This window comes from Acomys russatus, chromosome 13 (genome assembly GCF_903995435.1).
Source record: "Acomys russatus chromosome 13, mAcoRus1.1, whole genome shotgun sequence".
Lineage (NCBI taxonomy): Eukaryota > Metazoa > Chordata > Mammalia > Rodentia > Muridae > Acomys > Acomys russatus.
Genome location: NC_067149.1, coordinates 45069699 through 45133220, shown reverse-complemented (window position 1 = coordinate 45133220; position 63522 = coordinate 45069699). Strand labels below are relative to the sequence as shown.

The following is a 63522-nucleotide window of genomic DNA, read 5'->3' as shown; positions in this document are numbered from 1 at the left end:
TCCCATAGTCCTTTAATGTAGTGGGAGAAATTTAAATGAGGGGAGGACAAGGAGCTGGGGTGGAAGCAACCCTTTCGTTGCCATAGGCACCCAGGCAAGCCTGTTGGATTGGATAGTTTAAAGAGGATTTCCTCTGGAGGCAGTGCAGAGACACCCAAGACCTTCCTGTGTAAAATCTGGTGCACTTCCCCCCAAGAATGTGCTTTTCATTAATATAACCAATATGTATGGGACAATGTTTTTCAAGAGATGAGGGCAGAGCGGCTGAAACATTTAAAAACTATGCTCCATTTTTCGTTTTGGAAATAATATGGTTTATCTTGCTTGTCTTAGAAGTAACTTGCCTTGTCTCAGACTTCTCGTGTTTATTGTGTAAAATACTGGGCAAGGGGAGCTATTAGAAACCTATTTAAGAACCGGTTGTTTCAAAAGAGTTATCATTTTCAGTTTCATGCGTATTTCTGCCCATGAAATCCTAATTTACCGGATCCCCTTCTTCCACCTTTTTTACTCCAGTCTACTTCCAGTGTAGCAGACAATACACCTGAGGCCTCCCTGGAGACAACATGGGGCAAGCAGCTGGCAGCTAGACCTACATTTTCTCACTGGCACAAGACTTGTGAACATGTCAACTGTGGAGACATGCCCAGTAGAAGAGCAGATGTAAAGCTGGACCTCATTAAAAGTACTGTTCCTGCATACAGAGATTTGATTTTAATTGAAGGACACGCTACCGGTACCCTTTGATCCTAATACTGTAGCCAGGGAAGCCCAACATCGCTCTTGAACATACTTCCACAACTTGACAACTAATGAAAGGCACTCTTTAAAAAAAAAAAAAAAAAAAAAAAAAAGTCGTCAACCCAGGCTCTGCTTTTCTAGCAAGCTGCCCACTTGGTGGTACTGGTTAGACTGGATTTTCACTGCCTTCAGGTAGATCCAGGTACGATAAAGGAGGTGCGCTGCGCCCTTTGAATCCTGGACAGGTTAAGTTTATCGGATGAACAAACAGGGCGGCTCAAGCACCACCCACTCGGTTCTTTTGTTCAGAGCTCGCTTGGTGGGAGCCTAGCTGCACCCTCCTCTACTCGTTTTTCTGTTCCAGGAAGTCGCCAGGGTTTTCGCTGAGAGCCCGCCCTCACCCTCCCTCCATTTTGTAAATGAGTTCTAACCTCCGGAACGCCGGGAGCGCGTCCCGGCAGGTTTTCTTACTCAGAAAGTTCTACTCTTAAGACCTCGAGCCAACCGCGGCTTCAAATAGCAGCTGCTGCCTTTTCTGCTCTGAAACTTACCAGCGGAGGAAGGCAGAAGTGGCTTCTAATTCCAATAAGGAACGCGGCTTACGAATCCCAACTCCACCCGACGCCTTAAAAACGCAGAGGGCTCCGGGGAAAGTCCAGGTGCATCTTCTTTTTGTTTTCAACCTGAAATGGAAGTTCAAATGACCAGGGGAAAAGCGCTTTCTGCAGAAACGAAGCCCCTGAAGACGAGCGTTTTGGCGGGAAGCAGGGCCGAAGGCAAGGTGACGCTGCTCCGCGGCCTGCACCGGTAGTCGACGGCGCCGCGCTGAGAGCGCCGGCCGGGCAGGAAGATCCGCCCCGGGGCCTGCGCGGGCTCGGGCGGGAGCTTCCGGGCGGGGGCGGGGCGGGAGGGGGGATGGGAGGCCCCAGAGCCTCTAGAGTGGGGGAGGGGACGAGTAAGAAGGAGGGGAAGAGGGTTGGAGTAGAACTCGCGCAGGCTGTAGAGTGGAAACTTCTAGGTGGCCTGATCGCGTACGGGGCCAGGAACCTGGAGCTCCGTGCCGAGCGGGGATCACCACGCCGAAGATGGGCGTTCGGGTCCGGAGTCCGGGAAGCTGCAACCGCGTGATCTACGGCGGCAGTCGGACTCGGGTCACGGGGTGCAGGAGGAAGTGCCCTGTCGGGCCCGCCAATATGTCACCAATAGGAAAGCCCTGCCTGCAGGTGTGGCCCGCGAACCTTGCGATTGGTCGGCGCCGGAAGTAGGGGAGGGGAGGGGAAGACTTCTGAGTTCTCGGTTTAAAAAAAGGCTAAGAAGCCACCTGGGCAAAGTCCAAACTACCCGCCACACGGAAGGGAGAACGCACTGAGCTGTTGAAAACTCAAGCCAACTGCCGGGCGTGGTGGCGCATGCCGCTAATCCCAGCACTTGGGAGGCAGAGACAGGCGGGTCGCCATGAGTTAGAGAACTCTGTCGAGTGAGAGACATCTGGAGAGCCAAGTAAACCGTTAAAACCACATCTCGTACTCGGATACAAGGAAAACATGTGCACGAGGCAGTAACTTTTAAAACCACCACCGCCAGGCACACACCTTTAATACTAACACTTGGGGAGGCAGAGGCATATGGTTCTCTGAGTTCGAGGCCAGCCTGGTCTACAAAGTGTCCTGGTTAGGACACAGAGAAACCCTATCTCGAAAACAAACAAACAAACAAAGCCCAGCAACTCCCAGATGTAGTGTCGCATGCCTTTAATCCCAGCAACCAGAGGGCTGAGGAAGGGAGGGTCTTTTAAGTCATTGCCACTGTCTCAAACAAAAATAAATAAAGTTTAAGAGAGCTGGAGAGACGGCTCAGAGTTAAGAATAAGAAAACCGTTCTTGTGCACGCCTTTAATCCCAGCACTCGGGAGGCAGAGGCAGGCGGATCGCTGTGAGTTCGAGGCCAGCCTGGTCTACAAAGTGAGTCCAGCATGGCCAAGGCTACACAAAGAAACCCTGTCTCGAAAAACCAAACCCAAAACCCGTTCTCCCAAAGGGCCTGAGTTCAAATCTCAGCAACCATGTGGTGGCTCACAACCGTCTATAACGTAATCTGGTGCCTTCTTCTGGCCTGCAGGTAGAGCAGTGTATACAAAATAAATGAATCTTAATAGCCAGGCTGTGGTGGCGCCATATCTTTTAATTGAATAGGGAGACAGGAAAATCTCTGGGTCAGAAGCCAGCCTAATCTAAGGTGAGTTCCAGGACAGCCAGGGATACCAAGAAACCAAACCCGGTCTTTAAAAAAATGAAAATGGAAAGAAAAAAAAAAAAAAAAAAAAAATCAAGTCAATTCCCAAAATCTGTACCCAACAGGTAATCACAAAATGTACTCTGATTCAAAGCAATTGGATCAAACAGTGGCTGGATTGTTTAAAAGGGCCTATATATTTTTTGACGGCCCAGCAAGGTAGGCACTAGCAGCACTAGCAGCAAGATAGGCACTAGCAGCAAGATAGGCACTAGCAGTCCAGCCTGGAGGAGTTCCATCCACAAGACCCACAGTAAGGAAAGGATTAAAACAACTTTTCCTCACCTAAGCACCCTTATACAAGCAATACCACGGCAAGGGAGATAGATGGGAATGGGCTGAAGGACCAGACAGAGACGCGGGCACAGACCAATAATGGACTTGAAAAGTGTGGTGTTAAGGCTGGAGAGATGGCCAGGGGTTAAGAGCACTGTCTTCTCTTCCAAATGTCCTAAGTTCAATTCCAGCAACCACATGGTGGTTAACAACCATTTAGAATGAGGCCTGGTGTCCTTTTCTGGTGTGCAGTTGTACATGCAGATACAACATTGTATACATAATTTAATGGGAAAAAAAAAAGGATGGAAAAGAGCCAGGCAATAGTGGCACAAGCCAGCCTGGTCTACAAAGTGAGCTCCAGCACAGCCAGAGCTACAGTTTAAAAAAAAAAAAAAATTAAAAAAAAAAAAAAAAAAAACTGTCTTAAAAAATAAAAAGGAAAAAAAGACAAAAGACCAGAGAAGAGAAACATGAAATAAGATGGGCCATTATTGACTGTTTTCTGTTTGGCTGTGGCTGTCTTGGGACTTAGCTTTGTAGACAGGGCTGGCCTCGAACTCAAGAGATCCACCTGCCTGCTTCCTAAGAGCTAGGATTAAAGGCATGGGCACCACGGCCCAAGTATTTTTATTTATACAGTATTCTGCCTGCATGTAAACCAGTGGCCAGGTCAAGGTTAGGATTCTAAATCCAGTTATCAAAACTAAAAAGACCACAAAACTCAATCAGCATTAAATGGGGAAAAAATTAATCAGATCTGAAAAGGAAAAGGAAAAAATTGTGTTTGAGAAGACACCATTGTGGAGATTGAAGCAGAAAAATTAGTTCAAATTATCCTCAGCTACATAGAAGTCTGTCTGAGGTAAACACTGCATGAAACTATTAAGTCTAGTATGGCTTCCCCCCCCCCCCCAAAAGCCAATGGGTAGTCAACTTTTGATGGAGGGGTTTTTGTTGTTTTTAGAGACAGGGTTCTCAGTATAACCGCTTTGCCTGTCCTGGAACTCACTTGAACTCAGAGATCCGCCCGCCTCTGCTTCCCAAGTGCTGGATTAAAGGAGTGCACCACCACCACTGCGGCCCACCAGCGAAAATTTTGTATGTTCGAGGACAGCCAAGGCTACAAAGAAAACCTGTCTGGAAAAACAAAACAAAAACCTCTTTTGAAAAAGTGGTGTGGTGGCATATTCTCATGCTGGCAGTTGAGGGCCAGCCTAGTTTACAAATACCAAATTCCTAGGCATCCAGGACTACATGTAGTAGTGAGACCCTGTCTCAAAAACAAAAATAAATGTAAGCAATGATGCCAGGAGTTTACATAATGGGAAAGACTGGCATAATTCTGCCTTCCTGGGACAACTCAGGGTCAAACAGGAAAACCAACTAAGAGATGCACAAATAAACGTTAGGTGATGGGAGCCCTAAAATAGTGACATTTGGGGAGGGTATGATGGCACTCTCCTTAATTCCAAAAGTGACAGAATTCCACACTAATAGCTTCTCAAATACCTATGGCTTAAAAATTAAGGAAGAACCAGGCAGGGAAGCATGCCTGTAATCCCAAGCACTCAGGAAGACAGAGGCAGATGGCTCTATGAGTTCAAGGCCAGCCTGGCACACAAAGTGAGCCCACAACAGCCAAGGCTACATACACAGAGAAATCCTGTCTCCAAATACAAGTGGGCAACCCACATTTCCCTTTGCATCATGTTGCCATTTCTTTTCCCTCAACAATTTTCTGGATTTTTATATATTTTATAGACCTCTGCCTTTGGCCAGAATATGCTTTAGTACTTTTCACAAATACTTGTTACCCTATTATCATTTTCAGTTTTTAAATGCATAAAATAATTTGGGACTTAGTTTCTACTGATTACATCTACTCTCCAGGAGCTCTGGATGGGCCCAGGACCTCATAGTATGTAAATACAACCTACAGAAACTAGATTTCATGGCCTCAAATTCTTTTTTTTTTTTTTTTTTTGAGACAGGGTTTCTCTGTGTAGCCGTGGCTGTCCTGAACTCACTTTGTAGACCAGGCTAGTCGTGAACCCCTTGAACCACCTGCCTCTGACTCCCAAGTGCTGGGATTCTACCCTCAATTTTCTTTTAATCAAGGCAGTTTCTTTACAAAAGAAATATTATGTAGCCCTAGGTTGGCCCCAAAACGTCTAGGTAAGCAGAGCTGGTCTAACTTGCCTTGTTTTGTTTGGGACAGATTCTCCTTTGAGTAGTCTAGGCTTTCCTAGATGTTGTGACAGCCCACCTGCTGTTTAGCACCCAAACACTAGCTGGAACTACTGGCATACAACCATAGCAGACCCAGTTATCTTTTTAGTTTTCTGGTGCTAGGGAATGGAGTGGGATCACACCCAAGGCCTTGTACATGCTAGGCAAGTTCTCAATCACTGAGAAAACTCTCAGCCTTAAACTATTTTTAGTTCAGTTCAGCAATTTAATCATTTCTTCCTGTCATGAACTTAGATCTAAGTATAACAAATTTTGAGGTGTTGATATATACACTAACATATACAAATTACATACTTAATTTCTCAGGGATAGATCTAAACTGAGAAGCCTGGCTCACTGTGTACTAATGCCAAGTTCAATCCACTAAACTACTCTAAGTGACAGTATGTTTTTTGTGTTAGTAGTTTGGACTTTACTAAGTGTTAGTCCAGCACTATGTATTTGCCAAAGGGGTATATACCACAAAATTAGAAAGCTGTTTTCCATTGTTCAGCTAAGAAGACTTTCATTTAGCTTACTTACTGTACCTATTTTCTTTAGTGTTCGTTTCACAAAAGCCTGTACTACTAAAACAAAAACACTAGTATGTGGTTCATGTCTATTAGGCTTACGTTAAAATTAACTGAAAGGACAAATTTGTACAAAGGGACAGCCAGTACTCAAAACAAAACTTCCTAATATTTAAACATTTTTTTCTTTTGGATTTTCCCCAAGACAGGGTTTCTCTGAGTAGGAAAAGTTTCTCTATGTGTGCCTTGGGACTCTGTAGATCTGGCTGACTTTGAACTCAAAGATCCTCTTGCCTCTGCATCTGAAGTACTGGCCTTACAATTCTAAGATTTTTAAATTATTTTATTTCATGTTTAAAAGTGTTCTGCAGGCCAGGCATGGTGGTGCACACTTTTAATCCCAGCACTCAGAAAGCAGAGGTGAGTCTGGGGCCAGCCTGGTCTACAAAGCGAGTCCAGGACAACCAGGGCTACACAGAAAAACCCTGTATCGAAGAAACCGAAGTGTTTTGTATGTGTGTATATGTATGTATGAGCAGCATACATTCTTACAGATGGTTGTTAGCCACCATATGAGTGCTAGGAATTGAGCCAGAGTCCTAACATTAAATGTTCTTAACATGGACTATCTCTCCAGCCCACTTTTATTTCAGACTTCTAGTCTGAATATTTACCTGCAGGCATATATTTGCATTATGTGTTACTTGGTGCATATGGAAACCAGAAGCGGTCATCTAATCTCTTGGGGGGCGGGGGGGGGGGGGGGGGGGGGGGGGAATGGCAGAACACAGCATGGGTGTTGAAAATTGAATACAGGTTCTGAGCAGGAGCAACAAATGCTGCTTGGACAGTTTGCCTGTCCTGGACTAGTTTAGCAGACCAAGCTGGTCTGAAACTCAAGAGCTCTGCCTCCCCGAGTGCTAGGATCACAGGCGTGCCCTACCAAGCCCAGCCAACAAATGCTCTTAAGGGTTTCTCTGTGCAGCCGCCTTTGGCTGTCCTAGACTGTAGACTACGCTGGCCTTGAACTCAGGAGATGGACCTACCCTGCCTCTGCCTCCCTGGTGCTAAAATTGAAGGTTCGAGCTACTATGGCTGGCAATAAAACCAGGTTCTACTGTAGATCCTAGCTGGTCTAGAAATTAATGTGGAGCTATCCTCTTGCCGGGATTATGACTGCTCAAATTTAGGAGACATGTTTCCTAGGTCAGTTTTCTCTGCTTTAAGTTCAGAAATCTTACCAACATTATACCTAATTAAAGATTTATTATTTAGAGCTGGGCGTGGTGGCGCACGCCTTTAATCCCAGCACTCGGGAGGCAGAGGCAGGCGGATCACTGTGAGTTCGAGGCCAGCCTGGTCTACAATGTAAGTCCAGGATGGCCAAGGCTACACAGAGAAACCCTGTCTCAAAAAACAAACAAACAAACAAACAAAAAAAAAAAAAAAAAAGATTTATTATTTATACAGTATTCTACCTGCATGTGTGCCTACACACCAGAAGAGGGCACCAAATCTCATTATAGATGGTTATGAGCCACCGTGTGCTTGCTGGGAATTGAACTCAGGACCTTTGGAAGAACAGCCAGTGCTTTTTTTTTTTTAAAGATTTATTACATACACAATGTTCTGCTTATATGTACACCTGCACACCAGAAGAGGGCACCAGCTCTCATTATAGATGGTTGTGAGCCACCATGTGGTTGCTGGGAATTGAACTGACGACCTTTGGACGGGCAGACAGTGCTCTTAACCACTGAGCAATCTCTCCAGCCCTAAAAGTTGTTTTTCTTTTAGCATTCTGACACCACCACAGAATCAAATCCATTTTAAACCGAGAAAATGCCCTTGGATCCCCACCCCTTCTCTGTGAGACAGGGTTTCTCTTAGTTCTAGCTGTCCTAGAACTCTCTCTCTGAAGACCAGGCTGGCCTGGAACTCAAGAGATCCTCCTGTCTCTGCCTCCCAAGTGCTGGGATTAAAGGCGCACTCCACCAACAGTTGGCTCCCTATCTCTTCTTTTACAACCACTTGCCTTTTCCCTTGCGATCTCAATTTTCATGTCTGGTCTAGGCCTTACCATAAAACAGTGGCTACCCCTTCAACCTTGAACTTCTAGCCACAACAAGAAAAACTTCAGTTAAACCACCAGTGGTTTTTTTTTTCCCTTCCTCCATTTTCCCTTTCAAATTTAAGAGATTCACTGGCCTCTGCCTCCCAAGTACAGGGATTAAAGATGTGAACCACTACACCTGGCTTGTTCCTAAAGAATGGCTCCAAAAGGGGCTGGAGAGAGGACTCAGAGGCTAAGAGCACCATCTGCTCTTCCAAAGGTCCCAGGTTCAATTCCCAGGAACCACATGGTGGCTTATGACCATCTGTAATGAAATCTGGTTCCTTCTTGTGCAGGCAGTAACACACATGAGCAAAATATTGTATAAATAATAAATCTTAAAAACAAAAAAAAAACAAAAAAAAAAAACCCTGGCTCCAGAAAATCTCTGGTAGCCTAGGTTTACCTCAAATCCCAATCCCTGTCCCCCCTCCCCAGACCCACCTACTTCCTACGTTTAGGATCATCAACAGGCACACCTAGTGCTGTGTTTCTTTGTTTAAAAGAAAAAAATTCCTAACCCAAGGCTATATACTATATAGTTACAGTCTACACTACAGAGTATATAGTGTTTTGACACTTCGGTCTTTAGTCAAAACTGATTTTCCATTTTCAGAATTAAATCAAGTTTCACAAGATAATTCAGTTAGGAAGGCAGATTTCAAAAGTCCTACCAACCCGGCTAGAGATAGCTTAGCAGTTAAGAGCACTGGCTGCTCTTCCAGAGGTCCTGAGTTCAATTCCCAGCACCCACATCGTGGCTTACAACCATCTATAATGAGATCTGGTGCTCTCTTCCAGCCTGCAGGCAGAATACTGTATACATAATAAAGTAAATAAATTAAAAAAAAAAAAAAAAAAAAAAAAAAAAAAGGCAGGGCTGGAGAGTTGGCTCAGTGGTTAAGAGCGAGGTCCTGAATTCAATTCCCAGCAACAACCATCTGTAATGAGATCTGATACGCTGATACCCTCTTCTGGCCTAAAGATGTACATACAGGCAGAGCACTGTATACATTACCTACATGTATGAGTTCAAATCCCCCAACATACAAAGCAGTTAACATCCTGATCAATTGGAGCAATCCCTTAAAAGTTAAAGATTACTCTAAATCCCAGGCCAGGCAAGGTTACATAGGAAGAAAATGTCTTAAAACAGAAAATCTAGCTGGGCATGGTGGCCTACGCTTTTAATCCCAGCACTCAGGAGGCAGAGGCAGGTAGGTGGCTCTGAGTTTGAGGCCAGCCTGGTCTACAAAAATGAGTACAGGATAGGCAGGACTGCTACACACAGAAACCCTATCGTTTAGGGTGGCATGGTGGCACACTTGGGACTCAAGAGGCAGGCAGATCCCTGGGAGTTACATGCCAGCCTGGACTACAAAGTGATTCTAGAACAGCTAAGACTACAAAGAAACCCTGTCTGGAAAACAAACAAAAACAAAAAGCAAAGAAAAACCGTTGTAACCCAAGAGCATGAGCACCCCCACACACATACACACTAATGGAGACAAAGCATAAAATAAGATGGTTGGGTGCCCGCCCCCCCCCCCCCGAGACAGGGTTTCTCTGTGTAGCTTGCCTGTTCTGGAACTCACTCTGTAGCCCAGCCTGGCCTTGAACTTGAGATCCACCTACCTCTGCCTCCCAAGTGCTGGAATTAAAGGCAAGACTGTTTCTTAAATGTTCTGTTAGTCTCAGAATCGTAACTCATTGGGCCATCAAAAATTTGCTAGTCCACATGCAAAACAGAAGATTGGGGAGGAGGGGAATGAGCCAAAGAATCAGCAGAATAGGAATAGTCTAAAGACTGTACAGTCAATAATAAGAATACATTTTATAAGCCAGGCATAGTAAGTAAGTAACACACACCTTTAACTCCAACGCTGCAGAGGCAGGGGGAATCTCAACTAGCTGTGTCTGGGGTGGATACCTTTAATCCCAGCAATCCACAGCCTTCTATAAGAGAAAGTAGGCAGATCACTGAGTTTGAGGTCTGCCTGATCTATTCAGTGTCATACTAGCCAAGGCTTAATAGTGAGATACTGTCAAGAAAAAGTAATCTTTTTGTATTTGTCTACTTTTATAATCAGCGCCCAATCTTTCCTTCATCTCACTGTGTATCCCAGCCTTGCCTTGAACCTTGCTTACAGAAACACACAGACATAACCAAAGAATAAATTTGAAAAGTTAACTACAAAGAAAAAGGAGACAATAGGGTTCTGTAAAAGTGCTGCCTACCATGCAAGCCCAATACCTGTAAATGGGGCATGGTGTTCCTTTAATCCAACCAATCTAGTGGAGTTGTGTGATCTGGAATTCAAGGTCATCTTCAGTGGCTACATAATGATTTGAGGTTTGGAAAGGCAAAATACTTTCTACTTCTAAGGTGGTAGCACTTGCTTATAATCGCAGCAGCATTGGGGAGACAGATAAAACACAGTAATACTGTTTTTAAAACATCGTCCATGGCCAGGCAGGGTGGGGCACACCTTTAATCCCAGCACTCAGGGAGACAGAGGCAGGTGGATTTCTTTGAGTTCCAGGCCAGCCTGGTCTAAAGTGAGTCCAGGATAACCAAGGATACACAGAAACCCTGTCTCAAAAAAGAAAAAAAAAACCCAACAAAAAATCCTACAACAAAACCTAAAAATCGTCCATGGGGGCTGGAGAGATGGCTCAGTGCTTAAGAGCCCACCCGCTCTTCCAGAGATCCTGAGTTCAATTCCCAGCAACCACATGGTGCCTCATAGCCATCTATGAGATCGGTGCCCTCTTCTGCAGATAAAGGACTCATAAGCAATAAAATGAAATTTAAAAAGTAGTCCATGGGCCCTAAAAACAAACACACAAGCAATGCTAAGTGTATTTATAAGGCCATGGGTGGTGGTGCACAACTATAATCCCACCGGAGGCAGGTGAATATGAATTCGAGGATAGCCTGATATACAGGTTAGCCAAACAGAGGAACCTTGTCTCGGCAAAGGGGGGGGGGGGAGGAGATATAATTAACTAGCATCAAAGTCCCACTGTTCACCGGGCATGGTGCACGCCTTTACTCCCAGCACTCGGGAGGCAGAGGCAGGGGGATCGATGTGAGTTCGAGGCCAGCCTGATCTACAAAGCGAGTCCAGGACAGCCAAGGCTACACAGAGAAACCCTGTCTCGAAACCCCCCCCCAAAAGTCCCACTGTTCAAGAGACAAAGACAGGCAGAGACAATAAGTTAAAAATACCTCAACATTCACTGCAAGTATAGAAACTTAATAATTTAAAGATTTAAAGAATAAAGCCAGGTGGTGGTGAGGCACGCCTTTGATCCCAGCACTTGGGAGGCAGAAGCTAAAAGCCAGCTAGAGTTATATAAAGAAACCCTGTCTCGAAAAACAAAAACGAACAAAAAACCTAAATAGTCATGAAATTAGTACTAAAAACGACTTTTCACTGACATCTTTCCTACCCAAATCTGAGGCATTTCTATTTTTATTAGAAATTCATAACACAACTCTGGTTTTTTTTTGTTTTGTTTTGTTTGGTTTGTTTTTTTTTTTTTTTTTTCCGAGACAGTTTCTCTGTATAGCACTCACTGGCTGTCCTGGAATTTGCTCTGCAGACCAGGCTAGCCTGGAACTCTTAAAGAGATCCTCCACTCTAAATAAATTAAAGACATTCACCACCCGCCGCGGCCGCCCAGCAGTTTAAGGACTGTTTTGCTTTGGTTTTTTTGTTTTGCTTTTTGGATTTTGGTTTTTTTTTTGGAGACAGGGTTTCTCTGTGTAGCCTTGAACTCAAAGATCCACCTGCCTCTGCCTCCCGAATGCTAAGATTAAAGGCCTCCGCCACCATGGCCGGCATAAGCAGTTTTTAATAAAGACGTTTGTTGCCAGACCTAGAGACCTGGTACCAACTGGAAGAACCAATGTTGGTTTTTACTTTGACCTTCACTGGGTAGCATGCACAAAGATGCGGTAGCCCATGCCTGTTATACCAGCTACCCGGGAAGCAGAGGCGGGCGGATAGTTTTGAGTTCGAGGCCAGCCTGGACTACAGAGCGAGTCCAAGACAGCCGAGGCTATACACATGTGACCCTATCTTGACCCCCACCCAAGAAATCCGGTTTGAGAGGGTTCAGTGATAGGGATTCAGCCGCCAACCATAATAGACCTCAGTCTACTTACTCTCTGGGACCCACTGCTGGAAGAAATGTCTCTCCCACCCAAATTGTTCTCTTGCCTCCACACCACCGCTCATACATATACACAAATAATGTACGTAAAGAACGACCAAAAAGTCCTCTCTGTTCTACTCAGTCCAGTAGTTAACTCTGCCCGGGCTTGGGAGACTGATCCCGCACACCCACATGGCGGACACCCGCGCTGGGCGCCCGCCCAGTCACCCAGCAGTACGAGCGTCAAGCTACAGGCTGCAAGTTGTTGTGGAAGCTAAGAAGGGGGCCCATTCGTTTGTCCCCGGGCAGGCAGGGGCAGGAGAAGTCGCGAAGGACGCTCGGAGAAGTGACTTAGACCACGTGGGGCTGCCTCTCGGGTACGAGCAGGACCGCTGGAGCCGGCGGCCGGCCATGTCGGAAACGCTCAGGAGAGCGCGCGCCCGAGGGGAAGGCCCGAACAGGCCCAGCTCAAGTTTTCACCAGGACCGTGAAGATCCACAAACATACCCCAAAGTACCCGGGACGGAAGCCAAAGCCGACTAACCTCTCTAGGCAAGGGTTCCGCACCCCAAACGCGGAACCGCACCCCAAAACCAGACCTCCTCGGGGAACCGGACCAACGCACACCGCCGCTCAAGCCTCCCGGGCCGCCACGAGGAGGAAGCGAGGCAGGAGGCCCGGGCCGGGCGTGGGAGGAGGGCGGAGTCGCCCCTCCCAGTCTTGTGAAAGTCCGGGCGCCTCCAGCCACGTGAGCGGAGGCTTTCCTTTCTCAAAACTGCAACAAGCGCCCGGGCCTGCTGGGGACTGCCTAGGGAGCGCGGCCCGCCGCGGCTCGCAGACGCTCCGCCCCGACCCCCAAATATCCGGCCGCGGGAGGGAGCCGCGTGCGAGCAGCGCCGGCGGATACGGCCCTCGCCGGGAAACCGCGCCTTTTCTCTCAGGCCGGGGCGTGTGCCGCGGCTGGCGCCCCCGCCGCCCCCCGGAGTGACTCCGGACCTCGGACCCCGCGCCTCCCCGTCCCTCCCCCGACCGCAAGCCCCGGCCACGCGGCCCGCACCCCTGTGAGAAAGACTCTCCACTCCGGATCCCGACCCAGACCCCCAATCCCGGGCCACGCGGCGCCAGCCTCCGCACGGCTCGGACCTGTCCTTTCCGCACCCAAACCCCACGCCCGACGGGCCCGCTCGCCAGCGCACCGGGTCGGCGGCCCTCACCTCGGGCTCCTCGTCTCCACGCTCCCACTCACATCCGGAACCTCGCCGGCCCTCAGAGCACCTAGAGGGTGGAACCCCGGGGACTTGGCAGTTGTAGCTGAGGCAGTTGAGGCTTGTTTACTGTCACCATGGAAACCCCCACAAGCGCGCTCGCGGTGGGGCCTCCGCGGGGCCAGTCAGCCGCGCGGCCGGCCTGGTCCTCAACTCCCGCCTGTCGAGCGCCCGCGGCGCTCCCGGAAGCCTTCCTGATCCCCGGTCCGATCCCCGCTCGGCCCACGCCCCGAGCACCCGGAAACAGTAGCCCGGGGAGCCCACTTTCCCTTCCCACAGCCGGCGTGACCGCGGGCTGGCCTTCCCCGAACCCCACCTTCAGGAAGACGAGGCGCAGTCCTCCTTCCACGACGGGGCCGGAAGGATGCAAGACGGTGGAGGGGCGGAGCCTCAGGCAGCGGACATCCGGGCACCGGGCCGCCACGGCCCCATTCTGACGGGCCCAGAACGGAGCCCACGATTGGCCAGCCAGGCGAGGGGCGGGTTCAAGGGATGTGGCCCCGCCTCTGAGCCCAGAGGAGGACAGGAAAGGCGCATGCGCACACCTCGGGGAGCGCCGAGCCCCGAGGGGGAGGGGGAGGGATCGGGTGAAGGGGCAGGCGGAAGAGTTGGGCGAGGCGCGGGGGAGGGGCGGAGGTCGGAGGAGAGCCTCCTCACGTGGTGTCTGCTCTGGGAGGGCGCCGGGTGCCGCTGGCGCGTCTCCCAACCCCGAAACGTGAGCCTAAAGGATTCACTGACCGCGTGTGAGCGGAAAACTCGGAGTCGTGTCTTACGTAAAAAGAAAGACCGCCTCAGGGCGTCTCGGTGAGACAGTCTTGAGGGATTTGTCCCAAGTTGGTCAAAAGCCCTCAGCGCGCGTGTGTTTTAAGTTTCTGGCAGCACTTCCTGGAGTGCTATGACAGATTTTCTTGATGTGTAAAAATTTGGGAGGACTCTTCGTGAGATGACAAGGTACAGGCTAAGCTGAAGATTATTTTTTAAGCCTCCAGAGCCGCCTAGGCAGGCATGGGGACACGCGCTGGTCATCGCTGCATGGAGAAGGCCGAGGCTGCGTGGTCGCCATCCTCTGTCTCTAAATAAGCACTGAAGAAGTAACAGGGCTCTTCAGAATAGTCCCGTGCTGTAAGTGAACTATATTGATGAAGGAAAAGTTTATAAGACACACCAGAGAAGAGAAACCTCTCAGAGGAAAAGATGTCCAAGAAGAAAATTAGACCAAATGATAGAAAACAGGTCCTACAAAAGTTAGATAGTCTTGTGTGTATATTGAGCATGAATCCCTGAACCTTGAATTTAGCACAAGTTTTACCAAACTCTGCCCCGTACACACACCTCTGCTGTTCTTGTGCGTGGGTGGGCGAGGTTTGGGGGGTCAGAGGACAGTCCTGCCTAGTCTCCCCTCCTTCCACTACGTGAGGTCCAGATCAAATCAGGTTGGCAGGCCTGTGCTGCTGAGGCATCTCACCCTGCTCCTTGGGTTATTTATTTTTAAAGTTTATTACTATCGATGGAGAAAGATGAAAATACCTTCCACCCTTGTGGAGGCCAGAGGGCAACCTTTCATGAGTTTTTTTTTTTTTTTAATTGCATTTATGTACCAGGGATCAATTTTAGGTTATCAGACTTTCACAGCAAGAAATTTCATTGTTAGGCTCTCTGTCCTGTCTGACTGTACCCCAGACTGTCCTCCAACTCTTTTTTGTTTGTTTTTTTGTTTTTCAAGACAGGGTTTCTCTGTGTAGACTTTGCTGTCCTGGATTTACTTTGTAGACCAGGCTGGCCTCGAACTCACAGCGATAGTCTGCCTCTGCCTCCTGGAGTGCTGGGATTAAAGGTGTGCTCTACCACTCCCAGCTTTGAAAACATTTTTATGATGTCTATTTTTGTTCTTTTGAATTAGGGACTCTAGGCTGTCCTGGAACTCACTATGGCTCCAGACTCACAGAGCCCCACCTGCCTTGGCCTGAGGCTTGAGGTGAGGGATTAAAGGTATGCACTACCATGCCCAGCCCTGCACATCTTAAATTTCCAGATTCAGCCCGCATGGTGACACAAGATTTTAATGCCAGCACTCTTGAGGCAGAGGCTGGCAGATCTTTCTAAATTCTAGGCCAGGCAGGGCTACATAGCTCTTCTACATGTCTCAAAAATAAATAAGAACTGAAGTTAATGTCCCTATCTTCCCAGCACTTGGGAGGCAGAGGAAGGAACATCTCCTTGAGTTGAAGGCCAGCCTGATCTACATATGTGGAAGTGACCTTCATTCTCATTGGATTAAGGTTAGTCTCTGTAAATTCCATTGTTAATTGCTGAAAGCCCCCGGAGACCTAAATGCTAACACAGTCTGCTATTGTCATGTCATTGCTATTGAGTAATCAACTGGTTATGTAAAAATTACTCTCTTCACCTGGAGAGATGGCTCAGAGGTTAAGAATACTGCTCTTCCAGAGGTCCTGAGTTCAATTCCCAGCAACCACATGATGGCTGACAACCATCTGTAATAGAATCTGATTCCCTCCTCTGGTGTGCATTATCATATAAATAAATAAATAAATCGTTTTTTTTAATTACCCTCTTAGCTCTGATTGGTAAATAAAGAAGCTGAAGAGCCAATGACTGGGCAGAGGAGACAGTAGGGAGGACTTCAGTCCCAGTGGGGGTGGAGTGTCCCAGGTAAAGGGAGAGTGAGGGAAGGGAGACGGAGAGACAGCCAGTATACCCAAGCTAGCCTGGGGATGAAACATTCAACATACTATGAGGAAGATGTCACCATGCAGGAGCCACCAGGGGACAAGGATGGAGCAGAAGCGGCCAGGGCAAGACTAGAGGTAACTGGGCACATGGCTTGGAAGTAGACCAGGCTAGCATAGTGGAGTCAGAATAGATCGATTTCTGCCCAGTTACAGTCATTGAAGCTTATTAATAAATGTAACATGTCTCTGTGTCATTATGTTGGATCTACAATGGGCATTAAAAAAAAAAAAAAAACAACAGAGCCGGGCGTGGTGGCGCACGTCTTTAATCCCAGCAATCGGGAGGCAGAGGCAGGCGGATCCCTGTGAGTTCAAGGCCAGCCTGGTCTACAAAGTGAGTCCAGGATGGCCAAGGCTACACAGAGAAACCCTGTCTCGAAAAAACAACAACAACAACAAAAACCAAAACAAAAAACAACATATTCCAACATACACTCCAAATTCCAGGGTAGACAGTTACATGGTGAGACACTGTCTCAAAAAAGAAAACTAAAGGCCAGGCTTGGTGGCATACACCTATAATCCCAGCACTTGGGAGGCAGAGGCAGGTGGATTGCTGTGACTTTGAGGCCAGACTGGTCTACAACCAAGCCTACACAGAGACACTCTGTCTCAAAAAACCAAAAAAAAAAAAAAAAAAAAAAAAAAAAGAAAGAAAGAAAGAAAGAAAGAAAAGAAAATTTTAATAAAGTGGTTATTTTACTGGATTTCTGTGAGTGCCACGTTAGCAAGGGCTACACAGTAAGGCTCTGTCTTGAAAAAAAGAGAGAAAGAAAGAAATGTAATTTAAAAAGCCAAGTTTGTCCTTAAAAAAAAAAAAAGGCCAGGCGTGGTGGCGCAGACCTGTAATTCCAGACTTGGGAGGCAGAGACAGGCAGATCTCTGTGAGTTCAAGGCCAGCCTGGTCTAAAAAGCGAGTCTAGGACTGCCAAGGCTACGCAGAGAAACCCTATCTCGAAAAAGAAAAAACAAAACAAAAAACCATATAGTGAATGGGAGAGGGGGTCACATTTTAGGCCCGGGTTAACCAGATAGTTCCCTCGGCTAAAAACACTTGCCACACAACTCTGATGGCATGAGTCTCATCCCCAGAATCCACATCTTAATTTTGTTGTTGTTTTTGGAGACAGGTTTTCTCTGTAGCCTTGGTTGTCCTAGACTCACTTTGTAGACCAGGCTGGCCTCAAACTCACAGTGATCCACCTGCCTCTGCCTCCCTAGTGCTGGGATTAAAGGCGTGCACCACCACGCCCGGTTAGAATCCACAGCCAGTTGTGGATTCTAGCCTGTAGACCAGCCTGGTCTACAGAGTGAGTTCCAAGACAGCCAGAGCTATACAGAGAAACCCTGGGGGTGGGGGGTGGGAGGGGGTTGGGGGGTGTTGGTGGTTGAGAGTCAGGTGTGGTGATTCACATCTGTATCCCGTATCAAGATGGGAAGTGAAGACAGAATTGCCTGGAACATGTGCCGTGTCGAAAATGAGACGCAGCGCCTCAAAAAAGTGGACGGAGAGAACCGACTCCTGAGAGTAGTCTTCTGCTTCCACACAGGCACATGCACACCTGCACACATACAACATACACGTCACAAAAACTAATAAAATTTTAGGATCAGAAAACTAACCAAATTGCTCTCCATTTATGTTTCTCCAGAATACTGCTCCCTGTAATACAGTTAGTGTGTGGCTGTATGCCGCCTTGACCCAGTTTTTATGCCCTGGCTAGATGCCACTCAGTTCCTCTTGGTGCCACTGATTAATTCCACAGAGCCCAGCCCTGTGTGCTCCTGTACTATGAGCTAGTAAGCTCTCTGTCCCTATCACGTGCCACAGCCTCAGAGCCCCCAGAAATTACTCAGGTCAGCCAGTCTTCAGGCTGTGCCCTGCCTAGCCTCCCTTTCCCCTCTGCAACAACAATGAGAATGCATGCCACAGCGCCCCTCGCTCCTAGTCTTTTTATCTCCTTTTTTTGAGTTTTGTTTTTCGAGACAGGTTTTCTCGGTGCTGCCTTTGTGTTGCTGCTGTTCTTGTTTTTGAGATAGTATATTGACTGTGACCCAGGCTGCCCCTGGCCTAGGAGTCTTCCTGCCCTCTGAGTGCTGGGATTACACTTGTGTGCTGCCATCCCCTGTTTCCTCTGTACCTCTTGATTTATCCAAGTAGCCCTGGAACAGGGCACTGTAATCACCCAAGTAACTAAGTTCATTGGTCTCCTTCACTTATCCCAAATTTTGCTGCTATATGTAGTGACAAGCCATGGTCCAGAAATGAAAAACTCCACACGTAACTCCTTTTGTATTGTGCCTTGTTCTGAGTAACAGTGAACTCTCCTGTTATCCTGCTCCTTCGCACTCTTGACCTGAATCATCCCATGGTCCATCATATTTGCTGTATAGTTTAAGTCCTTATTAGTAGGTACAGTATAGTGAGATATTTTAACCTGGTTGTGGTGGTTCACACTTGTACCTTCCATACTCAGGAAGCTGAGACAAAGAGGCCTGTTGTAAGTCCCAGGCAAGGTGGTCTACATAGTGAGTTCTAGGCCAGCCTGGGCTACAAAGAGAAAGAAGCGGGAGGAGGGCTGGAGAGATTTCTCTGTCATTAACAATACCTGCAGAACTAGTCTTGGTGGCACACACCTTTAAGTCTTTAATCTCATCACAGGGCAGAGGTGCACCCTGTGAGTTCCAGGCCAGCCTGGTCTACAAAGTGAGTCTAGGACAGCCAAGGCTACACAGAGAAACCCTGTCTCAAAAAACCAACCAAACAAACAAAAAATAACTGCAGGTGGATCTCTGTGAGTTCAAGGCCAGCCTGGTCTATAAAGCAAGTCCTGGAAAGCCGCGCGGTGGTGGCACCCGCCTTTAATCCCAGCGCTTGGGAGGCAGAGGCAGGTGGATCGCTGTGAGTTTGAGGCCAACCTGGTCTACAAAGTGAGTCCAGGACAGGCAAGGCTAATAACATAGAGAAACCCTGTCTCGAAAAACCAAAAAAAAAAAAAGCAAGTCCTGGACAGCCAGGGCTGTACATAGAGAAACCCTGTCTGGAAAAAACTAAAAAAAAGAAAGAAAGAAAGAAAGAAAGAAAGAAAAGGGGCTGGAGAGATGACTTAGCTTAGTGGTTAAGAGCACTGACTACTTTTCCAGAGGACCCAGGTTCAAATCTCAGTACCCACATGGCAGCTCACATCTATGATCTGACACCCTGAAGCGGACACATATGCAGGCAAAAACATTAAAAAATAGAAAAATAATAGATAGAAAGAAAAGGAAACAAGCAGATAGTCAGGCCTCTATGCTGGCTTAAGAATAGGACAGGAAGCTAGGTGGTAGTGCTTTTAATCCTAGCACTCAGGAGGCAGAGACAGGTGCATCTTTGTGAGTTCAAGCCCAGCCTGCTCTACAAAGTGAGGCCAAGACAGCCAGGAATACAAGAGAACCCCTGTCTTGGAAAAAAGAAAGAAAGAATGGGACAGGAAGATTGCAAGGTCAAGACCTGCCTGAGCAACCATCTCAATGGCTGTCTCAATCATTGTCCCCTACCGGTGCACTAGTTCTTTTTTGTTTGTTTGTTTTTGTTTTTCAAGACAGAGTTTCTCTGTGTAGCCTTGGCTGACATGGAACTCCCTCTGTAGACCAGGCTGGCCTCGAACTCACAGCAATCCGCCTGCCTCTGCCTCCCAATTGCTAGGATTAAAGGTGTGCGCCACCACGCCCGGCTCTGCACCAATTATTTAGTGCTCAGTCAAAAATGTGAGGCTAATTAAGGACTCCATGGTCGGTGTCTGTCCCACTTACCCAACTGTGCTGGGTATAAAATAGAAGCTGTAGTGGGGGTACAGTGACATACAACGGTGATTCCAGCATGAGGCAGGAGAGTAGGTGGTACAGAGAAGACCCAGATCCAAACAAAACAAGCATGTGCCAAAGCCAGGTGTTTTTGACACCTACCATTCTATCTCTTTGCAGGCCCAGCAGGAGAACCAGGACAAGGTCATCCTCTACTACGCAGTGTGAGTTCAAAGCCAGCCTGGCAGCTGCTGAAGTCTTTAAAAAAAAAAAAAAAAAAGAGCCAGGCATGATGGCACACGCCTTTAATCCCAGCACTCAGGAGGCAGAGGCAGGCGGATCACTTTGAGTTCGAGGCCAGCCTGGTCTACAAAGTGAGTCCAGGACAGCCAAGGCTACACAGAGAAGCCCTGTCTCAAAAAACAGACAAACAAACAAAACAAAAGAAGCTACACAGTAAGGCTGGGTCACTGATAAGAGCACCCACTGCTCTAACAAAGGATACCAGGCTTGACTCCCAGCACACATACCAGACGGCTCACAACTGCCTTAGCTCCAGCTCCAAGGGCTCTAGTGCCTCTGGCCTCCTTGGGCACTGGCTTATGCTTATGCCACACATATATGCACATGATCTTTTGTTTGTTTGTTTGTTTAACACTCCAGGTTCTTTATTTCTTTTGTACATCAGGCCATGAATTCGTACAGAATGGGATCCCGCAACTCAGGCTCCTTCCCATTAGACCTCACAAGTGTCCTTCTCTGGGTGGCGCAGGCTGGCCTGTCAGCTGAACTCAGGTGCCCTTCTTGGCTGCTGCTTCTGGCCGTTCCCCTTCACGCTCTTCAGGAAGCTGTCCCAGCTCTTAGAGTACTTGATGTGCTCAACGTGCACATTGATGCTCTTGATGAGAATCTTGCCCTTCACTTGCTTGCTCACAGTGATGCTGGTGGCATGGGGCACGCTGAGTAACATTGTAGACATCTTCCAGTTTTGCCATAACACTTATGGGGCATGCCTTTTTAAACAGTGCCCGTTCCCTTGATGTCTACAATATCACCCTTTTGTAGATTCATATGTATGTGGCCAACCAAAGGAACAACTCCATGTTTCCTAAAAGGCCTGGAGAACAGATAGCAAGTGCCCCTCTGCTTCCCCTTGCTGTTTGTCTTTTTGGTGAGTTGCTGGAAGATGACTCTTAAAATAATTTTTAAAAGGAAGCTGCAGTAAAAGAAATGAAGTTTCATCTGGGCATTCCCAGCACCTGGTAGGCAGAGGCAGGTGGATTCCTTGCATTCTAGGATAGCCAGGGCTATTACACAGAGAAATGCTGTCTTGAAAACAAACAAACAAACTAAAAAGAACTAGTGCCCCGGTAGGGGACAATGATTGAGACAGCCAAAACTGGGTCGTGCTTCTTGACCCTTACTCCTCTAGGAAAGAAGGACAGAGCCAGGCCAGGAGGTAAACTCCAGGGCTTTCTGTGAGAGCTGATAATGTGCTAAGTATTGGATATTACTTAGTCTATCACTTTGGTACTGATAATGGAACAAAGAACTATAGCCAAGAAAGACAGATGCTCAGGTATTCAACGCTGAGCTCAGTCCGTAGCCCTTGAATTAAAAAAAAAAATTCTTTGTTATTGATACAGTATTCTTACAGGGCCTATGTCTACATGTCAGAGATGGCACCAGATCTCATTATAAATGAGCCACCATGTGGTTGCTGGGAATTGAACTCATGACCTTTGGAAGAACAGCCAGTGCTCTTAACCTCTGAGCCATCTCTCCAGCCCCTGAATTTTTGAGATCCTGTCTCTGTCTACATCAGTAGCCTATGATCCTCTTGCCCCTTAGACTATAGTGTTAAGGTTTGTTCTTATTATTATTTGGTTGTTTTGTTTTTTCCAGACAGCCTTGACTATTCTGGAATACTTTAAATAGACTAGGCTATCCTCCAACTCAGAGATCTTCCCTCCTCTGCCTTGGGACTGCTGGGATTAAAGGGGAGTGCTGCTGTCTCTACCACCTGCCAACTCTAGTGTTGGGATCACAAGCTTGAACCACAATGGCTATTTACTCATGCTTTTACCAGGAGACATCTTTCCTCCTTTTTAGGACTTGATATGTATTCGGCAATATACACTGCTAATATAAGCTTTTTTATAAAACTACACAAAGTCGTGGCGCATGCCTGTAATCCCTGCACTCGGGAGGCAGAGGCAGGCGGATCGCTGTGAGTTCAAGGCCAGCCTGGTCTACAAAGTGAGTCCAGGACAGCCAAGGCTAACACAGAGAGACCTTGTCTCGAAAAACCAAAAAAAAAAAAAAAAAAAAAAAAAAAAAAACACAAAGTCATATTTGGCTTTGGAGGTGCAGGCTGTAATGCCAGCACCAGAGGCAGAGGCAGAGGCAGAGGCAGGAGGACCTCAGAGTTCAAGGCCAGCTTTGGTCTATAGAGCAAGTTCTAGAAAAACCAGGGTACACAGAGAAACCTGCCTTGAAGAAGGAAAATAATTCACATTTGAAAGAAAAAGAAAAAAGAAGAGCCGGGCGTGGTGGCGCACGCCTTTAATGCCAGTACTCAGGAGGCAGAGGCAGGCGGATCGCTGTGAGTTCGAGGCCAGGCTGGTCCACAAAGTGAATCCAGGACAGACAGGGCTACACAGAGAAACCCTGTCTTGGGGCGGGAGGGGGAGAGAGACATGGTTTCTCTATTACACAGACACTCTTTGTAGATTAAAGGGTGGGATTAAAGGTGTGCACCACTGTGTCTGGCTTGCAAGGCCACATTCAATCCTCAGTACCACTAACAGCAAAAGGGCAAGCAAGCCAGAGAGGGCTAGTGAGATGGCTCAGTATGTAAAGCATCTGTTGCTCAAGCCTGAGGACCTCAGTTTGGATTCCCCAGAACCCACTTGAAAAGAGTGGCCCAGAGGCTGGAAAGATGGCTCAGTAGTTAAGAGCACTGACTCTTCTTCCCGAGCACCTACATGGCAGCTCACAACTGTAACTCCAATTCCAGGAGATCTAACACCCTCACGCCAAGGCACAGAAAATAAATTATTAAAACAAACAAATGAGCATGGTGGCTATTGCCTTAAATCCCAGCAATGGGGAGACAGAGGCAGGTTGATCTCTGTGAGTTTGAGACCAGCTTGGTCTACAGAGTGAGTCCAGGACAGTCTGGGCTACTCAGAGAAACCCTGTCTCTGAAAAAGAAAACAAAACAAACAAGGAAAAGAGTGGCCCAGTGAATTTCCATATGCCAGATGACGGACTTTGGAGACTGGAGGAAACCTGGGTCTTTCTGGCCAGCCCGACTATAGCTACACCTGTGAGCTCCAAGTTCAATGAGAAGAGGAGCTGGAGAGTGCCTGAGAACATAGGTGACATGGATCAGGGACCTCTACACATGCATACACAGGCAGGTGCACACACACGGAAGAAAAAAACAACCAGTCCAAATGGGTAGGACTGCTGCTTCCTGTGGGCACAAACCTCTTTCCCCAGACAGGAACAGAACACTGGCCCTCAGGAGCCTTTGGCCTTCCCACTTGCCAGCTGCCCACAGGGGATCCCTACATGGGAGAACCCTGATGTTGCGAAGTCACTATAGCTGCTTTCTACAGAGGGCTTCCGGAACCACAACACCCAGAATCCTCTGTTGGGGATGGGGTTGCAGAGATTGAGCAAGATTTGGAGGATGGGCACATTCTTCCTCAGTGTCTGCGGCCTAAAGCGGTTGCCACCCTCAAACTATAGTTTTGGCTCTTGGTACTCTCCCCCCCCCCTTCCACACCCACTCCTTGGAAACGAGGGGCAGGGGAGTGAGTCACTTGGTGTAGGAGGCCCACCTTCTACACACCCCAGCACCAAACTCAGAAAACAGCATCCACGCTTCCTTCTCTCTGTTCCCTCCGTTGTGTAAGGACAAATCACTGTAACAGCTCATTACATACATTTCCTGTGGGTGTTTCTCCCTTTAAACACTAACAGATAAACGAAAAAAGGGAAAAAGGTCAGTACCCTGGTTAAATAGTTGACACACTCCATGCCTGAGAAGCTGGGGCTCCTCTCCGTCCTCCCTTCTTTCTTCCGCAGGGTCTCGCAGGGGTAGCTCAAGTTGGCCTCAAACTCATGACCCACCTGCTTTCACTCCCTCCGCAGAAACGTAGGAACTTCAGGTGCACAGCACCGATTTCACGGAGTTCTTCTGGCCAAGCTGCTGAGAGGAACATGTGGTCAGCTGGCTAGTGCTGCTCTGTGCCTTTCTTGGGGTGTGGAAGCCTTCTGAGTGGGTGAGGTGTATGTCTGTCTTTGTTTGAGACAAGTTTCACGGAGCCCAGGCTGGCCTCCAGTTTACGATGTACACGAGGATAACCATGTGGGTTTTGAGCCTCCTGCCTCTACCTCACAAACGCTGGGGTTACAGAACTGGACCAGTGCACTCAGCTACCTTTTGTTTGTTTCTCTGGCTTTTTGAGACAGGGCTTTTCTGTAAAGCCCTGCCTTATCTCCTGAAACTCGGTCTGTAGACAGGCTGGCCTTAACCTCAGAGATCTGCCTGCCTCTGCCTTCCAAGTGCTGGGATTAAAGGAATACACCACTATACCTGGTTAGGCTTCATCATTGCTAACTTTTTTTTTTTTTTTTGGTTTTTCGAGACAGGGTTTCTCTGTGTAGCCTTGGCCATCCTGGACTCACTTTGTAGACCAGGCTGGCCTCGAATTCACAGCAATCCGCCTGCGTCTGCCTCCTGAGTACTGGGATTAAAGATGTGCGCCATCACGCCCGGCTTTTTCTTGGTTTTTCAAGACAGGGATTATAGGTATGCACTACCACACCCAGCTCCGTTCTGCTAACTTAATTTTTTATTTATTTTTGGGTTTGTTTTGTTTTGTTTTTTGAGACAGGGTTTCTCTGTGTAGCCTTGGCTGTCCTGGAACTCTCTTTGTAGACCAGGCTGGCCTTGAACTCACAGAGGTCCGTCAGCCTGTGCCTCCTGTGTGCTGGATTAAAGGTATGCGCCACTATGCCTGGCCTGCTAACCAGAGGCTTCAGTGGCCTTTTCTGGCCTCTGCAGGCACCAGGTATGCTCACATGCAGCAAAACACTCATATGCATAAAATAAAATAATAAACTTTTTTTTTTTAAGCTCTAGAGGTCTGTAGCTAAACATATTAACAGTGATTTCGCTTCCACTCTTTCTCTGTTTGGAATCTTCCAACAACTGATGATGTGTTATTCCAGCTCTTTCTCCTTCACGCTTTTTCTCAATCTGGTGCCTCCGCAATGAGCTCATTTGCAGGTCACTTGTGTACCCTGCAGGAATACATTGTGCCTCTTGACTCCCATAGGTCTCCAGTGGCCCTTACCAAACACCCAGTGTCCCTGGCTAAGCAGAATCTGGGGAACAGTGTATTCTTCAGAGAAATTCTTTTTGGTTTTTCGAGACAGGGTTTCTCTATGTAGCCTTGGCTGTCCTGGACCCGCTTTGTAGACTAGGCTGTGGCCTCGAACTCACAGTGATCCACCTGCCTCTGCCTCTCAAGTGCTGGGATTAAAGGTGTATGCCACCATGCCTGGCTTTCAGAGAAGTTCTTACTGTCTCCTGAAGAACTGGGGGAAATGTTACTAAAAACCATGAGCTATGGACTTTCCCCATCCTTGTGAACCTGCCCCATCAGTGTATCTGTGCTTCCATATACAAAGAGCACTCTTAGAAACACAGTGAGGGTCTGCCAGGCATGGCAGTGCACAGCTTTAATCCCAGCACTCAGGAGGCAGAGGCAGGTGAATGTGTGAGTTCAAGGCCATCTTGGTCTACAAGAGTTCCAGGCCACCCTGGAACTACTGGACTACACAGAGAAGCCCTGTCCTTTTTTTTTTTTTTTTTAAGATTTATTTATTATGTATACACTGTTCTGCCTGCATGAACATCTGCATACCCGAAGAGGACACCAGGTCTCATTATAGATAGGTGGCTGTGAGCCACCATGTGGTTGCTGGGAATTGAATTCAAGACCTCTGGAAGAGCAGCCAGTGCTCTTTTTGTGTGTATGTTTTTGGGTTTTTTGTTTGTTTGTTTGTTTGTTTTTGTTTTGTTTTGTTTTTCTGGACAGGGTTTCTCTGTGTAACCTGGCTATCCTGGACTCCCTTTGTAGACTAGGCTTGCCTTGAACTCACAGAGATCCGCCTGCCTCTGCCTCCTGAGTGCTGGGACTAAAGGCATGCACCACCAAGCCCAGCTGCTGGATTTACTTCGTAGACCAGGCTGGCCTCAAACTCACAGCAGTCCTCCTGCCTTTGCCTCTCTAGTGCTGGGATTACAGGTGTGTGCCACCCCCCCACCCCCCCCCACCCCCCGGTGCTGCCAGTGCTCTTAACCCCTGAGCCATCTCCTCTGTCCCAGAAACTGTCTTGAAAAACCAAAAAAGAAAAGGAAGCTGAGAGCCGGGCGTGGTGGCCCACGCCTTTAATCCCAGCACTCGGGAGGCAGAGGCCCGTGGATCGCTGTGAGTTCGAGGCCAGCCTGGTCTACAAAGTGAGTCCAGGATGGCCAAGGCTACACAGAGAAACCCTGTCTCGAAAAACCAGAAAAAAAAAAAAAAACAAGAAAAGGAAGCTGAAATCACTGCAGTTATTTAAGAGGCTCACACAGTAGGGCTGCAGGTCAAAGGACAGCCTGGCAAACACTGAAGTCATCTCAAGGGGAAAAAAGAAAAACAGACCAAGAAAACAGGAAGGAGCAAAGCTTAAATCACAGAAACACAAAAGGAAGTAGCCGAGTGGTGTAGGGGCAGCTCAATGACAGCCACTTCCACTTGCAAGCTTTTCCCATCTCCGGGCCAGCAGCTGCACCAGCTTGAATAATGAACAACAGTAAATATAATTTAAAATATATTACTTGTTCCCAGAATATGGGAATGTTCTAGATGTTATTGCAAACTAAATGAAGTTTTCCTATAGATTTTAATCAGGACTGTGTCCCTGTCCTTTCACTCCCTGGAAACAAGGCAAAGGTCCTCTGCGATAGTGACATAGTCCCTCCCCAGCCTGGGGGAAGCAGGAGCATAGTCCCGCTTAGCATACAGAGGTTTCAGGAAGGAAGAAGAACATGCATAGGCATGTTTACACAAATTAGCTCTGTTCCAGCGGTTCTCAACCTGTGGGTTCAGACCCCTTTGGCAAACCTCAGTCTCCACTAATATTTACACTACGACTCATAACACTAACAAAATCACAGTTTTAATGTAGCAACAAAAATAATTATGCTTGGGAGTCACCACAACGTGTGAAACGGCATGAGTGGGTCGCAGCAATAGGAGGGCTGAGAACCACTCCTCTGTCTAATCATGTTAATAAGAATCTAAAAGTATTCGGAAGTTGTCTTTTTGCCAACTCAAGCTAGAGTCATTTGGGAAGAGGGAATCTCAACTAAGAAAATGTCCTCAGCAGCCTGGCCTGTGGGGTATATCCTGATTAATGATTGATACGAGAGGGCCCAGCACACTTCGGGGAGTGGCCACTGCTGGGCTGCTGGTTGTATAAAAAAGCAAGTCGAGCAAGCTGAAAAGCAAGGTTCCACCCTGGCTTCTGCTTCAGTTCCTGCCTGACTTCCCTCAGTGATCAACTATAGTCAGGATGTGTAAGCCGAATAAACCCTTTCCTCCCCACGCTGCTTTTGGTCATGTTGGTCTTTTTGTTTTTGGTTTTTCGAGACGGTTTCTCTATGCAGCCTTGGCTGACATGGACCCACTTTGTAGACCAGGCTGGCCTCGAACTCACAGAGATCCAACTACTTCTGCTTCCTGAGTGCTGGAATTAAAGACATGCGCTACCATGCCCTGCTTGCTTTTGTTGTTTTATCACAGTAATAGAAATAGTAAATAAGATGGGGGGGGGGGGTGGCACATGCCTATAATCCCAGCCAGCCTGGTCTAAAAAGTAAGTCAAGGACATCCAAGGCTACACAGGAAAACCCTATCTCAAAAACAAAAAAGATAAATAAATAAAAAATAACAAAATCAAGAAGAAAAAGAAATAGTAAACACATTGTCTATAGAAAATTTAGATTTGCTGGGTATAGTATCGCACATCTTTAATCTCAGCACTCAGAGACAAAGGCAGGCAATTTTCTGAGTTTGAGGTCAGCCTGGTCTATAAAGCAAATTCCAGGACAGCTCAGAGCTTTAAAGAGAAACTCTGTCTCAAAAAAAAAAAAAATAACAAAAAAAAAAAAAAAAAAAAAAACAGAACAAAACAAGTCCTTTGTACAGTTAACATTCATGCATTCACTTTTTATTTTTTGGGTTTTTATTTTTTCCTCGAGACAGGGTTTCTCCGTGTTACAGCCCTACCTGTCCTGGACTCGCTTTGTAGACCAGGCTAGCCTCAATTTACAGAGACCCACCTGCCTCTGCCTACCGAGTGCTGGGATTAAAGGCGTGTGCCACCATGCCTGCCACATGTGTTCTTTCTTAATCTTCTACTGATCTACAAAGCAAGGGCACACAAACAAACACACATACAACTAAAAGTCAGTTTGGCTTGAAAATAAGATTAAAATTAAAAGAAAAAGAAAAGAAGCTGGGGGTGGTGGCGCACGCCTTTAATCCCAGCACTCGGGAGGCAGAGGCAGGCGGATCACTGTGAGTTCGAGGCCAGCCTGGTCTACAAAGTGAGTCCAGGACAGCCAAGGCTACACAGTGAAACCCTGTCTCGAAAAAACCAAAAAAAAAAAAAAAAAAAGAAAGAAAGAAAAAGAAAAGATTAAAATGGGACCAAGTATGCCAGTTTCCCTTCCTACCCTCTCATTCCATCTTTCCCTTTCCTTCCCACTGATGTGGGAGGCAGAGGCAGGTCGATCTCTGCTACAATACATTTGTATCTGTTCGGCCTAAAAAGGCTAAACAACGACAAGGAGTCTGAAGCGTACTTTAAAACTGTCAGCACTACGTGCTGGGAAGAATAACAAATCTACCATAAAATAAACGACGACTCAAAACCTCTTAACGTGCGTATACCCGAGTACTTTCCACTACTGTCCTGCTAGGCAATTTCCCTCTTCCTCCTCCTCCACGTTCTCTCCTTTTCTCCACCCTCACACTTTTTTTCCTCTCTCTCTCCGTAAGTCCCACTTTCCACTTCCTGTCCTTCTGCCCAGCTGATTGGCTAAATGGTGTTTTATTGACAGTTGTTACATCCAGTCAGCATCCGTCCACAGGTCTCTTTAAGTTTGAGGTCAGCCTTGTCTACATAATAAGTTGCAAGATAGCCAGGGCTGCTTAGAGGGAGCCTATTTCAACCAACCAAGCAATAAATAAATAAAATAGGGCAAAAAAGTTGCATACCAGGCATGGTGGCACCGGCCTTTAATCCCAGCCCTCTGGGAGGCAGAGGCAGGTTGACTCTATGGGTTCCAGGCCAGCCTGGTCTACAGAGTGACTACAGGACAGCCAAGACTACATAGAGAAATCCTGTCTCCCCCAGGAAAAGAGAGAGAGGGAAAAAAAGAAAGTAGAACCCACAAAGTAGCTACACTCCCCCTTTTCCATTTTTTCTGCCAAATCAGAGGCCAGTGTGGAAGACAACATCTGCATGTATTTGTTCCCGTTGTAATTTCCCTTTTACATGGCTGGGATGTTTCTGGTCAGACAGCTCAGCTTTATTGGAGACAGGGTTTCTCTGTGTCCAGAGCAAGGGCCACAAAGCCAGTGTCACACACCGTCTTCTTAGGATCTTGTTCCACATGTGCTGCTTTGGGGGACTGCAATGTATTCTCCAGCCAGTCAGCAATCTTGGGAGCACCCCTGCATTCATGTGGAGGATTCCCCATTCACCAAGGAAGCAGGCCACTCGCTATTACATGAAGGAAAGCAGCCACCCGGATCCCTTTCCAGGGATGTCCCACCTTCTGATCAGCCCTGGTTTTGTGTTTTACCACCCAGAACAAGGTCCACACATTTGCCGTCTTATTCCTTATAGGAAGCAGAGAACCACATCAGGATTGTCCCTCTCGATGCTCTGTTCGCAGAGGGACCAGCCGCAGTGTGTGTCTTATCAGCTTTGTAGGGGCCATGCAACTATGCTAGCCCATCTTTCCTTCTCTCTCCAGAGGCGGTGTTGGGTGACTTCTTTTGAGGACATGTGAACATCTGTTTGCTCCAGATGACAGACTTAAGAAACAATTATGCCCAAGCCTAGCATGAGGAAACAATGAGTGTGCTGGAGTCCCAAGAGCATGGGTGGCCCAAAGGCAGCGCTGTTACCAAAAACTTTACCCAAGTGTGTGACCACACACAAAAGCTGAGTCCCTAAAGCTCCCTGCTCAGTTTGCAGGCTGCCAGCAGCCCCGGAGTCTCTGCTCCAGCAACTGTCTGCTAATATATTCTTGCGAGAAGGGCCTTGTGACTCTTGAACTTTCTGTCTCCTATGTTTCTTGAGCCTAGTAAATTTTGTTCCAGAGGCTAAGAGCATCTTCCTTCCAGGAGAGAAAGTTTCAGTTTGGAGAAAATAAGCTATATAAGACTGTCAAAGAAACTATAAAAGCAATGAGAAACTCAAGGTGAAGTCTAAAGTCGTTGTTTCTACTGGGACATTGGCTACTTTGATGCCATTTGGCAGAAGCCCTGTTTCCATGACTAAAATATGTTTTTTAAAAGATTTATTTATTTATTATGTGTACAGTGCTCTCCCTGCATGTACACCTTCATGCCAGAGGAGGGAATTAGATCCCATTATAGATGGTTGTGAGCCACCATGTGGTTGCTGGGAATTGAATTCAAGACCTCCAGAGGAGCAAACAGTGCTCTTAACCTCTGAGCCATCTCTCCAGCCCTAAAATCTCTTATTTATGTTTTATGTACACCAGTGGTTTCCAGCTGGGCGCAGTGGTACACACTTGTAATCTCAGCACTCTGGGAGGCAGAGGCAGGTGGATCTCTGTGAGTTCGAGGCCAGCGTGGTCTGCAGAATGAGTCCAGGACAGCCAGTGCTACACAGGGAAACCCTGTCTCAAAACAAAACAAAACTTGGTGTTTTGCTTGCATGTATGTCTGTATGACAGTGTCAGATCCCCCGGAAAAAGGAGATACAGTTGTGAGCTGCCATGTAGTTGCTGGGAATTGAACCAGTGTCCTCTGGAAGAGTAGCCAGTTCTCTTAATTGCTGAGCCATCTCTCTAGCCCCCCACGGTTAAATTCTTGTTTTTGTTTTTGGTTTTTTTTCTAAGACAGGATTTCTCTGTGTAGCCCTGGCTGTCCTGGAACGAGCTCGGTAGACTCAGAGATTGCCTGAGTGTTGGGATTAAATACATGCACAACCACCGCTCAGCTATGGCTAAATTCTTTTAACTATGGCTTTATTTTTTTTTCCTGCCAAGATGCTTAACTGGGAAAACATGTTCCTTTTTTTGGTTTTTCGAGACAAGGTTCCTGTATGCAGCTTGGCTGTTTGAACTCAGAGATCCTTCTGCATTTGCTTTTACGTATGCCTCTGGAAACTTTATTTTATTTTATTTTCAGTTTTTTGAGACAGGATAGCCCTGGCTATCCTGGATTCTAAGACCAGTCTGGCCTCGAATCCACCTACCTGTGTTCTAGATTTTTTTTTTTTTTCCAAGATAGGGTTTCTCTGTATAACAGCTCTGGCTGTCTTGGGACTCTCTCTGTAGTCTAAGCTGGCCTCAAACTCACGGAGATCCACCTGCCTCTGCCTCCCAAGTGCTGGGATTAAAGGCGTGCGCCACCATGCCTGGTATATGCCTGGTACTTTGAGAGGCCAGAAGAGCACACTAGATCACCTGGAACCAGAGTTACAGACCATTGTGAGCCAGCATTTGGGTGCTGGGAATTGAACCTGGGTCCTCCAGAAGAGCAGCCAGTAATCTTAACTGCTCAGCTTTCTCTGCAGCCCTTAATCATTTACTTTTAAAAGGTTGAGGATGTAACTCAACATTAGAGCACCTGCAGGGGCTTGGATTCTATCCCCAGCACTGAGAAACAAAAAAGCAAGCAAACAAAATCCCCGGAAAATAAGATGGATGTGGTGGCCCGGCAAGAAAAAGTTCTAACCAACTTCAAGTTCTAGGCCAACCTCAGCTACAAACCAAGTTCAACAGAGCAATCCTAAAACCCTGTTTTATATATTTATTTCTAAGTGTTATTGTTTGGGTGATGATTGAGGCCAATACTCCACCTTTGATCCTTTTGTTTACAGAGCCTTATTGGCTAGGATAGGCCACAGTAGCCTCTAGGGATCCGCCTGCCTCCTGCTCTCGATTTCTTCCTACCCTGCCGCTTTGATTCGGTCACAATGGTGCCCTCCAGGTCCAGCAAAGCCTAGATACTTGTTACTGTTTCCGGGTGCTTGGGGGCTTGGACTGAGCTGGGGTAGGGCGTGGAGGACCACCAGGGGCTTCCGGGGCTCTGCTCACGAGGGAATTGAGGTTCAGGCTCCACCGGGAGCGGGCGCTTAGGGGTTTCCACGGTGACAGTAAACAAGCCTCAGGCTACTCCTTAGGTGCACTGAGACCCGCAGAGGTCCCGGTGTAACTGGGAGCACAGAGACAAGGAGCCAGAGAATAGGGCAGCCTACCGTGTCGACTGGGAACTGTGCCCATGGGGTGCTGGAGCGCGGGCGTGGGATTTGTAGTCCCGCCCAGTGCTGGCAAAGGGAGAGGTAATTGGCCCCAGCGAGACAGCGGTGGGTTTGCGCTGGAGAAGGAAGAGGAGGGAATCCCAGGAGGGACCTATCCTGAGGAAGCTCCGCCTAGCTAGGTCTTGGATCCTGAGGCGGCCGCACTCATTTCTCAGGGTACCTTCAAAGGCACTCAACAATAGCAGGAGCATGCTCTTTTTAGGTTCTTTGTGCGTTCGCATGGCTGCCGGGGAGGGTGGCCCACGGAGGATGTCGGGTACTCTAGCCCCACCTTACTCCCTTGAGACCAGGTCTCGCTGAAGTTGAATCTTGTAGTTTTGTCGCTGCTGGCCGGCCAGTGAGCTCCTGGGATCTGTTTGTCCCCTAAGCTGAGGTTCCAACCATGCACAGCTTTTAAGTGGGTGCTCGGGATTGGAACTTAGGTGTTCTGGTTGTCTTCCTAGTGAGCCATCCTAACCCGAAGAGTTTTTGTTGTGGTGGTTTTGGGCGGTGTTCTGTTTTGTTTTATTTTAGAGAACACATTCACTTACCAGAAACAAATTTTATGAGGCATTTAAAGCTTGTCATCTTGGCAGGGCATGGTGGCCCATATCTTTAGTTTTCGGAACTCCAGCTCCAGGGAATCTGAAACCTTTCTGGCCACCTGGGGCACAAACACAGACTCATAAAAAAATAAACAAACAAAAATCCGAAGGCTGAGCCATGTTCCAGCAATCAAGAGGCAGAAGTAGGCAAATCTCTCTGAGTTCCAGGACAGCTAGGGCTATTATACAGAGAAAGCCTATCTTAAAGAACCTTAAACAAACAAACAAACAAACAAAAATCCTTCTGCTGGAGGGAGGATAGTTCAGCTGCTAAAGGCACTTGTGGCCAAGACTAAGCACCTATCTTGAGCCTCCGAACCAACAGAGTAGACAGAAGGAGATTCCTGTGAATCTCCAAACCACCTTAGGTGCCCTAGGCCACGTGTGCCTCCCCCCACCCAAAACAATTAAAAATATTTTTAAGTTTTAAAAGAAGATACGGCAAAATAAGAAATAGGAAAAACCCCAAAGTTATTACTCACTTTGCTCTGCTCTAATCATCGACTCCTAAGCCCTTGTCTGGTTTTAATGTCCATTGGGGACCTGGAGAGGTGGCTCAGTGCTGGAGAGCTTGCATTGCTCCTCCAGGGGACCCGAGTTCAAGTCCAAAATTAGGTCAGGAGTCTCTAGTTCTAGGCCTGAACCTCTGCACATAGTTACACACATAATTTTGAAATTTTTTGTAACTCCTTTGGATATGCTTTATATAATACTGTATTTTTGAGACAAGATCTTCCAATGCAGCCATGACTTGCCTGGAAGGTGAGTGTACTTACCTCTTGCCCCTGTCTCCTGAGTGACAAGATTTCAGGCATGCCACGGTACACCTGGCCTGCTAAGTTTGTTGCATACAGTATCTTGGGCTCATTAATTTCCTTGGCCTCCTGGTCTTTTCTGTGGTGTGCATGCAGTGTGGCATAAAACGAGCTGGCTGGGAGGCTCTACCGTGTGTCTCCCTGATGTTGCTGCATCAAGCTGGATAACTCCCAGGAGGCCTTTCTCCGCCTGCCTTCTGCAGTGTGCGCTGAACTGATAACACTAAGGAAGAGGCAAGGAAGGATGCTGGCATGCAAGGACAGTGGAGGCCGTGGAGCTGTGGAGGCCGTGGAGCTGTGGAGGCTGTGGAGCCATGGTGGCTTGACACCTAAAAGATACTGTAGAGGCTTGAGAGCTAATGAGAGTGAGTGTCCCTGCTTCACAGCTGAAGAGGACCGACCGGGCAGCCCCAGAGGCCACCCCAGCAATTCATGCCTGGTTTCCTGTGCCTAGTTGGGGCTACTACAAAGCTCAGCTTGTTGAGCCTTGTACCTCAGCTCCTAAAGTGAAGCGTGGACCGCCATTGCTTCTAACTAAAGAGGCCCCCGTGCTCCTACCAGGCATCTGGTGTCTGCTGCTAGGCTCTCAAGTAGCCCAGCTTGTCACTAGTGCCCAGTTTCCAAGCCTGGGCAATGGCATCTAAGCTCAGAGAGTAAGCAACTGCTATTTAATCGTTAAAGAAGCTGAGGAGGCCTGCGAGACTCCCATAGCAGTGTCCATGGTGGATAGGTGATGCTGAACGCCCCACCCCAAGGCTCATTGGGTCCTGAGTGGTATCGGACACTGAAGGCTCACATCCTGGCTCCAGAATGCAGTCCTGGCAGAGATAGGTCTCTTGAGTTGTCACCACTGAGTTATAGAGCCACGCACAGGGCGTTTGACAAGTAAAGAATAGCTAACAGTTCCAGAGTGGCTGGGCAGGAAGAGAAAAAGGAAACAGACGGCAAGAAAGCAGAGAGATGATTAAAAAAAAAAAAAAAAAAAAAAAAACAACTAAGTGGTCAAGTGAGAACCTGAAGGGCCTGGTCCCAACAAGAGCTTCAGAGAGCTTACACTTCTTCAGGGCCAAGGGTCTCTGACCTCAGGCTGTAATGCTGATGGCTGGCAAGGGTCAAGAGACCTAGTAAGGAAAGTCTGCCCAGCGATGGTAACATTAGAAGGCACAATTGCGGTTGCCTCTGCCTGCTGTTCCTGTCTGCAGTGCCAGACACTAAGGGGAGCGAAAGCTGCTGCAGGCTCGAATTTACAAAGCCCTTCTAGCTTCTCACCTACCACTTCTGCTCAGGTGGAGCAGACAGCGCACATGGAATTCCAGAGGTTAAAAGGCTGAGGCAGCCGGGCGGTGGTGGCGCACGCCTTTAATCCCAGGACTCGGAAGGCAGAGGCAGGCAGATCTCTGACTTCGAGGTCAGTCTGGTCTACAAAGTGAGTTCCAGGACAGCCAGGACTACACAGGCGGACCTGCTGTCTCAAAGCAACAAATAAATGAAGGTAAAATAAAAGACTGAAGCAGGAGGACTTCAAATTTGAGAGCAGAGGCTGGGCGTGGTGGCGCACGCCTTTAATCCCAGCACTCAGGAGGCAGAGGCAGGCAGATCGCTGTGAATTCGAGGCCAGCCTGGTCTACAAAGTGAGTCCAAGATGGCCAAGGCTACACAGAGAAACCCTGTCTCGAAAAACCAAAAAAAAAAAAAAAAAAAAAAAAAAATTGGAGAGCAGACTAGAACCTACCTCCACTCCTGCCAAATTCAATGAAGGCAAAACTTCCAGTTAAGACTAATTGGAGTGGCTGGGCGGTGGTGGTGCACACCTTTAATCCCAGCACTTGGGAGGCAGAGGCAGGCCGATTTCTATGAGTTCAAGGCCAGCCTGGTCTGCAAAGTGAGTTCAGGACAGCCAGGGTTACATAAAGACAGACAAAAACAAAAAGACTATTTGGAGTAGACACTGCTTCATATCTCTCTCTCTCTCTCTCTCTCTCTCTCTCTCTCTCTCTCTCTCTCTGTTAAATTTCATGTGTATAAGTGTTTGCCTGCATTTATGTTTGTGCACCCTGTGTGTGCCTGGTACCAGGAGAGGTTGCTGGAGGGCGTCATATCGCCTGGATCTGGAGTTACAGATGATTGTGAGCCACTATGTGGGTTCTGGAAACCAAACTCAGGTCCTCTGCAAGGTCAGCAATTGCTCTTAACTGCTGCGCCATCTCCTCAGCCCTCTTCCTCCATCTGAGTGTGAGGGCGCCATGGGCTCCTCAGGTCTGTGTGGAGACAGAAGAGGGTGTTCTCTATCACTCTCCACTGTTCTTTGCACCAGGGTCTTTATCAGAACCTGGGGCTCACTCTTTTTTTTTTTTTCCCTAAGCCAATGACCTCCTGTCTTTGCTCCACTGGGAGCCAGTGTTACAGGCATGTTCAGGACACCCAGCCTGTTACATGGGCCTTGGGAACTGAACCTGGGATCTGGTCTTAGCCACCAAGTCATCTCTCCAACCCCTAGTAAGTTTTGTTTTGTTTGAGATGAAGTTTTGCTTGTTGCCCAGGCTGTCCCAGAACGCATTATACCTGCCTCTTGCTGGGATTACAGGGGAGTCCTACCACATTAGTTTGATGCTTTTATTGGATGCTGAGGTTTTTTCCCCCCTATAAATATTTAGCCTTATTTGGGGGATATAATGAAGTTCCTTGAAAGCAGCATGTTGTTGTTTCTCTCTCTCTCTCTCTCTCTTTTTTTTTCCGAGACAGGACTTCTCTGTGTAGCCCTGGCTGTCCTGGACTCACTTTGTAGACCAGGCTGACCTCGAACTAAAAGATCCCCCTGCCTCTGCCTCCCAAGTCCTGGGATTAAAGGTGTGCGTCATCATGCTCAACTCTAAAAGCAGCATGGTCTTTTTGGTCTTCTGTTATAGGATTTTTTTAGACAGGTCTGTGGCATTGCTTCCTCTTCAAGCAATTATTCTACCAATGGGGCTTTGATTTATTTCTCATAGGCCCTGTTTGAGTACTCAACCAGTGAGACAGTTCTTTTCCCACATGGCATTCATTTTCTTTTCATTTTGTTTTGGTTTGGTTTGATTTTTGAGACAAGGTTTCTCTGTGTAGCCTTGGCTGACATGGACTCACTTTGTAGACCAGGCTGGCCTCGAACTCACAGCGATCCCCTGCAGTGCTGGGATTAAAGGTGTGTACCACCATGACTGGCTGATTTTCATACATGTATGTACTGATCAGTAAGTTGTCTGCTGCAACCGAAGGGGGAGGGGGCTGTAGCTCAAAAGTAGGGTACATGGTTTTGGGGGCTTTTTGTTTGTATGTGGTTTTTTTGTTGTCATTTTGTTTTCAAGACAGGGTTTCTCTGTGTAGCTCTGGATGTCCTGGAACTCACTCTGTAGACCAGGCTGGCCTAGAACTTAGACATCCACCTGCCTCTGCTTCCTAAGTGCTGGGATTAAAAGCTTGTGCCACGGAGCCCCATAGTATTTTAGTGTTTTTTTTTTTTTTTTTCATAATTTATTTTTTTTTTATTAATTTATTCTTGTAGTATTTTAGTTTTGTACTATTTTTTCTTAAATGCTTTCAAGTCACAGGTTGGCCTTGAGCTCACTTTGTAACTGTCATGACCCTGAGCTCCAGACCTCCCTACTTCTACCTCCCAAGTACTGAGACTGCAATCCTACACCACCACACGCACTACTAAAGCAAACAGTAGAATGCTTGAGCATTGCAGATGTGTGGAATCCTCTCAGAGCAACTTCCTCCTAGTCCAGTGTATGAGCTTTAAGGTCTGTAATTTGTGTCCTCCCTTCAGGGAACTGGCCAGGCTGCAGCTCCCAGCAGCTTAGTGAACGTAGTTGAATTGCTTCTCGATCAGTGAGTCATGACACTTGCTCAGCTCATCTTTGTCTTGCCTACAAGGGATGACCTGGTATCTGGAATATAAGAAACACATTTTACTCATAGTTTTCCCATTTAAAAACTTCATTTCAACCAGGTGGTGGTAGCACACGCCTTTAATCCCAGCACTTGGGAGGCAGAAGCTGGCGGATCACTGTGAGTTCGAGGCCAGCCTGGTCTACAAAACCTTGTCTCAAAAAAAAAAAAAAAAAAAAAAAAAAAAGCCAGGCATGGTGGCGCACACCTTTAATCCCAGCACTTGGAGGGAGAGGCAGGGCAGATCTCTGTGAGTTGAAGGCCAGCCTGGTCTACAAAGGGAATCCAGGACAGCCAAGATAACATAGAGAAACCCTGTCTTGGAAAAAACAAAACAACAACAACAACAAAAAAAAACAAAACAGAAAAGTCAAACAAATATGCTACAAGTAGCACTAATCTATGGGCATAAACACAAACATTTAGAAGGGAATTTGATGGCACATTAGGACCAAGTTAGTGACACAATAGCAGTAACATCCCCTGGACTCTCTATGCAGACCAGGCTGGCCTCAAACATCGAAGCCCCTCCCGTGCCCCCCCCCTCCAGTCAGTGCTGGGGTTAAAGGCGTGTGCTACCATGCCCAGCCATCTTAACGTTTCTTAGTATAATAAATCAATTTGCACCTGGATAATAAACTATGAATAACCTGGAACTGTGAGCACAAACAAACAAACAAAAAACCCCAAATCTTCCTTATGTTGCTTTTGTTAGAACATTTTTAAAGGTTTTTTTTTTTTTTTAAATTTATTTAATTGTATGAGTGCTTTCCCTGCAGAAGAGGATATCAGATCACATTGTAGATGGTTGTGAGCCACCGTTGGTTGCTGGGAATTGAACTCAGGACCTCTGAAGAGCAGGTGACGCTCTTAACTACTGAGCCATCTCTCTAGCCCTTGTCAGACTATTTTATCTTAACAAAAGGAAGAAACTAATTCAGTAGTTATTCACCATAAAGCAAATTGCTTGCATAATGTATGCACAACAAATCACTTTTATTATTTAGAGTAAATTTTATATCAGTTTAGGGTACACATATACAATATAAGTTCCCTAAGGCCAGTCAAGGGTTCCCCTTGCAAGTAGGCTTTTCTAAGCAGTACCTCAGGCCTGCGTGCAAGCTCTCTCTCTCTCTCTCTCTCTCTCTCTCTCTCTCTCTCTCTCTCTCTCTCTCTCTCGTGTGTGTGTGTGTGTGTGTGTGTGTGTGTGTGTGTGTGTGTAGGACACTCTCCACTATTAAGACCTGGGTTTCAGGTGTATATCATAACTCCAAGCTTATGGATGGCACTATAAAGTGACAGGAGGGACACTGCTAAAAGGCCCATGGCAGAAGTCACCTACAGGCACTGGCCCCACCAGTCCGCATGTGTATGTGTGTAGGGGGGTAGGTGGGTCGAGATCTGATCCAATCAGCCACTAATGTGACCATATATGGCCTAATGGACTGGGTGACTGGCCATTCAGTTCCAGCCTATCAGCTTATGCACCCTGCGATTGCTCCTTAGTGCACCCAAAGTAGAAGATAGCACACCCTCTTAGAAGTCCCCAGTTCGCTATAAGAAGCCTTTTGTTCCTTTGACTAGGGTTGCTGCCATTATTTTTTATTTTTTAATTTTTTGGGGGGTTGCTGTCATTTTGTTTTGTTGGCTGACCCCTGCATGCAGGCTGTTTGTTTTTGTTTGGTTTTTGATTTTTTTGAGACAGGGTTTCTCTGTGTAGCCTTGGCTATCTTGGACTTTCTGAGTTCAAGGCCAGCCTGGTCTACAAAGTGAGTTCCAGGATAGCCAGGGTTACACAGAGAAACCCTTTCTCAAAAACCAAACCAAGAAACAATAGTCCTGTCCTATCTGGGAGTCTGAACTGTAAATATTCAAACAATGTGAATATTTAAAAGTATGTTACTCCGTAAATTCCAAATACACAGTTTACTAATATTTTTGGCTTTGCTTTTTATTTTTGTTTGTTTTTTGGTTCCTGGAGACAGGGCTTTTGTGTAGTCTTGGCTGTCCTGGCCTCGCTTTGTAGACCAGGCTGGCCTCAAACTCAGAGGTCTGTCTGCCTCCCAAATGCTGGGATTAAAGCCATGCGCTACTATGCCTGGCTTGTGCTGCTATTTTACTCAGTTATTTTCCCTGAATTCTAATATTTAATAATTTTTAAGCGAATCTAGAATCAGATTTGCACATACTTGGCAAGCAGTCTTACCATTGAACTCTCCTCCAAGCCCAAGCCAAGAAAATTTTAGCATTGTTTTTTGAAAGCACTCATGCCCTTTATTTATTTTCTCTTTGCATTCTGAACGTTTTTATTATTTTGTAACAAGACCGAGCATGCGCCCATCTGTTGGGACAGAAACTGCGTACTCTGTTCAGGCTACATACACTTCCGGATCTGACCCCAATGGTTAAAGCAGACGTAGAAAGAGCGACAACACTGACAAAATGGCTCATCTTTCCTTCCTGCGTCCAACCAGGGAAAAGGAGAGAGGTCTGACACGCATGCGCCTTCTAAAGTTTGTATAGTTCGGTTCCTAAGTAGCCTTAGGAGTTGAGGCTGAGTCATTTTCTCCATGCTTTCATTTTGAGGTGCTGGGAAGGGAAGCCAGTGTCTCCCGGGTGCTAGGCGAGTACTCCAGCCACTTTCTCTCGTTTGCATTTTAATCTACACATTCTGTTGGGCGTTTTATCATCACTGCCACTTCCACCGAGATCTCCGACGCCACGTATATATGGGGCTCCGGTGAGAACCCGGCTGTCACTATGCTTTCCCTCCGCGGGGTCGCATGTGTTCCCCGGACTGTGGCGCGCGGCCGTTTCTGCGCACGCGCGGCACTGTAAACTTCGCGGAAGGGCACAGCTCGCCCCCTGGCGTGCGGCGCGGAGACTGCAAGCCCTTGCTCGTGCGCACGCGCAGTGCAAATCTCGTCGGAGCACACTTTGGCGCCTTAGTGCGAGCGCGCCGGGCGAGCTGCGCCACGAGCAGCCGGGGGCCTGTGCGTAAGGCGCACGCGCCGCCAGGGGTTTCGGGAGGCGGCGCAGGGACGGAACGGTACGCGCCACGCCACTTGTTTCCATCGTGGGGACTCCTCTACCTTCAGGCGCTTGTACTTTTGGGTTTGTGGTGTGTCTGGGCCTTTGCGTCATACTTGATAATGGAGGGCGCTAGGCCTAGTGCGAGCTACGCAGCCCGGTGGGTAGAACCGGATGCCGGAAGTTCGTCAAGCTGGCGCCCGGAAGTGAGCCAGTCAAGTTACTATACGCTAAACCGGTAAACTGGATCCTAGTTCCCGGGACCATCAGAGGAGGTGTATGGAAGTGTAAATGTGAGACCACAAGGGTTGCGGTGACAACCCGTGCCCCTTCACATTGGGCCCCTTTTCCTCTCTAAGTTGTTGGTGCAAGCATAACTTCATTTCTTTTTTGCAAGCATAACTTCAAAGAGAGAATTTATTCTGGAGGTATATTTGAGTAACTGGCCTGGTATGACAGATTTAGGTCACCTCAAATTCCACGTTAAATGTAATAATTTGATGACGTGTTTTAAAAAACAACAAACTTATAAATCAAGAAAGTCACTTTTCAAGTGATTTGGAGCTAAATAATTCACTGCACATGTACGCGGCTATTAACACGGTAGTAACCTTGGAGTTTCACTGACATTTGCGTTGGATGAAGCATTTACCTGTTCTCTCTGGCCCTAGAGCTTCCTCTTCAGTGCATGCCAGAGGTCTGAAATTGGTCCTCTTCTGGTGTGACAAGCACGTTACCTGTTGAACCGGCTCTTATATACATTAAAAATTATTACTCGTGATTAATACCTTTTGATGAACCGGCTTGCCTCCATCTTAGGTTTTAAGGCCATCTTATAGTAAACACAAATTAGGTTCATCCCTGTTATGATTAAACCTTTGGTTTTTTTTTTTTTTTTTTTTTTTTGTCGTTTTTGTTTTTCGAGACAAGGTTTCTATGTGTAGCCCTGGTTGTCCTAGACTCATTTTGTAGACCAGGCTGGCCTCAAACTCTGAGAGATCCACTTGGCCTCTGCCTCTAGAGTCTACCTCTATTCTTTTTTTCTGCCTTTATTCTTAAAGATTGCCTTGACTACTTAATACTTTTTATTTTGGTGTACACTTAAAAAAACATATCTTTTGTTTAAGATTTTATTTATGAGTGCTCTATCTGCATGTACACCGTATATCAGAAGAAGGCATCAGATTCCAGTATAGATGGTTGTGAGCCACCATGTGGTTGCTGGGAATTGAACTCAGGACCTCTGGAAGAACAGACAGTGTTCTTATCCGCTGAACCATCTCTCCAGCCCTGGTGTAAACTGTTTAAATTATCTTGTCAAGTCTATCCTTATTTCTACTCTCAAACTAATGGAACTTGGCATTGCTTTAAATCTGTAGACTGACTTAGGATAATGGTCACATTAATATTCTTTACAATTTATGAACACAGTATTTGTCTCAATTAGTTGTTTTTGTTTGTTTTTTCTTTTCCTTTTTTTTATTGAGACATGGTCTCTCTACATAGTCCTGGCTATGCTGTAGCTCACTATGTAGACCAAGCTGCCTTGAACTCACAGAGATCCTCTTTCCTCTGCCTCCCAAATGCTGGAATCAAAGGTATGTTCTACCTTGCCTTTATTCTAATTTAATTTTTCTCAGCAATACTGATCACTTTCTATGGGGATTTCCCCCATTTTGGCATAAAAAAATTATTTATTATTTTTGTTTTTTTGAGACAGGGTTTCTCTGTGTAGCCTTGGCTGTCCTGGACTCTCCTTGTAGACCAGGCTGGCCTCGAACTCAGAGATCTGCCTACCTTTGCCTCTGGAGTGTTGGGCTGGGATTACAGGCATGTGCTACAGCCCGGTACCCGCCTACACAAATTATTTTTTATTTATGTATTACTAGTATGTAGAAATTTATGTAGTTGGGCCATGAAATCAGTGGCGGCCTACGCCTTTAATCCCAGCACTTGGGAGGCAGAGGCAGGTGGATCACTTGAGTTCAAGGCCAGCCTTGTCTACAAAGTTAGTCTAGGACAGCCAAGGATACAGAGAGAAACCCTGTCTTAAAAAACTAAAAAAAAAAAAAGCTAATACCTGGGCAGAGCTGGAAGAAGGTAGGCATGGCAAAGGTTCCAAGACTGGAGGGAAGAAGGATCTTGGGAAGGAAAAAGGGAATGGGGTTAGGGGGTGGGGGTTGGGGTGGGAAGGAAGGCACATGGCTTGGATGGAGGATTTGGCCTAGATGATGAACATTAGCAAGCATTTGGGATTATGGATGGCAGGTAGCACCATAGAAATTATTAGAAGCAGATCGCATGGGATACCTGCCCTAATATGGGAAGTAGTTTAGGGGATTAATGTCTTTTTTGGGGGGGGGGCGTTGTTTTTGTTTTAAAGATTTATTTATTTATGTATTATACAGTGCTCTGCTTGCATGTACGCCTGCAGGCCAGAGAGGGCACCACATCTCATTTAGATGGCTGTGAGCCACCATGTGGTTGTCGGAATTGAACTCAGAACCTCTGCAAGAGCAGTCAGTACTCTTAACCTCTGAGCCATCTCTCCAGCCCCTGGGGCATTGTTTTTGAGACAGTTTCTCTGTGTTGCCTTGGCTGTCCTGGACTTGCTTTGTAGACCAGGCTGGCCTCGAACTCACAGAGATCCACCTGTCTCTGCCTCCCTAGTGCTGGAATTAATGGCATATCTGCCCTGCCCCAGGTGAACTAAGGCTATTTTAAAATATACCAGGTGTCTGTGTTTTCAGTGATTGCTAGCAGGTTAGAAAATAATTAGCCTAATAATAAGCATTTATTAGGCCAACGTAATAGACTTATTTTATGTGTATGAACATTTTGCCAACCTCCTGGAACTGGGGTTAGGATAGTTGTAAGCCACCATGTGGGTACTGGGAACCCGATGATCTGCATTCTCTGTCAGAATAAGTGTTAATTACTAAACCATCTCAGCCAGGTGTGGTGGCGCATGCCTTTAATCCCAGCACTTGGGAGGCAGAGGCAGGTGGATCTCTGAGTTTCAGGCCAGCCTGATCTACAAAGAGAGTCCAAACCAACCAAGGCTACACGGAGAAACCCTGCCTCAAAACAAAACAAAACAAAACAAAAAACCCCCCAAAAATCTACTAACCCATCTTACCAGCCCCTAGATTTTATTTTTGAGGTAGGATGCTGCTATGTGTATTTGAGAGGGTTCAGTAAAGAACTACCAACAAAACTTCTCCATTAGGGGTAAGGTTTTATTATGGACAAGAGAGAGACAATAGCTAGAGGCATCTGGAAGAGTCGAGAGCTGAGAGAAAAGCAAGCAGACTCGATGTGGCCAGGGCTAGGAACCAGGGGAGAACAGTGGACAGATTATGTGGATTTTAAGGAGGATGAGTAGTGGGGGAGGGGCTCCTTTTGGGGATAGAAAACCCTTTCACAAGCTCCTGATGAATGCTGGCCTTTTTGTTTTGTTTGCTTATTTTTGTTTTTGTTTTTGTTTTTTCCAAGGCAGGGTTTCTCTGTGTAGCCTTGGCTGTCCTGGACTCTGTAGAGCAGGCTGAGATCCTCCTATCTTTGCTTTCCAAGTGCTGGGAGTAAAGGCTATGCCGTCATACCGGGCTTAATTTCTTTCCTTATTTTATTTTATTTTTTAAAATTTCTCCCTCCTCCCCCTTCTCTGCTGTCAGAGGAAACCTTGTGGAGAGGGTTCCTTCATCCCACCATTCAGGTTCTGGAGCTTGGAACTCAGGCCATCAGTTTGGTGGCAGCACCCTTACCTGCTGTGCTCTCCAGTCCCTACTCCTTAATTTCTTATAAAAACACAACAGGAAAGTTATCTGGGAGCTAGATTTCCTTTGTAATTTATTATCAGTTTTGAAACAGCTCTTATCTCACAAGCTTGAGACAGAACCCACATAAAAAAGTTGGATATGGTGGCACACACCTGTCATCCTAGCCATGGTGAGCTGGGAAGTGGAGACAGCTCCTTGGAACTCAATCCTAGTTTAATTGGTGACATTCCAAACCATGAGTGACAGGCCCTCAGTCTCAAACAAAAAGGTGGTAAGCACCCGAGACCTCTGGCCTCCACACAAGTGTGCAACACAGGTACCCCTCTCTGCAGGAACACACACATACTCCTACACACAGAAAGTATTATACTGGAAACTTAGCTTTGTAATGGAAACTTGTTTTTGTTTTTTTCAAGGCAGGTTTTGTTTTTTTCTGTGTAGCCTTGGCTGTACTGGACTCACTTTGTAGACCATGCTGGCCTCGAACTCACAGAGATCCACCTGCTTCTGCCTCCCAGCGCGCTGGGATTACAGGCGTGTGCCACCTCACCCTGCTGAAACTTTGTATGTAGAGGTACTAGAGCTCAAATCCAAGGCCTTATGCATGCTAGACAAGCTCTCGCCACTGATATGCACCCTCAGCCATGACAAGCACGTATCTTTACAATAGCAGTATTCTAACTGAGTGGGCTCATGTCACTTAATGGAGCGCCTTCCTGTGGACCCGCTGGTGGATGTGGAGGTTTGAGCTCTGGCTGAAGCCCCTCCCACACTTGCTGCACTCATACGGCTTCTCTCCCGTGTGCACTCTCTGGTGGATGAGGAGTTTGGAGCTCTGGCTGAAGCCCCTCCCACACTTGCCGCAGTGGTAGGGCTTTTCCCCAGTGTGCACCCGGAGGTGGATCCGGAGGTCCGAGCTCTGGCTGAAGCCCTTCCCACATTCACTGCACTGGTAGGGCTTCTCTCCGGTGTGTGTGCACCGGTGGATATGGAGGTTGGAGCTCTGGCTGAAGCCCTTCCCACACTCCCCACACCTGTAGGGCCTCTCTCCCGTGTGCACACGTTGGTGGATATGCAGGTTCGACCGCTGACTGAAGCTCATGCCACACTCCTCACACTCATAGGGCTTCTCTCCAGTGTGCACTCTCTGGTGGATGTGCAGCTTTGAGCTCTGACTGAAGCCCTTCCCACACCTGTCACACTTATAAGGCTTCTCCCCTGTGTGGACTGCCTGATGGACAAGCAGACTTGAGCTCCTGGTGAAGCCCTTGCCACACTTGTCACACTTGTACAGCTTCTCATCCATGGGGCCTGCTTGCTGGGTAAACAGACTGGAGCTGCAGGGGAGGCCCTTCCCACAGCGCCACGCCCGCAGGCTCTTTCTTTCAGGCGATCTCTGATGAAGCATTAGTCGTGAGTTCTGAATCAGTCCTCACCACACTGACCGAATGTGCAGAGTTTCTCTTGGGGTGGGGATTTTCTTGACGACGGGACCATCTGCGCTGGTGATGACCACCCAAATCATCAGTTACAGGATTCCTCTGTGTGGTCTCTCTGAAGACTGCAAGTGACTAATGGTGACTCCCAGCTACAAATGTCTTTACTGTTACACTCAAAGGGAACTGAAGAGTCTTTGAACTGGGCATTTTGGCAAATTGTCCCACCAGGGGGCGGTGCAGTTACTGGCTCAGTTTCATCAGGACTAAGCTTAACTGGAGGATCGTCTGCGCATTGCTCTATGGGATGACGCTCCTCCCTCCTTCCTTTTCCCTTAGTTCTTTCTTCAGTTACAAAGAGACCTTTTCCCCTCCTGAGGCTCCTTACACAGCTTCTCAGAGGGGTCGTGCCTGGTCATCTGGCTTGGAATTTCAAAGATAAATATTTTTTTCACTTTCAATGTTTCTGAAATAACTCTAGAGTCACCATAATTTGTGGTTTTTGGAAATATGGGAAGATGCTTCTCACTTTTGAAGGAATCTATTTCACCATCTCTGTGCACTTCTTGAAGATTCACAGTATAAACTCAACTTCCAGAGATTGACTGCCATTTCTTCCAAAATTAGGAAACCCACTGTGGTAAACCCTGAAGTCTCTCTCTCACTCTCTCTTTTTTGATGTTTTTATTTCATGTGTGTAAGTGTAAGTATTTCATGTCTGTGCACCTCAGGCGAGAAGAGATCATTGAATCCCCCAGAGCTGGAGTTATGGGTGGCTGTGAGCCACCATGTGGGTGCTGGGAACTGACCTTGAAAGAGCCATGGGTGCTCTAGGCCTCTGAGTCACCTCTCCAGCTTCTTAAAGGCCTTTCTCTTGAAGATTCGCCACAGAATTTGTATTAGACTTGACTCTCCTAGGAAACAGAATTTAATGATAAGAACAAAGGATTCCACCTAAGGCCTCGATACTTGGTAACTCAAAAAGCAGTCCAATTTTTTTTTTTCACTTAGCTTCCTGAGTCTCCTCTCCAGGGTGTTCCTTTCCTACACCTCACCCCCGGCTCCTGATCACTCAGGTCTCAGCCAGGCTGCTGGCCCCCAGAAGTACTGTTGCATTGTAATCCAGACCACACTGTCACTAACCTGGTTTTAATTTCTCCATGCTCTTTATATGACTTTGCTCATTTTCTTGTGTCCATGCCACTCCCACTGAAGTTCCTCGCCACAGAAAGCTGACATGCATTCCCCAGGGCCTTGAGCAGGGCCCACACACTAAAGGAGTCCAACTATGCTTTCATCCTCTCCAGGAGTCTGTCTGGTGGGGCAGTATGTCTCAAACTACCTGTGGCGAGGCATTGCTTTGTTGTTGAATAAATGTTTACTCTGAATCTAGTGCATACGCCTTCATGGTTTCTGGGCTGACACTAGTCAACAAATCCCACTTTACAAGTACTGTGACGTAATTGTGGTAAGAATGATAGAAGTGGTGGCCCACGCCTGTAATCCCAGCACTCGGGAGGCAGAGGCAGGCAGATCGCTGTGAGTTCGAGGCCAGCCTGGTCTACAAAGTGAGTCCAGGACAGCCCAGGCTACACAGACAAACCCTGTCTCAAAAAGCAAACAAACAGGGGGAAAAAAAAAAAAGGAAAGAAAGAAAGCATTTAGGTCAGTGGGGGGTGTTTCAGGTCTTTCCCATATGAGGTGAACAAAACTGTGTCATAGGGCCAAAATCGGGTCAAGCGATGCTAGATTAAAATGACTGAACTGTGAGCAGAAATCAGTCTTTGCTCCTTACAAACTCACTTAACGAAACTTACAAACCCAACATATACTATTCTTAGCAGCTTAGCAATGGAGAGGTAACACATATGAGGGAAATGCCTGACGGGGCAAATATGCTGTATAGTCTTCCAGTATAAGAGCGCGGTTGGATGTCTTGAGACGTGCTCCACATGGTGGCCAGACAGTGTAGTGAGAGCGAAAGTGGCACTTCCCAGTCCGCAGACACTGACGCTGAACCTGTTGATCCCATTGCTAGTTATATTTTAATCCCCAGTGCTCTTGTTCCCCTCTGTATAAAGTACCCAATCTCACAATGACGCTTGACAAGAAAGAGAAATACCACAAGGCACACGATCTGACTCTAGGCAGGTGCTTCATGCTGATGTCCTACTATATTCTAAGAAAAGCTGTATCTAGCTAGCTCAGAGGTGAGGCGCTTTTGGTGAAGGGCCCTCCGAATCACCTTGAGCTTGGTCATATTCTCAAAAAGGGCAGATTATTCCAAAGCTAGTTCTCCAGGTCGTGCCCACCTCCTGAGACTTCCCTGACTCTGTTCTGAAGTTCTGGAGGCGTTCTCAGGTTCTGTGCAACTTCTCTCCGCGTGTATCCCAGCTAACAAACATCCCTCACCTGACCTTCGTCTCAAAAATCTAATTGGTTTCTAGGACGCAGGGGACAGTGCTGCGCAGCATAAACTTCAGTACCCCTCGGAATCTCTTAGGGGTCTCTCTCAGGAGCTCCTCCTGGTCTCCAGATGTCCACCAATATACCCTCTTTGGAAAAGGTCAAGTCACTCGACTGGTGCGGAGGCCAACCACTTAGTCCTCAGACCACCCAGGCCAGAGCTTGGCTGAGAAAGAGGGTGTCTTGAGAGGCGCAGTTTGCTCTACCTTAGGGGCCTGGCCTCCGTGGGGGTGGCCTTGTCCCGGAACGTGACTTGGGGGTAACTCGGCTGCTCGCACGTGGGACTACTGCGGCTTGGCGCATTCCCAGCCTCTGAGCCTGGCTCCGAGTGGCAACGCCCCTCATCTGGAGCAGCACACCGCAGCTGGCCCCTGAGGCAGCCTAGCCGTGCTCACCTCTTGCGTAGGTAGGACCCACACCTGGTAACGCTGGACTCCTGGGCGTCATCGAGGACTCGAACTACAAGTCCCGGCAGGCCGCGGGCGGAGCGCTACTTCCGAGCCACTTCCGGCGACGAAGGGGCCCCTGTTTGTGGAGGCGGACCTTGAGTAATTCAAGTTGTTTTTCACTTTTTCTGTTTGTGACGCGTTCGAGTTACATAATGCTTTCCAAGGTGCTTTACACTTGTTAAAATAATGCTGAAGTGGAACTAACCAATATAATATTACCTTCAACCTTAAAATTTTTCTGAAGTTGTTACTATCGAAGTGAGCAGTGTGGTGTAACCTCAGCGTCTTCAATTTCATCTCCGTAGGGAGGGAGGGAGGCGGAGAAGGAGGGAGAGAGAGAAGAGCAGAGGAGTTGATCGCTGGATTTTGTTTTGTTTGTCTTTCCAGACAGCATTTCTCAGTATAATAGCCCGAGCTCTGCTGGAACTCTCTTTGTAGAACAGGCTGGCCTCGAACTCAGTGAGACCCACCTGCCTCTGCCTCCCGAGTGCTGGAATTAAAGGCATGTGCCACAACAGCGGGCTACATCCCTGGATATTTTATAGGAGTAGTTTCCAGGTCGGTATTGTGCAGCTCACAAAGGCCTATAATTCTAACTCCAGGGAGCCCAAAACCCTCTTCTGGCCTCAGATGCCTGTGTTCACGTGTACAACTCTACATAAATAAATTTAGAATATTTTTTAAAAGCCAACAATAATATATTTGGATATAAATAACTAAAAACGTGGATCATAAGCTTGATCAATGGACTCTCAAATAAAAAAATATATTTTTAAAATGGAACAGACACAAACATTGATGCCATTAAATCAGGAAAATGTCCCTGGCTTGGCTTACTGTGAGGACTCCAGAATTTGTTTTCTGTGCTGGGAGACTGCACAGGAGACACCACCACTGCAAAACAAGAGTTTGCATAAGAAAAGCAAAACTTGAAGCCAGCCATCGACTTCTCAAATGTAATCTCTTAAAAGCAAAAATTAAAAAAAAAATGTTGTCTTTGTCTGGACATGGTTCTCTAAGAGTGCTGTTGGCTCTGTATAGGGAAGTGGGCACACAAACAACAGTGTAAGGAAAGGCCTGGTGCCTCATGCCTCGTGCCTCCTCACTGTGAACCTGAGGAAGTGAGCTATGTTTGCTAAGGCTTTGGAAAGAATTTAAGAAGTTGGGGGGGAGCCGGACGTGGTGGCGCACGCCTTTAATCCCAGCACTCGGGAGGCAGAGGCAGGTGGATCACTGTGAGTTCGAGGCCAGCCTGGTCTGCAAAGTGAGTCCAGGATGGCCAAGGCTACACAGAGAAACCCTGTCTCGGAAAAACAAAAAAAAAAAAAAAAAAAAAAAAAAAAAAAGAAGTTGGGGGGAAGCTCCCAGCATTTTTTATTTTTTTAAGTACTCACATGAAAAAACAGTTTCTATTATTCAAACTGTTTGGAAGCTCTTATGAAGCCTTGGGAGTCTGGAGCTCCTTAGGCCTTCCTTAGTGATCTCCTTCAGAGTATCAGAAAGTGAGGCAGGGCGTGGTGGCACACGCCTTTAATCCCAGCACTCGGGAGGCAGAGGCAGGCGGATCGCTGTGAGTTCGAGGCCAGCCTGGTCTACAAATCTTGTCCAGGACAGCCAAGGCTAACACAGAGAGACCCTGTCTTGAAACAAAACAAAACAAAACAAAAAACCCCAGAAAAACAGAGTATCAGAAAGTGTGTGATCCTCTTTAACAATCTGAAACAAACATTTGATTGATGGATAAGCAGCTTTTCAACAATATCATAGGAATACTTTGACTTAGAAATTTACCTTTTCAGCTGGGCGTGGTGGCGCATGCCTTTAATCCCAGCACTTGGGAGGCAGAGGCAGGCGGATTGCTGTGAGTTCGAGGCCAGCCTGGTCTACAAAGCAAGTCCAGGACAGCCAATGCTACACAGAGAAACCCTGTCTTGAAAGACCAAAAAAAAAAAAAAAAAAAAGAAAGAAATTTACCTTTTCTATTATATTTGCGTCCACTCCTTGTAGTTGCAGCCAGTCTATAAGCTCTCTGTCAGTTCCCAGTCTGTCAAGGGGTGCTGGGTTCTCTGTACCACCTATAATGATTCCAATTTTGTTGTATTGTACAGTAATATATAACCATAAAATGCTTCAAAAGTAACAAAGTGGGTGTAGCAATGTAAATGTGATGTGAAAAGGAAATGAATTAAACTTGTTTGATTCGGGGGAAAAAAAAAAGAAAAGAAAAAAAAGTCACTGAAGTTCTAAAGAATTGATATTATAATCTGTAGTTAAGTTTCACTTACCAAAAGGACTTCAGAGTGCTTTCCTAGTATGTGTGCAATAGTCTTCCAGAATCGTTTTTAGGTAAACCTGTGTCATACACAGCCAACCTGTAGCCCACATGTGCCCCAGGAAAGCTATGAGTACAGCCCGACACAAAACTCATAAACCTCGGACATGAAACTGCTTTGCATTTTTAAATTAAATTACATAGTTATTTTTACACATATTTATTTATTTTTGTGCGTGTGTGTGTGTGTGTGTGTGTGTGTGTGTGTGTGTGTGAGCACACCCTTGCCACTGTGTGTGAAAGTCAAAAAACAACTTGCAAAGCTGGGCATGGTGGCGCACGCCTTTAATCCCAGCACTCGGGAGGCAGAGGCAGGTGGATCGCTGTGAGTTTGAGGCCAGCCTGGTCTACAAAGTGAGTTCAGGATGACCAAGGCTACACAGAGAAACCCTGTCTTGAAAAACCAAAAAAAAAAAAAAAAAAAAAAAAAAAAACCAACTTGCAGGAGTCAGTCCTTTCTTTCTATTATGTGGGTCCCAGGGATTGAGCTCAGGTTGTCAGGATTGGCTGGAAGGTGCCCTAATTGGGGCCCGGCTGCTCTGTTTTTGAATATGACTTTATAAATGCCTTGGTATGGCACAGAGGGTTAGACACAATGTTTACAGTTGCCAGACTACTGAACTTTGTTCTGCCGAGAGGGTCTCAGGTATTTTACAACCAAAACTAACAACAGAAGATGGAAGCTGGGAAAGGCCTATTGTTGGAGCCAATGCTATTTAGAATACTTAAATTAGATGTTGTGCTTTCAGATAAAAATGGATTAGAGCATTTAAACCCAATGTTTAAGGTACCAGTTTCCACATTCTAGGAATCCAGGGTGTATGTTTTCTTTCTTTCTTTTTTTTTTTTTTTTTTTTTTTTTTTTTGGTTTTTCGAGACTTGGCTGTCCTGGACTCGCTTTGTAGACCAGGCAGGCCTCAAACTCACAGCGATCCACCTGCCTCTAATTCATGAGTGCTGGGATTAAAGGCATGTGCCACCATGCCTGGCTATACGTTTTCATGATAATTTTTATTTCTATAATGTTCAAATCAACCTGAGAGTCTTGTCTTCCCAGCTTCAAAACCAGTTTATAGGTAGAGAGATCTATGAAAAAAAAGAGAAATTTATTAAAGTCATTTTTATAGAATTGTGTTTATTTCTTAGTTCCTCTCTTATCCTGGATATGACCCAAATAATTGAGACTCTATTTATTTGTTTATCTACTTTTACAGCACAATACTGAGCAGTTATTACTCTATTTTCTCTCTCTCTCTCTCTCTCTCTCTCTCTCTCTGGTTTTTAGAGACAGACTTTCTCTGTACAACAGCTGTGGCTGTCCTGGAACTTGCTCTGTGGACTAGGCTGGCCTCGAACTCACAGAGATCTGCCTGCCTCTGCCTCCCAAGTGCTGGGATTAAAGGCATGTGGTTTCACCGCCCGGCATATTACTCTATTCTCAACCCTCTAAACTAGTCTGGCTTCTTCCCAGTGTAAATCTCACAGATGCTTGCACTTAATGGCTATCTCTGTTCATCTGACTCTCTCCTGATGTCTCCCAGACCTCTGCTCATGGCGGAATCCCCTATTTACTCCTTTCTTCCTGCCTTGAAGGGCAGGAAGTCCAGCCCTTTTCTCAATCCTGGTCAGTAACTGTCTGTAAGCTGCTTTATTGGCATAGCAGGGGACAACTGGGGAGCAGTGTTTATACAACATTGAGACAGGAGATTCTCAGAACAAGGATTACAACCAGATATTGGGGGAGGGCTACAGAAATCAGCATTTGAATCTTACACAGTGCACAATAACTTTATGCCTACACTGTCTTAGTTTGCTTTTGAGTGATGTGATACAGTATCAAGACAAAAGAAATTGGAGGAGGAAAGAGTTTATTGGTTTTAAACTTCCCATCTACTTTACATTCTATTACTGAAGAGAGTCAGAGCAGGAAGTATAGGCAGGAACCTTTAGACAGGAACTGAAACAGAAACCCCAGAGCTGGTTATAGCCTTGCCTTCATGGCTTACTCATCAGCTTCCTTAGACTTTCCAGGACCACTTGCCTAGGGCGACATTGCTCGGACTGAGTTGGGCCCTTTCACATCAATCAGTAATCAAGAAAATGCCCCACAGACTTGTGTACATGCCAAACTGTTGGAGACGTCGTCTCAGTTCTGGTTTCCTCTTGCTAGAGAACTCTAGTTTGTAGCAAGTTAATACAAAACTAACCAGCGGGCTGGAGAGATGGCTCAGTGGTTAAGAGCGCCACCTGCTCTTCCAGAGGTCCTGAGTTCAATTCCCAGCAACCACATGGTGGCTCACAGCCATCTAGAATGTAATCTGATACCCTGACTCACAAAGGATCCTCAAGATAAGGGCTTAGGGAGAATGACCCAGGGGAACATAGTGCCTGTGGGTGTCAGGGTTTGGCCTGGCCTTAAGATAATATTGAAGCCACTTAGGCTGTTGTAGAGTACAGGTGACATCTCTCACAAGGATGTCTTTTAAGATATAGAAGCTGGGCCTGGTGGCGCACGCCTTTAATCCCAGCATTGGGAGGCAGAGGCAGGTGGATTGATATGAGTTCGAGACCAGCCTGGTCTACAAAGTGAGTCCAGGACAGCCAAGGCTACACAGAGAAACTCTGTCTTGAAAAAACAAAAACAAAACAAAAAGATCTAGAAGCAATGCTCAGGGTTTTCTGGGGAAAGGGTTTGGGATAAGTAAAACCTGAATTCTGGGAGTTTGGGGCATAACCTGGCCCTTCAGAAGCCAAGGATCACCAGGTGGTTGTTTTTTTGGTTTTGGTTTTGGATCACCACGTTGTAAACTACGTTCATTCCCAACATTCCAGGAGGAGGACAGGCTAGCCATCTCCTTCCTTTGAAGAGTGCCTGTGCAAACTCCCCTGCCTTCTGCAGTGTGTCTCTGTGTGCACAAGCAGTTTTTGCCCACTACAGGGATTAAACCTTGTTTCGAAAAACCTAAAAAAAAAAAAAAAAAGAAAAGAAAAGAAAAGAAAGAAAATAAATAGGTCTTTATTTATGCTGTAAGGTAGAGTTCATGTTTACCCATGTTGCTAATTGCATTAATTATGCATTAAAGAAACCTCAGAGAAGGCAGTAAAATGCATCACTGCCACTTTAAGGAATGAAGAAACAAAAATGTCGATGACCATGGTGGCCTTTAATCCCAGCACTAGAGGCAGAGGCAGAGGCAGAGGCAGAGGAGAGGCAGGAGGCAGGAGGCAGAGGAGAGGCAGGAGGCAGAGGAGAGGCAGGAGGCAGAGGCAGAGGAGAGGCAGAGGCAGGAGGCAGAGGAGAGGCAGGAGGCAGAGGTAGAGGAGAGGCAGGAGGCAGAGGTAGAGGAGAGGCAGGAGGCAGAGGTAGAGGAGAGGCAGGAGGCAGAGGTAGAGGAGAGGCAGGAGGCAGAGGTAGAGGAGAGGCAGGAGGCAGAGGCAGAGGAGAGGCAGGAGGCAGAGGAGAGGCCGAGGCAGAGGCATTTGAAGTCTGTGGTGTGAGATCTTAGGAGAGCCATGGCTGCCTGTTTCCTAGTCCCATTTGCTTGGGCTTCTTTTACTCTCAGGTAGTTCCTAGTCCTTGTGGTTGAGACTTTTGTAGGTGATAAAATGATGGATTTTCTCTTTTCTTTCCTTTTCATTTTATTTATGTTTTTTGAGACAGAGTTTGTGTGTGTGTGTGTGTGTGTGTGTGTGTGTGTGTGTGTGTGTGTGTGTGTGTGTGTGTAGTCCTGGCTGTTCTGGAACTCACTCTGTAGACCAGGTTGGCCCCAGACTTGGAGATCTGCCCACTCTGCATGGTGAGTGCTGGGATTAAAGGCAAGCCTAGTCCCAGTTTGTTTAAATGTTCTTTCTTTCTTTTTCTTTTTCCTTTTTTTTTTTTTTTTTTGGTTTTTTGAGACAGGGTTTCTCTGTGTAGCCTTGCCCTCCTGGACTCACTTTGTAGACCAGGCTGACCTCGAAATCACAGCGACCTGCCTGTGCCACTACCGCCTGGCTAAATTTTGTTTCTTAATCCTTTCCACCTATCTCTTCTTCCCTTTTCACTGGAACATACTTCATAGTCCTGGCTGGCTGGGAACTCACAGACATCTTCCTGCCTCTCTTTTTTGTTTTATTTTTTCAGACAGGGTTTCCCTGTGTAGCCTTGGCTGTCCTAGACTCACTTTGTAGACCAGGCTGGCCTCTAACTCACAAAGTCCACCTGCCTCTGCCTCCCAAGTGCTGGGATTAAAGGCATGTGCCACCACCGCCCGGCCTTTCTAACATTTTTAAAGACAGGGTCTGTCACTGGCCTGGAAGCTCGCTGGTTTGACTAGGGTCACCACTGGGCTCTGCCTTCTTAAAAGTGCACGTTGTGCCTGCTTTTTAAAGCCTGGTTCTGGAAATCAGAATCCATGTAAAGCAACAACTTTTCTGATTGACCCATCTTCATAGCTCTGAGTCTGGTTTTAAAGTAATATTTATTTTATTATGTATTGTCAACAATTATTTATTATTTTTTGATATTTTTTTTAGGTTAAAAACATTTTTTTTTTCTACATAGGGTTTTCCTGTGTAGCCTTGGCTGCCCTGGAACTGTCTTTCGTAGACCAGGCTGATCCGCAACTGAGATTTGCCTGCTTCTGGAGTGCTGGGATTAAAGGCCTAAGCATAGTGCCCAAGTTATTAATATTTATTGTTTTTTGTTTTGTTTTCCTTTTTGAGACAGAGTTTCCCTGGGTAAGCCTTGGCTGTCCTGGACTTGCTTTGTAGATCAGGCTGGTGTCCAGCTCACAGGAATCTGCCTGCCTCTGCCTCCTGAGTGCTGGCATTAAAGTTGTGTGCCACGGGCTGGAGAGATGGCTCAGAGGTTAAGACTGCTGTCTGGCCTGTTGGGGAGTTTTTCATCTGCTGTGATTTCACTTCAGGCAGGTGGGTGTTCTCTTTCTCCTGTAGCCATAGCAACCCTTACCACCCCTGCCCCCATCTTCACCAGAGAAGAGAATATTCAATATGGACGTCAACTCCGGCCAGGCAGAGAGTCCTTCTGTTACTTCAGTTTTCTTTTACAATTTTGGGTTTCTGAGCTGGAAAGGGAGGTGTGCACAAACCCTATCCCTCCTCAACTTGGGGGAACTTCCTGAGAGGAAATGTGGGCTAGAGACATAGGTGAGTGGTTAAAAGCACATACTTGCGTTGCAGAGGACCTGACTTCGATTCCCGGCACCCACATCAGGCAGCTCACAAGTGCCTGTGACTTCAGGTGATCTGATATCTCTCACACACACACACACACACACACACACACACACACACACACACACACACACGTAATAATGAGAGGAGAGAGACAGAGAGAAGATTTCGGATATCCTTTTGACACTGGATTAAAAAATTTAACATACATATATGTATACATAATAAATAATTATTTAAAAAATAAAATAAGAGCCGGGCGTGGTGGCGCACACCTTTAATCCCAGCACAGAGGCAGAGGTAGGTGGATCGCTGTGAGTCTGAGGCCAGCCTGGTCTACAAAGTGAGTCCAGCCAAGGCTTACATAGAGAAACCCTGTCTCAGACCTCCCCCCGCCCAAAAAAAGAAGAAGCTTAACCAATGTGCAGTAGGGTACAGAATCAACATAAAATATCAATAGCGTTTCTATGTACCAGTAATGAGCTTGCTAGGAAATAGATCAGGGAAAAGTCCAACTCATAACAGTTTCAAAAAATACCCAGGAGAATTCATGGCTGAGGAGAGAAAAGATCTCAACAATAAAAACATTGAGATACTGAAGAAAGCAGCTGGGTGTGGTGGCGCACACCTGTGATCCCAGCACTCAGGAGGTAGAGGAAGGCAGATCTCTGTGAGTTCGAGGCCAGCTGGTCTACGAAGCGAGTCCATGACATCCTAGGCTAACACAGAGTAACCCTGTCTCGAAAAACCAAAAATAAATAAATAAACAAATGGTTACATTTGTTGTAGAAAATAAAATGGCTATTAATGTTTATTACTAAAAGCCTATAATTATTATAGTGGTTATTATTAACCCACTACCATTTCAATACAAAACACAGACACCTGATAGAGTTTTAAAGAAGCCTTAGTTCACTAGGAACTGGGCAGATATAAGGCCCCTAAACTACCTTGTTACCTCTCAGGCCCATATTCCATTCAATTTGTTTAATCATTCCTATCTGGCTGCTTCCCCTCCAGAATTCTATAAATACTTACATATGCTTTTAATCCCAGCTGCTTCCCTCCAACACTGCCTCTGAGTAAATTCCGCCCAGCCATGTGGTTCTCTCTATGCTAATGCATGGAGGTCCCGTTTCCTCTCTGGTACCTACCTCTCTCTCTCTCTCCCCATCCCATAATCCTTCTGTCTTCCAAACCTGTGAACCTTAGCTCCACCTCCCACTCTGCCCCGCCCAGGGGTATAGGCCTTTTATTTAGCCAATTAGGGATAATTTTGGAGGTAAGATTACACAGCATTACTTGGAGTACACGATAGTCTGCTCGTAAAAGACAGCAAACAAAATAATTAACAATTAATACAAAGCACAGATCACGTGGTAACATATATTATCAAAAGCAATTCAAATTGAATTGAAATTCAATTCAATTTCTATAAGAAAATCCAATGACATTTTCCATAGTGCTAGAAAACATCTGGCTCCACTGATCCTTTGGCCCCTTGCCCAACCCTGTGGAGTCAGAGACCACAAAACAGTAGCTGAGTACCCCAGCCCCCACTTTTCCCACCACAAATCAGCACCAATTGTCTCCACAACTAATCTTTTTTTTTTTCTTTTTGGTTTTTTGAGACAGGGCTTCTCTGTGTAGCCTTGGCTGTCCTGGACTCCCTTTGTAGACCAGGCTGGCCTCAAACTCACAGTGATCCACTTGCCTCTGTCTCCAGAGTGCTGGGATTAAAGGCATGTGCCACCATGCCCGGCTCCACAATTAATCTTAAGCAACAACGTTTAGCAAAGAGCAATAAGCCAAGGGAAGAGCAGGTGCTGATGTGAACACCTTCTCAGTATAAGTGTGCCAGAAGCACATTCCAAAAGGTGGGAGTTCACTGTGACCCACTTATAATTGAAAATTCAAAAACCCCAGCCAGGCATTGTGGTGTATGCCTTTAATCCCAGCACTTGGGAGGCAGAGGCAGGCGGGTCGCTGTGAGTTCAAGGCCAGCCTGGTCTACAAAGTGACTCCAGGACAGCTAAAGCTACGCAAAGAAACCCTATCTTGAACAAACAAACAAACAAACAAACACAACAGCAAAAACCAACCAAACAAAAAAACCAAAAATAACCCAAAAGACCCACCCAAATTTAGAGCCTAGCATGGTGGCACATGCCTTTAATCCCAGCAGAGGAGGCATACGCTGGCATATCTCTTGAGTTTGAGTCCAACCTGGTCTACAGAGCGAGTTCCAGGACAGCCAGGGCTACACAGAAGAGAAACCTTGCTCAAAAAACAAACCCAACCAACCAACCAACCAACCAACCAAATACCACCAAAACCCAAATCTTAAAAAATTAGATCAGAAATCACGCATTTACTACTAATGTTGAATTTTGTAGTCTACCATGGCATTGCATCTTGAATAGAAAGTCTAATAATCAGGAACCGACCATGGAAAAAGATGTGTCTTCTCTCGATACCCTAGGTTGCCTGCTGCTTGATTCCCCCCATCTCCACCCTCCTGAAGGAAGTTTATAGTTGCATAGAGAAGATTAGGAGTCAAATTATGAAGCCAGGAAACAGAATCGGTACTAGGCATATTTAAACAGATTGCCAGGAGGGCTGGAGAGATGGATCAGTGGTTAAGAGCACTGTCTGCTCTTCCAGAGGTCCTGAGTTCAAGTGTTGACAACCACAACCATCTATAGTGTGATCTAGTGCCCTCTTCTGGCACGTAGGTGTACATGCAGGGAGAGCACTGTATACATAATAATAAATAAATCTTTAGGGAAAACAAAACAATTTCTACCAAGTTTCCTGATGATGTTGATGTCCTCGACCTATATTTGTAGATCCATTATGTCAGACATATACGCTTTCCTCCAAAGGATGTTTCTGGTACCACAGCAAACATGCCATAATAAATGTACTGGGTTCAGTGACCTGCTTATTTTATTTTATTTTTCGTTTTTCGGATCACTGGGAGTTCGAGGTCAGCCTGGTCTACAAAATGAGTCCAGGATGGCTAAGGCTACACAGAGAAACCCTGTCTCGAAAAACCAAAAAAACAAAAACAAAAACAAAACCGAACTCAAACTCTACAGAGGGAGTTTGAGGAACCCTGTCTTGAAAAAAAAAAAAGGAATGTTGGGCTGGAGGGATGGCTCAGTGGTTTAAGAGCACTATCTGCTTTTCCAGAGGTCCTGAGTTCAATTCCCAGCAACCACACGGTGGCTCACAATCATCCTTAATGAGGTCTGGTGCCCTCTTCTGGTGTGCAGGTGTACATGCAGGCAGAACACTGTATAAATAAAAAATAAATCTTAAAAAAAAATAATGGGAATGCTAGTCTTGCATCTGTCTTCAAATGTTATCTGAGTATTTCTGGGTGTGCTCTTTAACCAGTGGTATCCATAGAGCTTGAACGGCCAAAGACCATTGACATAATATACCCCTGCAGATGAAGGTTTGCCATCACAAGCCTTTTGGGATTAGGGAGGCTACAGTTTATAAGATCTACTACGGAGAACAGCATGGTACCTCCGGATGGTTTTATGTCAACTTGATACAAGCTCAAGTCACCTGCGGGGAGGGCATCTCAAGTGTGAAAACGTGTCCATAAGATTGGGTTGTAGGTAGGGCCTGTAAAGCATTTTCTTCTCTCTCTCTCTCTCTTGCTTTCCCCCCCCCCCTTTTTTTCCCCTTTGAGACAGGGTTTCTCTGTGTAGCCTTGGCTCTCCTAGACTCTCTTTGTAGACCAGGCTGGCCTCACAGAGATCTGCCTGCCTCTTCCTCCCTGAGTGCTGGGATGACAGGTGTGAGCCACTGTACCCAGCTGTAAGGCATTTTCTTTGTGACTGATGGGGAGGGTCCAGCCTACTGTGAGTTGGGCCATCCCTGGGCTGGTGGTTCTGGTTTCTATAAGAAAGCAGGCAGAGGGCTGGAGTGATGGCTCAGAGGTTAAAAGCACTGACTGCTCTTCCAGAGGTCATGAGTTCAATTCTCAGAAATCACATGGTGGCTCACAACTATCTATAATGTGATCTGATGCCCTCTTCTGTCCTGCAGTTATACATGGAGGCAGAGCACTGTATACACGATAATAGATTAAAAAAAAAAAAAAAACAAAAAAACCAAACAATAACAAAAAAAGAGAAAGAAAGAAAGAAAGAAAGAAAAAAAAAAAAAAAAAAAAAAAAAGCAAGCAAGCAGGCCGAGCAAACCATGAGGAAAAACCCAGTAAGCAGCACCCTCCATGGCCCCTGCCTCCAGGTTTCTGTCCTGACTTCCTTTGATAATAAATCTTCTCCTCCCCAAGTTGCTTTTGGTCATGTTTCATTGTAGCCATAGTAACCCTAAGGCAGTACCTTAGTGTGAACACGTCTCTGCATCATTCATCAGTTAGTTACAAAAATACTCAGCATGAACAATTATAGTGGCTTCAGGTTAAAAAATGAAAATTTCCCCACAAAACCAATCTCTCTTCATTTTCTTCAAATCTCATCCCCTGGAGGTTAAAATAGACTTAGAAGGGGGTTGTTTCCAAATTGTCAGTGTGTAGGAGCAGTGCTGCTGGAGGAGGGGACTTCATTACTGACTGTACGCTAGCTGGGGCTCAGCTATGACACGTTTCCTTTCTAGGTATTCCCAACCTCAGGACTTTGCTGCTGTCTCCAAAGGGGCCACTTTAAGAGTGAAGGCCACGGTGTTCCTCAGGGAGTTCGGGTTTAAAGCCCTTAACGGAAAGTTCCATACAAGTGTAGCACTCTTAGAAGATAAGATCCTTCTAACTGCAAGTGCAGGCCTGAAGCAAACCTCATGTGCAGACCCCACACCTTTGCAAGCTTGCAAGGCAACTTGTAAGGCTGGGGCCTCTGCGATGCATAGTGGTTTGTTAGGTTAGTGGGCTAATTCATCATTTGGGCTTAACAAAAATTTTACTAATTCAGATTTATCCCTTGGATTCTGCCCAGTGGTCTTGATTGCAGATTAAATTGAATATATATAGAAGAAAATGATTCTCCCACTAGAAAATTTATGTATAGAAGAAAAAGAGATCAAAGAACTGCTTTTTGTTTTTGTTTTTGTTTTTTGAGACAGGGTTTCTCTGTGTAGCCTTGGTTGTCCTGGACTCGCTTTGTAGACCAGGCTGGCCTCGAACTCACAGCGATCCCCCTGCCTCTGCCTCCCGAGTGCTGGGATTAAAGGCATGCGCCACCACGCCCGGCTTAAAGAACTGCTTTTTAATTAAAAAAAAAATTTTTTTTTTGAGATTTTTGTCTATGTAGCTCTGGCTATCCTGGACTCTCTTTGTAGAGCAGGCTGGCTTTGAACTCACAGAGATCTTTCTGCCTCTGTCTCACTGAGTGCTGGGATTACAGGCACATGCCACTATGCCTGGCCTGATTTTATTTTTTAAATATTCTTCATTGTGAGATTAGCCTTTAGTGGCTGAGCCATCTCTTCAGCCCAGGAGATGATTTTTGCTTTGTTTTTGTATTTTGCAAACAGGGTTTCTCTGTGTAACAGCCCTGGCTGTCCTGGACTTATTTTGTAAACCAGGCTGGCCTCGAACTCATAGTGTGCCATCATGCCCGGTCAGGAGATGATTTTTTTAAAAGGCTTATGGTATTGGCTACAAATCTAAAATCTGCATATACTATACTAAGAATAGGGTCAAGTGTGGCATGAGAGACAAGTATACCTCAGGAAATTAGATATAAATAAAGAGATTATGAAAAATGCATGATAATGATAAACAAGACATTTATTTTTCATACTCATTTGGGGGCAGGGGAAAAAGTCCGTTTGCCTTATCAAATGCTGGTCCTTCTGGAAGGATTTCCACTTAGCCTATAGAACGGGATAAAATTCTTGATTATTGAGGGTTTGCATCCTTAATTCGTAAGAGGAACTTCCTTTGAGGTGAATGGTCACAGAGTGAGCCTTTGCGGGCAGCTTCGCTGGTGCACGGCCAGGCTCCCTCTCTGAGTGAAACTTTTCCCACACTGGCCACAGAGATAGGGTGTCTCTCCTGTGTGGACTTTTCCGTGCAGAATACAATTCCCCCTGGTGTGGAAGCTCTTCCTGCAGTGGGAACACGCGTAGGGCTTCAGGCCCGTGTGGACTCTGATGTGGACAATCAGGCTTCCTTTCTGACTGAAAGCTTTCCCGCACTGGTCACATCTGTAGGGCTTTTCGCCGCTGTGAACTCTCCGGTGGACAGCAAGGTTACTTTGATTCCTGAAGCTTCTCTGGCAAATGGCACATTCATAGGGTTTCTGTCCGGTGTGGAGTCTCTCGTGGACGGCTAGACTGCCCCGCTGACTAAAGCGTTTCCCACACTCTTTGCATTCGTAGGGCTTCTCCCCCGTGTGTATCCGCTCATGGGTAACGAGGTTGCCTTTGGCCCTGAAGCTTTTCCCACACTGCGTGCACTCAAAGGGCTTCTGACCAGTGTGGATTCTCTCATGCAGCGTCAGGCTGCCTTTCTGCCGGAAGGACTTCCCGCATTCCTGGCAATCATAGGCCTTCTGCCTCACGCCCGCTGAGTCTTCCGGGAGTGTCTTAGAATCTGGGGATTTTTGTTCCAGCTTCTCTCTTCTGAAAGAACTCTGGAAATCCCAGCTTGAGGATCCTGTGGTGGCCTCTGAATGGTCATACTTGTGGGCTTCTGACATCACATCTGGTAAAACGAGAGGGAAGTCATGTAAGATGCACCAA

General features: G+C 46.6%; 2 protein-coding genes and 1 pseudogene across 4 annotated transcripts in view; all 3 read right to left on the bottom strand.

The window, feature by feature from the left end:
- Positions 1-20836: 20836 nt before the first annotated feature.
- LOC127197664 (60S ribosomal protein L21-like) lies at positions 20837-33030 on the bottom strand (annotated as a pseudogene).
- A 12601-nt stretch (positions 33031-45631) lies between these two features.
- On the bottom strand, positions 45632-46642 carry Znf239 (zinc finger protein 239). The gene has a single exon (XM_051155169.1). It carries the CDS (start codon positions 46350-46352, stop codon positions 45645-45647), a length of 708 nt encoding a protein of 235 aa, XP_051011126.1. The 5' UTR covers positions 46353-46642; the 3' UTR covers positions 45632-45644.
- A 15906-nt stretch (positions 46643-62548) lies between these two features.
- The window catches only part of Znf32 (zinc finger protein 32), a 5161-nt gene continuing 4187 nt past the window's right edge, over positions 62549-63522 (bottom strand). For 2 of the 3 annotated variants that reach the window (XM_051155166.1, XM_051155167.1), the window contains exon 3: positions 62549-63522. This exon is cut by the window's right edge and continues 4 nt beyond it. In XM_051155166.1, the coding sequence (XP_051011123.1) occupies positions 62733-63522 (790 nt within the window). In that variant the 3' untranslated portion in view covers positions 62549-62732. The other variant, XM_051155168.1, reaches the window with a different exon arrangement.

Excerpts from the sequence above, each read along its gene's own strand:
- Znf239 (XM_051155169.1), bottom strand. The coding sequence starts at position 46,352 with ATGCTTCATCAGAGATCGCCTGAAAGAAAGAGCCTGCGGGCGTGGCGC.